Source organism: Adiantum capillus-veneris, chromosome 1 (genome assembly GCF_014529385.1).
Source record: "Adiantum capillus-veneris isolate H3 chromosome 1, ASM1452938v2, whole genome shotgun sequence".
NCBI classification, from domain to species: Eukaryota; Viridiplantae; Streptophyta; class Polypodiopsida; order Polypodiales; family Pteridaceae; genus Adiantum; species Adiantum capillus-veneris.
Window position 1 is genome coordinate 149504925 of NC_140931.1, and position 72089 is coordinate 149577013.

General features: G+C 42.4%; 1 protein-coding gene across 1 annotated transcript; it reads right to left on the minus strand.

Annotated features, from left to right (window-relative positions):
- Positions 1-9921: 9921 nt before the first annotated feature.
- On the minus strand, positions 9922-50770 carry LOC147465787 (ATP-dependent protease La (LON) domain protein). Its single transcript, XM_086521848.1, has 8 exons — positions 50516-50770; positions 48752-48798; positions 48617-48685; positions 48121-48240; positions 20609-20683; positions 20389-20523; positions 10736-10877; positions 9922-10614 (listed from the first exon to the last, which is right to left on the minus strand). The coding sequence occupies exons 1-8, from the start codon at positions 50688-50690 to the stop codon at positions 10457-10459; spliced, it is 921 nt and encodes a 306-aa protein (XP_086377974.1). The 5' UTR covers positions 50691-50770; the 3' UTR covers positions 9922-10456.
- Positions 50771-72089: the final 21319 nt, after the last annotated feature.

A 72089-nucleotide genomic window follows, 5' to 3' on the forward strand; every position in this document is an offset into this window, starting at 1 on the left:
TTGGACTATGAGAGAGAGAGAGAGAGAGAGAGAGAGAGAGAGAGAGAGAGAGAGAGAGAGAGAGAGAGAGAGAGAGAGATCAAACAATGAATGTCCTTGGTGGAGTGATGCCTTCTTTGTATACTGTGATTTTTTCCCGTTCTCCCCGTGGAGACTATGAAGGGCATGTCCTCTTTAAAGTTTATTTCTAAAAAGATGATGCTTGAATGATATTGTTTCCTCATATCTTGGGCAATACTATGTTATACAACCATGATCATTAATGATGGAATGCCTTATCTAAAAGTTCATGATGATTTAAGAACTTGAGTTCACCTCTAGGAGTGATCTTAGGGCTCTTTGAGCTGTCTAAAATCGATGTTCAAATTGCTGGTCTTTGACCTTGTGTTATAATATCCACATGGTGTTGGTAATGTTTTGGACTCTATGGTCCTAGATTTTTTGGAAACCTATTGACCTCTTATAGGTATGACTATTTAGAATGCTTTGCCTAAAAGGTTGGTTATGATATGATACTTAGTTATGCTTTTTCTAGTCTTTGACAGCACCAATTTTTTACCAAATCGGGAATCCTTATACTATTTTGTTGAATTTGTTACGTAAAAATAATTATGCTTTGCACTAGCATGATCCCACTATAAAATATGCATTACATCTACATCATAGCTTGTTTACTAGTCTTTTTTCCTATTGGAGAATATTTTGGATTCTCTAGCTTAGTGGTTGTAATTGTCTCTGAGGTTTTGGTACAATAAGGAGAAAGCCTATTTTGGTCTTGATAACTTGCTCTTCCCTTCTTATGTTTTGATTTCTTGCCCCATTTTGGTTAGTGCCTACTATTTCTGCTTCTAAGCACCTTGGGTTAAATTTGAAAGCTGATGGTACTAATTCCCATAGAATCCTAGCGCATGGCACTGACATGACTTGCAAGTATTTGAAATGTGGTACTGTATGCTATAATGGGGTCATCCAAATTGCTTTCTTTTAAATCTTCATGAAACTCTGATACATGCTGAGAATTTGGATAAAAGTTGGTGACTCTAAAAATAATATGTTGGCATTTAGGATTAGATTGCTTTATCTCACTTTGGATGCTAAGCATATGATTTTGTTGGTTTACTTTGGAAATGCTAAGCAAAAGATTTTCTTGGTTTACTAAGTACTTGTATGTTTGACATGTGGATGCTTGAGAAAATATTAAAATACTTTCTATTGCTCTTGCTAATAATAGCTCATAGACTTTGTTATTAAGATGGAATTCTAGTATTGAATGTGACAAGATTGCTTAATTTGTGCATGCTTAAACAACTCTTTTACACCTAGCTTATTATCTCTTATCTACTCCGGGAAGCCCCATTTGGTTGGTTATTATGCCTTAGCCTTAGTTTCACCTCCTTGACTACGAAAATTATGGTTGGATTGCTGCTATTACTAGATTTGGAAACCTTATGAGGGTGCATATAACGGATTGCAGCTCCGCTTCTCTCTAAGGTTACCTGATATATGTGGAAGCTCATTGTTGGTTGATTCGTTGATTCTTATTAAATGGATCATTTGCTAGAGATCCTATTTCCTCTAGGAACAGGCTGTGTAGCCTTGCTAGGATCATAGTGGTAGAAATTAAATGGTGCTTTTCCTACCCCGCTAGTCCAGCCTCTGGAAGCCTAGGATCCTATTTTTATCTTTTTAAATCTTGATCTCAGTTTAGATTGTGGATCTATTTCTCTATAGGGTTCTAGAGTCAAATGGATATTTGGTTCTACTAATCGATATGTTGTAATACCGTTGGAATTTTTTCACAAATTTTGAAAAAAACACATCATTGAACAAATGGGTCTTTTGATAAGAAAAGGCATGGGCATAGACAAGAAAAATGGAAAGGCTTGGAAGGTGCTCTTTCTCTTGCTTTTGAAGTTGTTGGTAAATCTCTATTCCAAATTAGGGCATTAACTTGATATTTTGGCAACTGCTTGGAGTTTGCATGTCTTAAAATGGTGTGGATTTCCCTCACAGTTGACTGGGTTTGTGCTCCCTAATCTCGTTGGGCTACTCTGACCAAGCTCATATTGACTCACTATAATTTGAAGAAGGGTTTGACAATTCTGTCTCTAGCTAGCTCCTAGAACTAATATTATTTTGGAGCGCTTATGCACTACCATATTGGTATGTCCTGTATGTGGGATGGATAGCTTCTTGTGTCGGTTCGGCTACTAGGATTCTATAGTGAATGATAGTTACTTTGAAGCCTCCTTTGATTGCCTTGATACTACTATGAGAATGTGGTCTAATGGCTTGGACTATTGATTCATGGATTAGTTTAAAGAAAGATGTTAGAAATCGGAAAGAGATTCACTCAAAACCCAAGGATTGTTGTTTATAAGAAGATCACTTGATGGCAGTCACATCTCTAATTGGCTCCTAGAACTAAGATTACTTTGGAGCTCTTCTACACTACCATATTTCTAAGTCATTTTTATGTGGGATGGATTAATGGGGTGGATTACTTCTTGTGTTGGTTTGACTACCAGGATTCTATGGTGAATGATAGTTACTTTGAAGCCTCCTTTGGTACTACTTTGAAAATGTAGTTTAATGGCTTGCACTACTGATTCATGGGTTAGTTTAAAGGAAGACGTTAGAAATTGGAAAGATATTCACGTAGAAGACAAGGATTTTTGTGTATAAGAAGATCTCCTCGATGGTAGTTACGTTAGCCTTTTTATGGGAACACGTAATTAAAAAATTCTCTAACTTTTATTTTAGGAAAGTAGCTAATATTATATTTTTTACGTATGACATGGATCACAACTAATAGGTTCTTTGACACCTTCAAAACATACTCAAGGTCAAAGAACCTATCAGTTGTCTTATTTATATGAATGCAAGTAAGAGTTGTATCTCTGTCTAAAGAGGATTAGGTTTGTTGATGTTCGACTTTGAAGATGATGGCGTATTTCATTTATTGATTGGTCCTTTGTCTTGATAACTAGAATGATGCCTCATATTGACCATATTGTACACAAATAATTCAAAGATAGAAATCTTTTTGTGAAAATCACCTTCCTAATATTTGAAGCCACTTGTCTTTTGAACAATATATTCTTTTGTGTACAACTATTATTCTTGAAATAGCAACACACAAATCCTAAACACAAGGCCTTCCCAAAACACTAGGTTGGCCGAGATTCTTGCTTGGATTACGGTAGTGTCTCTAACATGCCCATTGTCATAAATTCCTCTTTTGGTCGATAGGTGTTAGGTGGCATGGACATTGATCTCAGACAGGGGTTCCTACTCATAGTAATTTTGGTCCTTGGACTTGGTTCGTTCAAGAAATAGTAGCTACAATTATATTTGCTCTTGTTAGATTTTGTATCTAATATAAAAGTCTTTTGTTTCAAGGAAAGACTACTTCCATTTGATCTACTTGCATGAAGTCATCCACACTCTTTTATATTAAATCTCAAAGCCTTAAAACTCCTACTAGAGTACACTGTTTGCACAAATATTGTTTGATATTGTTTAAGGATTTTTTTGACGGTTCTCACAAACTTGACCTATGCTATACTATTTTCTCTAATATTGAGTATACCAACTCGCCTGCTTTAAGACCCGATTATGATACTCTCATCAAATTGATGAGGTAGTAGGCCCATACTCAATGGGAATACTGTCTTTACATTGAGTATGGTGCTTGGGAAAGTGTGGGTGCATGCATGTGCATGCGAACGTGTGTGCACACACACACACAAACATAACATTGGTTTACTTTTTCTAATTTATACTCCACTTGCTAGCTAAGGAAGGACACTTTTCCCAAACCTAGCTTGAGGTTTTTACCTTCTTATGATGAGGTGTCCATGTGGTATTCCTTTCTTCAAAAATATGGGATTTGGTGGAATCTCTTATTTCTAATGGAGCGGTCTTATCTTGGGCATGAACCTTGCCTTGCAATTCATTTCTTTTGCTATCCATCCCCTTTTATTGTCTTGTGAGATTGTCCCCTTGATAATACTTATATTAGCTTGATGGACCTTCAATTGAGTGGTTGGACACCTTGCACATTTTGGGCATCTAAATTTTTCTAGTTTGCTACATTTGCAAATATTTGACACGGTCCCTTCTTTGCCGCCTCTTAAATCGCCCTCTAAGCATGTTGGTCAGTGATGTATTTTGGTTAAGATGTAGCATTCAAAGCTTCCAAAGGTTGGTTCAGTAAGGGATGCATGCAGGTTACAACTTGTGCATAGTGATGTTTGTAGGCCTATGAAAACTTCATCCTTGGGTAATTACCTATACTTCGTGACTTTCACTGATTATTACTCCAGGCATGCATGGGTGTATCCGCTTAAAGCTAAGTCCGAAGTGTTCATGTGTTTCAAGAAATTTTTGGTTATGGTTGAAAATGTCTCTAAATGTACTATGGGGATCCACTGTTTAGAATGAGGAGGGGAGTATATATCTCATGCATTTAATGCATTTTTGGCTAGTCATGTGATAAAACAACAATGTACGGTGCCTGCCCGATTCTCATTTGTTTTGGTTTTGGCAAATGAAAACTGACTAGATGATTCTTTGAATTTGCTTGGCTCCTAAAACTGAGTAAGATGACTCATTCAGTATAAAATGAGGAAGATGACTCGTTCTATATAAAATGCTCCTCTGGAAGTTGTTCTTTGGTTTGATATATGAATTAAATAATACACCCTTGAAGTGGAAGGCTTTTTGATTTCTTACAAGAGGGATGATATTTGATTCTTTGAACTATGGCATTTTGGATAATAACTAGTACCTTTTGATTTATATCTAGCAAGTGATGCAGTAGCCTCATTTTGTTTGATGCTCTTTGGACTATGTGTGTGTGTGTGTGTGTGTGTGTGTGTGTGTGTGTGTGTGTGAGAGAGAGAGAGAGAGAGAGAGAGAGAGAGAGAGAGAGAGAGAGAGCAACGCGTGGCCTTGCTAGTATGCTAGGATCTATTGATCTTTTATGCTTCTCGGATTGTGGGCCTTCTAGTGATACCATCTTTGGATACTGTCATTTTTTAATCGCTTCTCCCCATGAAGATTGTGAAGTACATGTCTTATTTATAGGTTTTTTTTTGAAAAAACTGATGCTTGAATGATATTATTTCCTCGTATCTTGGGCAATACTATAATATATGGCTATGAGCACTAAAGATGGAATGCCTTATCTTAAAGGTCATAATGATTTAAGAACTTGAGTTTATCTCTAGGAGTGGTCCTGGCTCTTTGATTTTTCTAAATTTTAATGTTTATGTTCATACATGGTCTCTGACCTTGTGTTATGATCTTTACATGGTGTTGGCAATGTTTTAAACTCTATGGTGCTGGTTGTTTCAAACCCTATTGACCTCTTATAGCTATGACTAAAAGTTTGGTTATGATAACTAGCTGATTGGTTATGATACTTAGGTTCTTTTTCTAGTCTTTTATAGCACCTAGCTTGGTATCTCTCATCTACTCTAGGGAGCCCCATTTGATTGGCTATTATGCATTGTCCTTAGCTTCACTTGCTTGACTAAGAAAATTATGGTAGGATTGCTGCTTTAACTAGACTTGGAATTCTTATGAGGATGCCTACAATGGTTGGCTGCTCTGACCAATTCTTCTCTCTAAGGTTACCTCTTGAAGCTCATTATTGGCTAATTTGTTGATTTGTATTAACTAGCTCATTTCTAAGAGATCCTACTACCTCTAGGGCTGGACTATGTAGCCTTCCCAAGACTTATAGTGGTTGGAACTAGCGATCATTTGAATTATGCTTTTCCTACCCTGTTACTCTATCCTCTAGAAACTTGGCATCTTATTAGTGAGAACAACTTTTGATGATAGCGGTATTGTTAGATTCAACAATCACATTTTTGTTGCCCAAAAATTCTTGGAAGATCTTAATAAGTGAGGCCCATGAATTGATGGGTAGAATAACATAGTCTACGAACATACCCAATTTCTCTAAAATGTCTATTTGAGGGCTCCAAAAAGCTAGCTATGGCGTCTTAATCCCCTATGTAGTTGAAAAAAAAGGAAACAAGGATTGCACACCCAAAAATTGAGAAGGCAAGTTTCAACACCAAAATGTTGTGTCACTTAACCATTCAGTCTTGATTCTCACTCTCCTCTCCAGGCAAATGACATCTTCTAAAGGAGCTCATGTAGCTTAATTAAACAACAAAGTAGCGATAGTAGCACCACTTCTTGGAGGATAGAGACACCTTCTTGAACCTAAGCTAGCCTTACCCTATCTCAAACCCACGCATCAACACTAACCTTGAATAATGCACAACTAAAAGGAGGGCGAACTATAAATAAGTACGATCAAATCCAACTTAGACAAGATGAAATTACCACACATTTTCATTATGCATGCATTTAGAACAAAATGAAAGAGACGCAAATACAATATGATATAACTTAATCCCATTACCTCAAGAGCTCCTTACTTGGAATGAATACACTACCGAATAACGCACAACTAAAAGGAGGGTGAACAATATATAAGTACGACCAAATCCAATTTAGACAAGATGAAATTACCACAATTTCATTATGCATGCATTAAGAACAAAATGAAAGATACACAAACACAATGTAATATAACTTGATCCCATCACCTCAAGAGCTCCTTACTTGGAATGAATACACTATTGAACAAGGAAAAAAACCCCTACCTTTTTGCTTACCCTTGCATGTGGTTATTGAGGCTCTAATTATCTCTTTCATTTCTCCAGTTTACATCCTGAGGGATTCACTCTATATAAAAAAGGGAATGCCACTACAAGAGGACAATTTGGGAAAACCCCCTATTACATTTTGTATGAGGTAAATATAACTCCCCTTTTCACGCTTATAAAGCTTTCTAATTTTAAAAATATCATACTCTTGACTTATAATATAAGAGTTAGACTCCAGTGACCTTATATAACAAGATGAATCAAAGAGACATTCCTTCTACAATATTCACAAAGGCATGGTTTCCAAGAAGAACAAAACAGCTATTTGAAAAACCATGTACTTGAGAAGATCTCCTTTTTGGAAAACAACCTAAACCAGATACAAAGTGGCACTAGTACCTTTTGTATCTACACAATTACTATCTCACAAGCTGGAGGTTAGGGATGTTTCTCACTTGGGTGACCATTTTTATGAGACACACTAGTTCCCTTTCTTTGCAACACTCCCCCCTTTCTGGGTGAAAGCATGTTAACGTGTCACTTTTTCATGTCCTAGACAATTCTAGCTAGCACAATTTTGACATATGCTAACTAGTACAATAACATGAGCTACATCTCCAAGATCTATGACATATGATATATCAGTAGAAAGCTCTTGAAACAAGGAATCCAAATGCACAACCTTCGAAAAATTTTGACATTATTTGTAAAAAATTTACCGCATGCCCAACTTTTCTAAGATGTGCTAACATGCTTTCACCCTTCTAAGTTTACTCACCTCCCTTCTATTTTTAAGTTTGGTGGGATAATTGGGATCCTACCCCTAACTTGTACGCTTATTTTACCTTTTAAAAAACTCCTCTCTTCTGCACTAACGTGGTACGATAAGTTTTCCATGTTGATCCATTAGGGTTTACATACATCACGTGGTTTATTGGACTATACCTTCACTTCCCTAAGAGATGGTTTTTTTACAATAATGGTCGGCTTGTTAGCACACTAAGGAGATCCACAAATATATCGCATGTAACAACCTTTAGTTTTAATTTTTGATATGGGGTTGAAAACAAAGGTGATACATGATAAGTAACTTGGAAAACCTAAATTTTGGGACCATAGATGCAATGTGTTGTAGAAGTAAACTGCCAATAAAGAGCTCAACATTAGGTTTTTTCATAATCAATTTGACTATAGAGGATACTTAACCAAGTAATCTATACAATTTTATCTTATCTTGCTGCTTCGCATGAGTTTTTCCTCCCCTAGACTTATGATGCTTATTACACTATAAGCTATTAGTTTATAAACTTGTTTATGAGGTTTTTTGCATTATGTAGTGGATGGGTGGACTACGTACAAGATGATAAACTAATTTCTCTTTCTCTTTCTCATTTAAATTATACACCATAACAACTGCTTCAGGAAAGTATATCTCATCCCCTTGACTTGTGAGGGTTTTACATCGTTTACTCGATGGGAGGACCGCAAAAGAGTCTATAAATTAAGTTTATACTGGTTTTTGATCTTATATGTTCATCATGTGGAATGCAAACTCGTCAATAAACTAATTCATGAAGGTTTTCCCCCTATGTGATGGCCGGGTGGATCGCATACCAGATGATAAAGTGGTGTTTCTTGAAGCTCTTACTCAAACTTTGCATACCTAAGTGTAAGTGGGTCCTTATTCCCTAGACTTACAAAAAATTGATTTGTGTAAGATGGGGATTCTCAATAGCGGACCATATTGTAATCCTCTAACTAATTAGATTTACAGATTGCAGTACAGTCACTGCTTCAAAATTTACTTTGGTTTGACATATGTTTTTTAGGTAAACCTTACTAAGAGGTTGTCTCAATTCGGGAAGAGTAAGGTTGGCATGGACTCAAGATTGAACTGTCCTCAAGGTCGATGAAATATTGAGGGTTCAAGTTTAAAACTTAGTTTTTAAAAGAGAATATATACGTCCTTTTTTATAATTTGCAATTATAGAGAAAATATTTCTCTTATGGCCCTTACTAACTTAGGCCATAGTTGATACAAAAGTGATAAGCATTTAGGTATGTACAGACAAAAGAACTCTTTCAATTGTACAACTAGTCTTTTTAGCTTCAGCATGACATGGATAACAATTGGTGTGGTCTTTTCACACCATAAAAGAAAGGAGATGAATCATTGAACCAAAACATCAATAATTGAAAATAAAGAGAGATTCATTGTCAAAATGGCTCAACTTTGTTAGATATTGTAAAGAATTAAGGGGGTGCTCCCATCTAGATTTCATAGTGGGCGTCTCAACAAACATTTCAAGAGTTTCGAGGTTCAAGGTTTCACCCCTGCCGAAACACATTTCATGGTGACCATGATTATATCTATAACACTCTTTGGTCAACAAATAAGTCATATTGTATGCAGAGGCTATGACATCAGATCATAGTCCACCAATATCACAATCAGATGCAACTCGAAACGGATTGCAACAATTTTCCCACAAGCAATTTTCTCCGGCACATCTAACATTGAGGCAAGCTTTCATAAGATTTGCACGACATCTCCAAAACTTTGCATAATAAGTGTGAAGGAAAATTGAAGCTGAAAGTAGGTCACAAGCCATGATCATATCCTAATTGCATCATACTCTCTTGCAAATTGTTGAGCATTAACTGATTTCTTGAGTCAAGCGGTCCGGATATGTACAATAACAGGGTAAAGCTTAACATGGGAATCATAGAACAAGAAAAGGATGTCATATTAAGGCTTTTAATGAAGGGACCCATCAACTAACCAAAATAAGGCGCACAAATTTCTCCATTCTCATCAAAGGCATATTTTAGCATGCCAAAAAGTAAACTTTTGATAGAATTGGCATAGATGATGTGCAAAAACACATGGGGTAAAGATATAAGGTACTGCTTCTATATTGCAACAGTTGAAGATGGTCTGGAGACGAGAGAAGCAATGATCAGACTCATTTCAAGACTTCTGCAGACTACTTTGAGATTTATTAGGTGAACAACTGATGGGGTATGTATCCATGGTTTGCAACGAATTTACTTCGGTGTGATTTACATTTAAATATTTGCAGTGGTTCATAATGAAATTTCTACGATTTCTGCTCTATGAAACAATCAAATCCCTTGTATTTCACAAGAATCAGATATGGCCTTTTGAAGCTTCACATTGTTCACACACATCCCAAACCTTCGAACCATTTCTTACCCACATCCCAGAAACATGAATCGTAATTATTATATTCCACTCAAGTGCAACATTCTGGTCATTTTTACGCTCCTTGACCCCAATGAAAATGATAGCACAAGAAAAGCAAAGAAAGGTTGCCTTCCTCTTGCTGCTGACAGAAAGTTCAAGGGGCATCAGAACTTTTCTGTTAGTCAACTTCTTTTTGTACATCAGCAAAAGCACAGAATTCTATCCCTTAAATATACAATAATGAACTGTATGGATAATTTACAGCTTTGATGCTAATGAAAATGCAGACACCATATTACTCCGGGAATGGTGCATTATCTTGGTGGTGGAAAAGAAAAATGGTTGCGAGCATGACGTCACTTTCTGATAGACAAAGGTGCTTCAAGCCTTGATTATCCATGTATTCCATGAAGGATAAATGCAATGCCTGCTCTATTGAAGTGTACGCGCATTTCTTTCTACTGGTTGCTGTACCTCCTTCTACACAAGGTATGGCCAGACCTTGTATTCAAACTTCTGGCTTGTGGACCTTTTACCTTGAATAGCAGCTAAAAGCCTAGAATTGCAAAGATTGCAATGCAACTTTAGCTGCAAGGGATGATCTGTTTTGTTCGGCATGTTTGGTAACCTTCTCTAAGCGCTGCATTGTGTTAGTAGCTTCCATCGACCAAATACGCTCCTGTAAAAGCGTATGCAGCTCCGTTGCACCAGCACCTAATCAATAATATCACAAAAAAAAGCAAAATTATGCCTTGACAGCTTCTGCTTTCAACTTTGACAGCATCTCTTCCTTTGCAATGGGCAAGTCTTTAGAAAAAAAAAAAAAACCACGTACTTGTTACTGGTTGTAATGGAGCAAAGGAAAAACTTTCTGCTTTAGAAGGAATAAAGTCTCGTGCACTTTCATGAACTGTCCCTTTCTCTGCCCATTGCAACGCATTCTCAAGAGGTGTTTGAAGCAACTCATCTTTTGAAGTCTTGCACAATCATCACCGATAACTATAAGTCTCTCTCTCTCTCTCTCTCTCTCTCTCTCTCTCTCTCTCTCTCTCTCTCTCTCTCTCTCTCTCTCTCGTCGGGTAGATATTTAAGGTCTCTTGGGATAATTTCCTACGACGTTAAAATTCTCTTCTTCTTCTTCGTCTTCTCTCCCCATTGTCCCCTACTCTCTTTGGTATGTATATAGATGAGGTTTCTGATTATATTGACAGAGAGGGTGACAAAGGTGCCCAGCTGGCAGGGACATGGATTCCATTGTTGTTATATGCTGATGATATTGTGTTGATCTCTCACTCACCAGGGGGTATGCAGTGACATTTGGATGCATTAAATAGCTTTGCGGAGGATAGTGGTGTTTAACACCACACTGCAGTGGATTAAGAGATCAGCACCTACATTCAATTATGGTTAGGAGACTATGGATAACACAGATGCATACACTTATCTTGGGGTGGTCTTCACTGGGCCAAGGTTTTCTTTGAAGAGAGCAGCACAGACTAGACTGACTAGAGCGTATGCGGCAAACGATTGGAGAGGATGTGTTCGCAGGTTCAGTTCCATGAACCCGAACGAAGCTCTGGTTCTTTGATACCTTGATAGCTTCAACTATGCTCTATAGGTTTCAGGTTTGGGGACCCTAGGCCCCCCTATGGAGATAGAGGCGTTTACTAGATCAGTCTCCTTTATGCACAGCTTATGGGATACTACCAGAGACAGATATGCCAGATTGGCCCTTGAGTCCTCTAGACAATTAGCTTTGTGGGGGGACACATTGTGTTGGTATGGCTTCAGCATGGACAGCTTGCCTCCCCTCCACACTCCCATGATGCACCATCGCTGTCTCTTACATGGGTGGAGATTACTAGACTCATTCGCCAGGACCTAACCTAGTTGGACACTAGGAGGACATGGATAGAGCCGACAAAGGAGTTGGGACCGAGGATGTCTTTTTATAGAGAGCATCTTCTCCAACTCACAAGGGATGGGTTTGTGATTTGACCCAGCTATATGGATACACATCTATCTCATGGGTTACGGTGTGCCATTGGTAAGGTATGGACATCTTCACACCAGCTTGAGATTGAGACAGGTAGATTCAGAGGGATACCAACAACTAACAGGATATGCCGCCTATGCCATACAGAGCCAGAGATGGAGATGCATTATATATGTCAGTGAACAATGTATTACAAGATACAAGATACAAGATACAAGATACAGGATCGCTTCCACTGTCTATTCAAAGAAGGCTTCAGACCCTCTTTCAGAGTCATGAGCTATGGGGACTAGAGATGTCTTGGACTGTATCTACTTGAGTTACACAGACATAGAGATAGTTTATTGCGGAGATCTGGAGAGAGACAATCCTAGAGACGGATTACTACTTTCTTCACACTAGACACTGGACAGATAGAGGAGCAGCCACCACTACAAAGCTCAGCTCATACTCACACCCGCGGTACTCTCATTGACCGACCATTGGAGCTAAGGAGATTGAGACGCCCACGATTGAGGAGAGGAGTTTCGCAGCATTGACGGAGACTACAACAGAGGATTCGAGCCATACTATCTCGACATCCAGAGTATAGATGAGGATGGATTCATCACCCTCGTGTATTGGGCACCCACTGTATCAGTGATCACACATACCCCACACAATTCCAACTATTAGCACTTCTAGATTCATTTTAGTATCTCCTATTTTGTACCTAGACATAGTGTCAGATTCAACAGTTTGTAACGGATTGGTCTCATAGGTCATTTTGGCCTTTTGAAGATGTTAATATATCATTATATTTCTTCGCTCTCTCTCTCTCTCTCTCTCTCTCTCTCTCTCTCTCTCAGTTGATCATCATAGCAAAGCTGGTACTACTGATGGATGGAGATGTATGGAGAAGCCCTTGGTGTCTATGATTTCTCGGCCAAGGCCTCAGTACTCAGTACCACATGACATTGTTAGGGTGGAGCTCGTTGCTCCTCCATTGGTAGTGGAGGCACTCACTCGATCAATTTCATTTATGCATAGCACTTGGGCTCTCCCTTGAGACAGATATGCTTGATTAGCACTAGAGTCTTCGCGACAGAGATAGATCATGTTGGTATGCAGAGATGGCATCTTGGTTTCACTTACATGGCTTTAGTATGGATCGGCTACCCCCATTTCAGTACTCTCTGGATGCACCCTCCATCTCCCTCGCTAGAGCAGAGATTACCAGGCTCATCAGACAGGACTTGATTTAGTTGCATACGAAGAGGACATGGATACGACCTACACATGAGCTAGGTACGAAGATGACTTTCTATAGAGAGCATCTTCTCCAACTCACGGAGGATGGTTTTGTGATCAGACTAGGATACATGGATACTCATCTATCCCACGGGATACGATGTGCTATTGGTCAGGTCCTCACATCCTCACATCAGCTAGAGATCGAGACAGGTAGATTTAGAGGAGTACCCGCTAAGTCCAGGATTTGTCAGGCGTGCCAGATAGAGCCAGAGACAGAGCTACATTACATATGTCACTGCCCAGTATACTATGAGATACGAGGCCGCTTTCACTGTCTATTCAGAGAGGGTTTTGTGCCACTTTCTAGAGTCATGAGATACTAGGATCAGAGATGCCTTGGATTATACTTACTGGAGATTCGCAAACACAGAGAGGACCTCTTGAAGAAGGAGACAATGAGAGAGATCCAGCGACAACGGAAGATTACAGATTTCTTTCAGTCCAGATAGAGGAGTTCGAGCAGCCCCCACAGCATAACAACACCAGAGGCACCAGAGGCATACTGCTTGATCGGGCGATAGTGTTGGGGTGGTCCCATCGCCCACTGATGAGGGGGCCCTCTCGACATCGACACAGATTGCGACAAAGAATCCATACAATACTGGTGTGATATAGGAGCCGTCCCGACAGAGTGCCTACCTTGGAGGACATTGAATCTCTATAGCCTTTTGGATACTGATGTATATGTATATGATGCCTCGACTATCAGAGAGATCCATTGTATCAGCTCACCCTTTGTATTCCCTTTGTATCAGCTTTCACCCACCCTACCCACTATTTTCTTTTCAGTTCTTTGTACTTTTTGTACCCAGACCTGGTATTAGATTCACCACATGTGACCTTTTGGTCTCATAGGTCATTTTGGCCTTTTGAATACGTTAATATTACATTTTCAATTTCTTTTTCATTCATTCTCTCTCTCTCTCTCTCTCTCTCTCTCTCTCTCTCTCACACACACACACACACACACACACATAACAGGTCTTCAGTTCAACTCCTCGTCGGCTAGATCTTTAAGGTCTCTTGGGACAGTTTCCTATTTCATCCGGGTAGCCTTGGCACCAGACCCGCCCATGTACCACATCTTACATCCCCCCATTAGTACAGGATGGAGCTAGATAGCTTGATGCATTCTCATGATTGTACTACCTTGAGCATATAGACATGCATATACCCCTAGAGATAGAGCTCCATCCCTCCTCAGATACTCCACTACCTACATTCAATTCAGTTTTGTATCAGTTTTGTTTCATTTGTCTTTCCGATAGACGGATGACATACACACCATGTACATTCGATTTGTCTCATAGGCCGATTTCGGCCTGACATAGACGTTAAAAATCTTTCTTTCTTTCTTTCTTTCTTTCTCTCTCTCTCTCTCACACACACACACACACACACACACACATAACAGGTCTTCAGTTCAACTCCTCGTCAGCTAGATCTTTAAGGTCTCTTGGGATAGTTTCCTACGACGTTAAAACTCTCTTCTTCTTCTTCTTCCTCTCTCTCTCTCTCTCTCAAATAAAAATCTCTATGGCACAGTCATCCAGATATATATAAAATATATGCCAACCACCAGTGGTCTGATTTTAAAATCCATAGAAAATACAAGCAAATATCAAGACTATTTCTTGGTTCTCAATCTGTTGGATCTCCTAACGGATACATTTTTAGCTAATCCAAGCTAATCCAAGATGGAAAATTCTCCTCATGCTATGCCATAAGCACAAGAAGAAGAAGCAAGAGGAGAGGAGGAGGAGGAATCTCATTTGTATCTGTACTACATGTAGGTACAACATCCCCAGGAGCCACATCAGGCTCCAGAGAAGCAAGTGGTATGGCTGCTGAAGGAGAAGGTTCTAGAGGTGGATCTTGTGGAATAGGATCCTTTGCGTCTGTAAACCTGTAACACCTAAGGATCCTCGTACAACATCCCCAGGAGCCATATCAGGCTCCGGAGAAGCAAGTTGCTGAAGGAGAAGGTGCATTAAAGAGAGAATCAAATTTTTGGGTCAAGGGATACTAAAACCAGAGACCAATCCCAAATTGGGGATTTCAGAGAAATTCTGGCAATACCGTTCCAAGAGAACACCTCTGCTAAGCTTGAAAGAGCAGCTGGAGCAAGGAGTTTCAAAATCAGAATAAAGTGAAGTGCCCCATGGATCGCAATCCATGAGTACCGACATTTGACTCTGAAATTTGTACCACACCTTCCAGAGCATTGGTAATGCAAATCTGAAAGCACATTCGACTCGGAATTGATGTGAGTCAAAATCAAGCCTAGACAAAAGCTGCAGCTCTCTAGAAAAACACAAAACCACATTCGGATCTGCATCTGGTGCGAGTTTTCGCGGATCTGAGGCGAGTTTTGCAAGTACAGAAAGGTTGTCTACAGGCTGCAGTACGTTTCAGATTTGGAGCGATCATTTAGGTCCCATTGGCTGGTTGTTCATCGGTGATGGTTTGGATCTTCTATAAGTGCCATGTAGGAGCAATATACAACTGAGAAGGGAGCAAGATGATGAAGATACCAATCCTACTGACTTTTCCAGCTGGTCCTCAATAGGATGGTACCAACTACAGTACTTGGAGGATGACGATGTTGGCGGAGTTTGATTTGTATGAGCTCGAGTTCTTTGTGACGGAAAAGGTTGGAAGGTCTTCTTCAGTGGAAAAAGGCGCACCTGGGGAGCGTGGGGAGCATGTCAATGCTCGAGTGTGGTCCTTTATCATCTTAAATTGTATGAGCTCGAGTTCTTTGTGACGGAAAAGGTTGGAAGGTCTTCTTCAGTGGAAGAAGGCACACCTGGGGAGCGTGTCAATGCTCGAGTGTGGTCCTTTATCATCTTAAATTGTATCCTGCAGATCTTGGAACAGAAAAAGGCAATGACAAGTGCCAAGTAGATTTGGGATCATTTACTCCTACAAAGCATGTTTCTTTGCTAGTATAGTTGATCAACTTGGATGTAGCCCGTACTTCTTCCAAGACGGCCCATATTAACAAGATGCAAGCATTGCGATAGTAGGTACTTCAGATGGAAAAGAACATAGCTTCGGAGGACGGCCCATATCAACAAGATGCAAGCAATACAAGAGATCGTCACGAATGAGTGACTCGGACAATGCATACTGACTAATCATGCGAACAAAAAATACTTCCTGAATGGGTTCTTTGGACCTCTACTCGAGAGCCAAGATCAGTCCTGCATGACTTATCGTATCTGCAATGAGGTTAGCTTTACTAGAAACACAATCATCCAAACCACCAGATTGCTCACAAGACTAGAACCATCTAGCTTGATGGTCACCCAAGGTGTACTCGGTACAGACTAGAGCAACTTGAAGGCTTGATGATCCTTATGAACAAACACAATTTTATCATGCAAAAAATGTGTGTCGTGCTTCGGAGAAGGAATGACAAAAAGAGATTCCTTTTCATACAATGATTGATTCTTTTCTAAATTGTGGGACTGTGTACTGAGAGAGACTAAAAGACTACTTGTTCTATCCTCTTTCAAAACATGAGAGTGAGAGATTGAAGGCAAAGATGGAATGTTCTTGTCACAGCGAAGAAACACGAGAGGCACTCCTTCAATTGTGAGAGAGAGAGAGAGTGTTTTCTTTCCAATCAGTTTGTGGATTATAACCTTTAAACCACTCGATGTCAAAAATCAAATCACATCCTTTGAGAGGAAAAACCACAAACTTACGACGAAAATCGACATTTTGAACTAACATTGTCACATCAAGACATTCATGCATGAAAGAAGAGTACATGCCAAGAGCAAAACCAGAGATCACAATGGGATCTATTGGCAGAGCTTCTAAACGTGCGCTCTTTACGAGAGTCTCACTAACCACATCATGCATACTACCCAAATCAAACAAGATCACGATGCGTTGACTATTCACATGACCATAACACTGCTTGAGAGACTCATCTGCATGATCATGAGAAACTTGGGACACATTAGTGTTCTCACTGAGTGCATTAACAGATGATGTGGATTCTGTGGGTTCATTTGTGGGTCTCGCTTAATGTGACCTTTAGTGTGACATTCAAAGCATCTTCCATCTCTTGCATATTCGGCTCGTTCTTCAAGAGTTAACCTACCTCCTAAAATTCCTTGAGCAAATTTTTGATCTGGCGGCAACTTAGGGGTGTCCTGAGTTTTAGCCTTTTCTTTATTATCATTGTGAGAGTTCTATACTCTAGGTGTAGACGAAGATTGAGAAGAAGAATTACCGTTATGCTTACCATTGGTCTTACCATTCTTACCATTCGGTTGGTCTTGATGGATACTTGACTTGTTCTCCTTCGGCTTACCTTTGTTGTGCTTCATTTCTTGCGCTAGCGTGATTCTAACGTTGTCATTGTAGTCCGTAGAGTTGAAGACTTGTACATTGAACTTGATATAGTCGTCTAACCCGAAAAGGAAAGCCTCTTTGCGTTCGTCATCCAACTTGCGCAATTGAACGTATATCTGCAAAATACAATTAGAAAAAGACATAACACAAGTGCCATCTTGCTTAAGACCACACCAATCTTCTTTTAACACATCTAGGTATTGCCGTGGCATGAAACGAGCTTTGGGCTTGTCTTGGAAGTCGCCCCAACTGAGAGAGAGGGGTACGTCATCCGCGGCATTCTCAAGGTGCTAAGCCAACTGTGACTCCTGCCAAGCTTGATACCAATTAATGGCATCACCCGCTAGATACATGGCAGCAGTCAAAACTTTATTGTTGCTTGTTTTTTTGTTAGTAGCAAGTAAGCATTAAATTGATGCAACCAAGAATGAATCGCGGAAGCATCCATCTTACCATCACACTTACTGAACGTCAACTTCTCAGTGACTGGATTGAGGGAGTCGTCGCCTCTACTTGTGCTACGTGATGACTCGTCGGCCTTGTTGAGTGGCTCGCTCTTCATGGAGAGTACCTGTAGGACCAACTCCTGCATGCGTTGGTCCCTCTGCGCCTCTCATTCTAACTCTATTGCCGCTCGCTTTTCTTTGGCCACTATGCGTTGAGCCTTGCGTGCTTGCTCACGCTCGAGCTCCATAGCTACCCTTCTTTCTTCGGCAGCTATGCATTGAGCTTCACGTGCTTGCTCAAGCTCGAGCTCCATGGCTGCCCTTCGTTCTTCACGATCTCTATCCATGGCGGCACATTGAGCCTCTTGTTGTAGCATCATCTCCATCATCGATTTGACCAAAGTCTCCATAGGGTTTGTTGCAATCTGTGGCGTAGATGGGGATGGGGGACGATCAGGAAACAATCCTCCTGGTGTAGGGACTTCTGTTTCTCCAGTTCCACTCTCATCACCTTCACGCAAAGTATCCATTCCTCTTCGGGTGATGACCATGCACTGAGTTCTTGGATACTTGGAGTTCTTGGGTTCTTGAGGTTCTTGAGTTCTTGAGGTACTTGAGGTTCTTGGCTTTGCAATTTGCGTTTAAAAAGGCTTTTCTCTTGCCCAAGCTCAACTCTTCCTGCGAGTGCACCCCTTGACAGCCTTGTGCTCACACCAAGGTTGCTTTTTCCCACCTCACGTCGATTGGCCTGCCGCTAAGTGCAAGGTCCGCTCTCACTGAGTGGAAAAGAGGAACAAGGGGAGACTGGACAAGCCCTTCTTTTCTAGGTTACCTGCCACTCTTCAAAAACACAGATTAGAGATCAACACGTCCAAGTGGTCTGAGGTTACGTGCGATCACAACAAGCAAAAAGAAATCTTTGGTTCTTTGTGTTTCTTTTCCTTGAGTGATGATACCAAACACTGCCAAAGAGCTCCGATACCAATGTAATGTGCAGTGGAAGAGAATGATGGTGTAAGCTCAGGATGAGTGATTAGTGAGTACTCAAGGTTCCTTTTACTTAGAGGAAAGGAGAGCTTTCCTTACTTAGAGAGAGAATGTGTAATGACCAACACAAAGAGAGAGTGGAAAGTTGTGAGTGAATAGTACTGAGAGTGCTAGACAGAGAGAGAGAAGAGACGGCACCATATGCCCCCCTCTCTATTGCTAGAGAGATATTTGCTTTAGATTGCACAAGTCTGGTACAATGGTTCTAAATGTTGTGGTACTTGACGACGATGATAACGACGACGACGACGAGGTCGAGGCTAAGGGCCGAAACTGCTGAAATATGAAAATGCTAGGGATGCTGATGAGATCAGAGTCATGCAGCGAAGCTAATGGGCTGATCTGACGCTGATGATGTCGATGAAGGCTGAAAACTGAAAAATGCTGGCTGAAAACTGAAAACACTGATTCTGTCGCGATGAGGAAGCTGACCGCGAGGAGACGAGGCTGATTTGATAAGGTACTGCGGCAATACGCTGATGGTGAACAAAAACGGTGCTGGCTGAGAACGCTGACGTCCAAAAACGCTGGTGGTCCTACTGAGAAAATGCTAGAAGAAGCTGGTCATGCAGGTACTGCTGGGGTTCTTGCTCCTTTGAGCCTTCTGTCTTCAACTAGCGTCCAAAGGATTTCTTTTATAGGTCCTTTATCCATTTGCCCTACCTACATTCCAACAAGGGTAAATGAAAAGTCGCTTATTAATAAAATGCCTGCTGCGAGGTGGTTCACGCACAGTTTGGGAAAATCAGTTCCAGCGATGAAAATGCTTATGCTAGGTACTGGGTACTGATGCTAGTGATCGCGGGTTGTGCAATCAGAGGGTATGCGGCTACTTCAAGTGTCTAGACATGCACGTCCTCCATACAGGCTCACAAAGGTGCCAGAATACTTCCTAGGCTACCTAAACCCTAGAAGCAGGTACAACTTGTCCACATGCACATAGGGTTAGATGTGCACGTGACAGTTCTTTTTGGCCTTAAGGAGGACAATTTGAGATCACCATTGCCAAGGGCTGCCCACCAAGAGGGGAAGCCTGTGCGCACTTGTATGGGGTTCCCGTGAGAGAGGCGGTTTCTGTGTCATGTTGAATCAGGTCTCTTGTTGAATGAGGTTGCTGCTGTTTTGTGCCACCCAACTGCATCTTCCGCTGCCCTCTAATGGTCCTCACTAAGGTGAAGGCTTTTTTTTTTTTTTGGGGGGGGGGGGGGGGGGGTGGGGGGGTTTTCAATCTCAAATTTGCCAAGTAGACCACATTAAGCTTGTGAATTTGTTTCTAGAACAGTAAATAAACTTTATCTACCAATCTGCAAGTTAGGAGGAGTTGTGTGAAATTACCCTAAGCTTGATTTGGAGTCTTTGTACATCAGCTAAGATCATTTTCAGGCCTTTCACCGCATTATCTACGTCTTCTGTGTCCAGAGAGGCTGCATCATGAAATGGCACCAGGCTGCCTCTCAAAAAGGGCTCCAACTGCCATAACCTCAACATGCTTCTAAGCATTACTAAAAACCAGCAAGTAAGAAAATCGGAAGTAAAGGTATGCTTACACCATTACCTGGGTGAGCTTGACTAAATTAATTCGTCCAACTCCTCTTATGGTTACAAGTGCCCCAACCTCCATGCGCCTCACCTACAAAGAATGTACATGCATGATTAAGCAACTAGCACCCACGCACTCATATTGCTGTAAACAAAACAAATGTGTGACTTACGAGATTATCTCCTGGAAAACTCTTCACATTAGAACCAGTGAAAATGTGAAAGCTTTACGTGTTTTCTAACTGAAGCTACAGATCTGACACGAAGTTATAAAAGATGAAAAGAATATTGTTTTGAGTCACTCTGTCTCAAAATCATCAGCCTGTTCCAAACTTTTGAAAACAAACTATGCACTCAAGACCTCCACACCAAGACAGGAAAACAGTCAGCAGACTTGCAACAAGGGTCGCCTGCACAAAGCAGCCAAGGCTTTGAGAAAATGGAAAAGGGATATGCGACCAGAGCTGCCGCAGATCCACCAAAAAACAGCAACCAACAGGGTCTAAGCTGCACAATGAGTCTGCTTCTCATGCAAAGTCACATCAAATGCAAAATGCTATATATATACCTTCATAAGTTCAAAATGCTGATGAAGAGGGAAGAGAACCTCCAACTGGCTATGAAAAAAGCAGCCACACGTGAAAAGATCCAGGCCGCTAAGAAATATCCTGGAATCTGCCACATCATGGCAAGAAGAAGAGGAAATTGATTGATCAAGCCTCCTTGCTTGACCTTTGATAGTGCTTAGTAGAAGTGTGGAGAGAGGGAGACAATGAACCAAAGAGAGTAAGTGACAGTGGGACATGGAACCCAAAATCACAACAATAATTTGAATACAGTAATGAGAGAGCTAGCACTAAGTAGGCAGCTTTGTACGTGCTTCCGCTAACTTCGGGGAAGGATGGTCAATTGACACATGCCTCTATACAAGCACTGAAGGGACGCTATAAAGACACCAACACCCCGTGAAATGACCTTTCTCCAAAATCCATGCAAGATCCTCATCGTCGAGGACATTTAGGAAAAAGCTCAGAGGCGGAGTTGTTAGGAGCTTCCAATTCCTGTCCGGTGGTGGCTCCAGTATCTCTCGGAGCAGATTAGGGAGTGAGGGTTGTTTTGTGGCTTTGCCCGGCCATACCTAAGGCTCATCTGTGCATTCCACGGGTTGCCCACCCGGTAGGCTAGCATGAGGCATGAGTGAGGGTTGTTTTGTGGCTTTGCCCGGCCATACCTACGGTAAACGTACTTTCTCGGCCGTGCATTCCACAGTGTTGCCCACCCGGTAGGCTAGCATGAGGCACGACCCCTGTTCTTAGGGTTTTCCAAGGTCAGAGTCTCCAGTGTTCTGTATTTTCCCTATTAAATGTGGGCAGTATGTCACGTATAAGTGACTTTACACATTTATTAGGGCCCTCGCATATATTTCTGGGTCACGGGTTTTTTATCTCGATAGGGCATATTTATGACCTATCTACCTACCTACATATGTAGACACCCCCCCATTGTATGTTGCATATCAATGATTAGCAGAGTAGTCTGCGTTTGGGTCTCAGTGCACTCTCTCTCTCTATAGCGTTTTCTCTTGCTCCAACGTTTCTCCCCTCTAGCGTTTTTGACCACTGATCCCATCTTCTCTCTCTAGCGCTTCTCTCTCTTCGCCCCCCCCCCCCCTCGCTACAATTTTTGTTGCAGATTAACTACCCGTGCCCATGCGGTGGGCAAGACGTTTTCGAGGAGATCTGTCACGATAGATGCGAGATCCATTGGCTGCCCGGTCTCGAGAGGAGGTTTGCTCGTGGTTGAAAAACAATATCATCACCTGATTCACCCTTTTCCGCTACACCTTTGACATGGTATTAGAGCCATGACATGCTCTCGAATCCGATTGGTGATCTTTGCAAGTTTTTGGTGCTCAAATTCCGTGACGAAAAGAGACGGTTTGCTATTTTTCACTCATGTGGGGCTGATTTAAGCTGTAGTGGGCTGATTTGAAGGTTTCTCTTCATCCATTCTAAACCTAGCCTTGTCACATGCCCAAGTTCTCCCTTACAATGGAGAGGGGTGATGATTCTAATGTTAAACTTGTTCCATGATGAAGACGTACAACGAGAGGAAGTTCATGATGGAGCCTTTGTCATGGAGTGGGGAGATTGGTCCCGGTTCTACTCCAACGTAGGTAATCAACCGATCAAGATACCTACCCTTCCTACCTTTCCCTCAGATCAGCAATTGAATAGCGACAACTATGCCATTTGGAAAGTGACCACGACAGCGGTCTTCAACTCTTATGAGCTTGGAGGTTTTGTCACAAGTAACTTTCAAAAGCCAAAGGATCCTGCACGAGCGAAGTTAAGAGAGCATGTCAATGCTTGAATCTGATCGTTTATCATCCTCGATAGTACACCATCGGTCATTAGTCACATTAGATCGATAAAGGATGCAAAGCAGACTTGGGATTGGCTTTCATCTTTATATGATCGAGTTTCTCCAATGAAGTGGATTGCTTTGGAGGTGCACTTGAGGACCTTGGATGTCAAGCAGTCATCCATGAGGGATCACATCAACAAGAGGTAGGAACTCCAACCAAAGATACTTCATATGGAAAAGCTGATCAGTTCATCCTCTTTAGTGCACCATCGATCATTAGTCCCATTAGATTGATAAAGGACGCCAAGCAGACTTGGGATCGGCTTTCATCTTTATATGATCAGGTTTCTCCAATGAAGTGGATTGCTTTGGAGGTGCACTTGAGGACCTTTGATTCCAAGTAGTCATCCATGAGGGATCACATCAATAGGAGGTAGGAACTCCAACCATAGATACATCATACTTCATATGGAAAAGATGATCAGTTCAAAGGACATGGCCATCCAACTTTTTGCCCAATTACCTCCTAGGTATTCCAATTTCTATTCTTCTTTTATTACAAATGGTAGGCTGAATGCTATTTCTTGGGACGAGATTGTTCCAATGGTGTTGGACCAAGAGGAGTGGTTCAATGTGGGAAAGTAGTCATGCTCCAAAGCCTTGGCCGGTTCTTCCAACAACAACAACAAGAAGCCTAAGGGTAAGAAGAAAAGCAACAACAATCCAAAGAAGAGCGATAATGAAAAGGATGCTTTGAAGAAAAATCAGCATTGCAATCATTGTGGAAAAAAGGGCCATCATTGGCAGAAGTATCCAAAGTGAGTTGGAGATGCTTCAACTTCTATGAGGGCGGTACAATCACCAGCCTTTCTTAATTTAAAGATTCTACCCTCTGGGACATTGGAGGTTCAGACTTCTTTTGCGGTTTAAGATGGTCGTGATTTAATCCTTGATAATGGTGCTTCACGGACTCACGACACATGACACCTTCAAAGGATCTTTTGTCCAACATACGGTGGCACTGTGGTACTATTTTCAGGCAAGTCCAACAAGTTACCAAAGTGGCTATTGGAGACTTCGCGAGATAAGCTACTTCAAATTTTCCACCAGATTGGCGTGATGCCTAAACGACGCAACGTTCTCAACGACTTCGGATTGCTAAGACAAATGGAACTTTAATACACGTTAACTATGCTTCGATGTCTACAATGATGGACAGACACCCTCTGATAGTTGAGGAGGCACTTTCACAACCAAAGTGGAAGTTCGCCATGCACAAAGAGCTTAACTCCATCAAGAAGAACAACACTCGGGAGTTGGTTCCATGGCTTGCCAAGCAGAAGGAGATTGGTGTCAAATGGATCTACAAGACCAAGTACAAATCTGATGGTTCTTTGGATAAGCACAAGGCACAACTCGTTGCCAAGGGCTTCTCTCAAAGACGTGGTTTGGACTACGACGAGACCTTTGCATTGTCTGCCAGGATGGCGACCATATGGACAATTTTTGCCATTGCTGTCTTTTTTCGGGTGGCCTATTGATCAAATGCCTATCATCTCAACGTTTCTCAATGGCGACTTGAAACAACAGGAGTATGTGGAGCAACCTCCATGGTTCTTGGATCCAGATTTCAGTGACATGGTCTCCAAGTTGTGGCTCGCTATGGCCTGAAACGAGCCTCTAGAGCGTGGTACCAGAATATAGACTCGTTCTTCCTCCGGCACTTCTTTCATCGTTCTTCTACAAACCTACATTTGTATATTACAATGAGGAAGGATTGGTGACTATTATTATCCTCTATGTGGACGATCTTGTGATTACACATAGCCATCTTGAGCATATCCGTCCTACCATGGAGACCTTGGCTAAGGAGATTGAGATGACAGATCTCGGCTTGCTTCATTACTTTCTTGGATTAGAGATATGGCAGACAAAGGGGGGACATCTTTCTCTCTCAACAGCGCTATGTCCGAGAGTTGTTGGCAGCATTTGGTATGACTCAATGTAAACCTATCTCATCTCCTATGGACCCCAACCAGAAGTTGTCACAGTATGACCCCTCAGATGTAGCAGATCTGCTACAAGTTATCGGAAGCTAGTCGATTCTCACATTTCGTTTACTCGGCGCTAGGTTTGATGTCAATTTCTTGGTGGGACTTCTCAGCTCTTTCATGCATAGACCCGCCAAGTCACATATGAATCACGCTCTTCCGACTTTGTAGTATTTAAGGAAGTCAAAGTCGTAAGGCATTTTTGATGCGGCTGGAGGTAAGGACTCCAAGATCATCCTTCGAGGATGGAGTGATTTAGATTGGGATGGAGATCCAGATGGACAACGGTTGACTACAGGTTACACCTTTTCTTTTGGCTCAGGAGAAATTTCATTAAGCAGTAAGAAACAACTTATAGTTGCCTTATCATCCACGGAGGCGGAGTATAGGGCTGTTCGCAATGCTACATGTGAGTTGGTGTGGTTACAGAGGATACTTTTGGAGATTGGCTTGCCACAGGAGACGACCACGATCTACACTCACAACCAGAGTTGTATAGCCATTGCGAGGAACTCTCCTTTTCATGCCTGGACCAAGTATATAGAGATGCAATACCATTATGTTTGTGAGAACACCAATGATGGCTCTGTTCGACTTAAGTATGTTCCGACGTCCAACATTCTTGCTAATTATCTTCACCAAACCTCTACCACAGGCGACATTATCCACTCATTCCGGCTCCCTTGGATTGGTTCCATGTCCAAGAGCTGAGAGGGGGTGTTCAGCCGGTGGTGGTGAAGTATATCCCAGGAGAAGATTAGGGAGTGAGGGCTGTTTTGAGGCTTTGCCTGGTCGTACCTGAAGTAGATGTACTTTCTCGGTGGTGCATTTCACGATATTGACCACCAGGTAGGCTGGCATGAGGCAAGACCCCTATTCCTAGGGTTTCCCGAGGTCAACATCTCTCTTGTTCTGCATTTTCCCTATTAAATGTCACTTATAAGAGACTTTACACATTTATTAGGGCCTTGGCATATATTTCTAGGTCGTGGGGTTTTTATCTGGGTTCTGATTTGCCTATATATCCCCCATTGTATTTTGCATATCAATGATTAGCAGAGCGCCTTGTTGGCCAACAATCCCATCCTCTCTCTAGCGCTTCACTCTCTCTGGTTTCCTCCCTTCTCCTGCAGATTTTATTGCAAATCAGCTACTCATGGCCATACGGTGTGTGATACACAATAGGACGTTTTCGAAGAGAGATGTTGCGTTAGAATTGATGTCCATTGGCTGCCCGGTCCCAAGAGGAGGTTTGCTCGCGGTTGTGCAGACGAGATCACCCGATTCCCCCTTTTCCGCTGCACCTTTGACATGAGTATCTAGAGCTAAGTGGGACAATCCACGAGTCAAGGCAAAGAACAAGGGACTTTTGCAGTAGGCATGTCAAAGGAGGGAGGGAGGAGTCTTGGTGCGTCATTCAGAGCATCAAGGGTTTATGATTAGTGACCTCCCTTCTCTCCAACGCTTTTGACGCCATGGGGTGTAGGTCATTGTTAGTCAGAACCCTCTTTTCATAATGGTTTGTAAGAATGTGGTGGGTGTTATTCCAATCACACAAGCATGAGAGTAGGATAGGACCAAGTAACGGTCCCCTATTTCCAAGGGTCCTAGGGGATGACGATGGCTGCTTTGGCAAACGTGATGCTCAAGTGAAGAACTCCACGGTCTTTGACTTCTTAGCCCGTCAAGTTTAGCTATGGTATGATCTTATATGGATCTAGTGTGCCATGGGACTCGAGTGTGTGCTAGTTGGTTACAAAGGAATTAGCTCTCCTCTAGGTTTTCTGTTACAGGCTTGGACACTCCAAGCGAGAAATCAATAGCAACACACGAACAGAAACTACAAATAACTTAACTGAACTTCAATAGACACAGAGAGAGAGAGAGAGAGAGAGAGAGAGTCCACATCTAATCTGTCACAAGACGGGCACCACGTGCCAATAGAAAAGAACGAACTGAACAGACTCTTAGCACTTCAATAACAACTGAACTAAAAGAGAGAGAGCACACGCGACACGGAGTGGCGGAATTCCACCCCAGAGAGTATTGGCCCCAAACCTTGGCGCACCTTTCGGTATTTCTTTATCTTGCATCAACACAGGACAAGCTGGTACTCCACACTCTGCACCTTCTCCCAGAAGAGTGCCAGAGAATGAGCCCTAGCCTCATATTTAAAGGCCCTTGGCCATTCAAAACAGTAAGCTTCAAACTCAAAAGCAACTAGCCCAAAAACTAGCGCTGAAAATCAGCCAGCGCAAATCACGGAAATCCGTACAGATTGTCAATGTGAAACGTGGAAATCCCTACAGGTTGTCAATGTGAAAAGTGAAAATCCGTATAGGCTGCTGCACAAGTCTTTGTGTGTGTGTGTGTGGGTCATGCTTTATTTTATTCTCGTGTCACTTGGGCCCCATCGGACGGGGTCCCATAAGTTGGTAGGAACTTCTTCTTCTTCCTCGTCTGCTTCTTAGGGTTTAGGCCCTTCAGCCGGGATCTGCAAGTTGGCTTAGGTCTTCAGTGGCTTGTCAGCAGTTTATGGCATCCCCCCTTCTTGAAAGAAAGTAATCGTCCGCGATTACAGCATAGCTGCAAAACAACTCGAGTTAGCTCAAAAAAAGAAAATCCGAGGGACAATCAGTTTGCTTTTTTGTTAAGGACTTTGCTTCTCCTTTCGGCTCTTTTGATCAAGGAATTGGCTTCTCCTTTCGTCCAGATCGGAACTCTTGATATTCCAGCGTAGTAAAATTAGCCATCACACCCAGACCGCACTGATCTTCCACGGGTGTCTTGATGCACTAAAATTACATACCCAGGCAATCTCATCCAATTAGGAATATTCATTGGTTGGCACATCACAATGCAACATAAATGCTCACATATGCATGTTACAAGACATAGAAACATAAAGTCGCGGATGAACACTCCTCCCGCATAGCCTAACAAGGTCCGGGCCGGGATCAACGACTCCCTTATCACTCCTCCCGCATAACCTAAAAAGGTCCAGGCCGGGAGATATAGAGGCCTTTTACAACCACACGCCCCCCAGACCGCAGTCTGCATCGTTTGGAGGTGCTGAGAGTAACCACTGCTCAGACTTCTTAATACTCCTAAACTATAACCATCCAGGTCTGGGCCGAGAATAACAACAACAATATTTTTCAAGCATATAACCAAACGCTCCCCAAACATCCCGTCTGCGTCGTTCGGAGGTTTTCTAGCATACAACGAAACGCTCCCCACACGTCCTGTCTGCGTCGTTCCGAGGTTCAAACAATACCAAAACAACATTTCTCACTACTCAACCCGAGAGGAAAATCACCAATCATTGAAACCAGTTTTAAAACCAGAGTCAAACATTTCAAATCGGCACCAAGACAAGTTCAAAACAGATACCGTCCATTTCAAACAAATTTCAAATAAATTTTCAAAAAATACTTTCTCAAACAGTGTTCAAAAGTATCTAGCTATAAAAACAACTAGAGAGTTCATTCAAGGTCTTGTTGGGACAACCGAACTTTGAGGATGACTGGCTTGTCCTTCTGCATCACGATGGTGGTTCGGTTCCGAACCTGGAGAGTTGCATCATTCTTGTCATGCCAAGACATGCCCAAGAGAACCCCGCAATTGCCCAACTTCATAATATGGAAATCAGCTTTTCCAAGATAATCTTGAATAGTCACTAGAAGAGCACCGATGAGCGGTACCACTTTCTGAGTTTGCCCCGTGGCTAGCTCAGGTTCAATTTCTCCACCCTCTGCATCATAATCAAAGTGCATCTGCTTCAAGAACTCTGGATGGATGAAGTTCACTGTTGCTCCGGGGTCAAAGAAAATAAGGGCTTTGAAGCCATTGACTTTGCCATATGCTTGGCACAATTCATTTGTACTCTCAAGGCGTATGCCATAGATATCAAGGACTAGTCCAATAGCGCGTCTAGCTCTCTTAGCTGGAGGTGGTGCTGGGGTTCTGTCAACCGTTGGTGCGGGCGTCGGTTCCGCTAGTCTATCAGTGCGATGGGGACAACTAGAATGGTTATGCCCTGTTTGAAAGCATCCAAAGCATCGGCCTTCTTGTAGTAAGGCGTCTCTTTGTTGAGGCGTCAAACAAGGTCTTTGCATTTGATTTTCACGAGAGACTCGAGAATTTGTTTGTTGTTGCCGAGAGTTGTGGTTAGTGGCTGGAGGTTCTTCTGTGGTAAACTCTAGCTTTCCCTTCATTAGTTTGTAGCCGACCGCGGCATGGTCCATAAGCTCTTGCATGGTGGAGACTTGCTTGGAGAGACAATATCCTACAATGGTGATGGTAGTCCAATGTGTGTATCGCTCGCATTGGGCCTCCAAGGGAATGATCCTAAAGAAGGACACCGGAAGGTACACGTCGAGAAACCTTTGGTTATAGTCGTCCATGGTTTCGCTTGCAAGCATTTTCAAGTTGCCCCACTCTGACAAAATCCGGACTTCAAACATAGAGGTCATGGAACTGCGTGCAAAAACTGTCTTGAAAGCTTGCAGGTCCTTAGAGCATGCGGTTGTATCGCGATTGAACTCCACCATTGCATAGCATTATCTTTAAGAAATCCCGTTGCTCGAGAAATCTTGGATTGTTCTGTATAGTTCTCCAAAGCATAGATGTTGTCGAGTTGTCGTAGGAACTGCAATGCTTTCTTCCGATCTTTCACCCTGGAAAAAGTGAAAAATTTGACTGTCATGCCGCCATCCTTGAAATCTTTGGGCTGGTTAGGCGCATATCCCGGGTATAGATAATAAGGGTATCCATATGGGCTCCAACCATTGTCAAATGGCTACACCATATTCCTGAAGACTCCCCCGATCGGAACAGACGGTTGAGAAGGTTGCCGATTGGAAGGTCTCATACTTTCTAGTGTTGGAGGGGGAGGTACCACCTGGGGCATCAGAGGGGGTAACATGTAGTTCAAAAATTGTTGAAAACTTTGCAGCTTCGAAAGATTCTGCTGTGGATGCCGAGGAAGAATGTCGTGAAGCTCATCGAGAAACTGCAAATATTCTGTTGAATCCATGAACGCCATGTCTTGGGTTCTTTATGGCTTATGCCATGTAAGACAGAGCCGTGAAGACGGGAGGGCGCCCGATGCGCGATGAAGTAAGGGTGGGAGTGGCTAATAAGTCCGGTATCGAGACCCGAAGATAAAGATACTCCAAATCAAATTCCAGTAGCCTCTAGTCTGCTATGTCTACTCTTTTGTAGGACCGGTATGCTTCCAGAAAAGCACACGCCTGATGCTCTGATACCACTGTCACAAGACGGGCATCACGTGCCAATATAAAGAACAGACTCAACAGACTTTTAGCACTTCAATAACAACTAAGCTGAAAGAGAGAGAGCACACGCTTCACAGAGTGGCGGAATTCCACCCAAGAGAGTGTTGGCTCCAAACCTTGGCGCCCCTTTCGGTATTTCTTTATATTGCATCAACACAGTACAAGCCGGTACTCCACGCTCTACTCCTTCTCCCAGAAGAGTGCCAGAGAATGAGCCCTAGCCTCATATTACGAGGCCCTTGGCCATTAAAAGCAATTACAGTGAAAAGCTTCAAACTCAAAGGCAACTGGCCCAACAGCTAGCACTGAAAATCAGCCGGCGCAAAGCACGGAAATCAGTACATGTTGTCAACGTGAAATGCGGAAATTCGTACAGGCTGCCACGTCAGCAGTCGTCACAAAATCCGGGTTGTCCGTATAGCTGCCACGTCGTCAGTTTCTGCGCAAGTCTTTGTGTGTGTGTGTGTGGGTCCTGCTTTATTTTATTATCTTGTGTCACTTGGCCCATCGGACGGGTCCCCATAACTTGGTAGGAACTTCTTCTTCTTCGTCTGCTTCTTAGGGTTTAGGCCCCTCGACCGAGATCTGCAAGTTGGCTTAGGTCTTTAGTGGCTTGACACGTCAACAATTTGTGATAGAATCGCGGAGTTCTGTCTCCAGATGCACTAACCCCAAAGACTAAACCAAAATCTGGAGCCCAACACCTATCTCCTGCCGCATACTCGCTCGATGTTTACAAAAATTGAATAAGCAAGAAGATTCCAATCGTCCTATTAAACCAAACGCGCCCCTCGTCGCCTATCTTGAGCACGCACCCAATCCGCATCCGCTTCCTACCTTTGCCCTTCCTCCCCTCGCCGCCAAGCTCGACAAGCTTGCTGACTTGCTTTTAGCCTGGTGCCCCACTCAAGGCACTGCAAAACTATTGAGAGAGAGAGAGAGAGAGAGAGAGAGCTCATGCCTCCCAATTGAGGGAAGACACAGAGCCTTGTGAAAAACACACACAGAGACACACACACACACACACACACACACACACACACAGAGAGTACCAGTTCTCATGCAGCATGAGAGTTCTCTCGTTTTGTAGTTTCAATCAAATATAAGTGTGCCACAGAGAAGAGAGAGAAGCTGTGTAGATTCTCCTCTCATTTCTTTTTCAAAATGTGTAGAGCATACTCCTGCAGCGTCATTAGTTTCCATGATTTACGAGCCAACTTGCCACGTTAGCATGTCAATGCATTTTGTAAAAATCTGGGCCAGTTTTTATGCTTTGTCCATTTTAGAGTTTAGGCCCCTCGGCCGATGCTCTTCAAGTTGGCACGCATTACGATTTTGAAACCCTAACCCCTAGGCCCCTCGGCCATACCTTCTCTATTTTTTCTCGATTAGAGTTTAAAAACTCTAACCCCTTGTCCTCTCGGCGAGTCCCTTAAGTTGGGCATGCCACATCACAAACTTGTAACATACCCCCATCTTGAAAGAATTGTAATCGCTCTCGATTATGCTTGCAAAACAGACAAAGGCCAAAAACTTTCTTCAGTAGATACTCACTCTATGTACCCATGCACTAGATTGCACGTGAAACCGGCCCGTGGGGCGGTAGGCTTTGGCTTTCACCCGAAATTCTTTACTTTAGACACACACAGGAGAACATGCAAAGGAAACCTGCAATCGGAATTAACACTTGAATTCACACACGGCTCGGAAGCTAGAATGCCCCGGGCAGACGCCGACAACCTGTAGGCCCCAAAATTGGCGCCCCTTTCGGTATTTCTTTATTCTTTGCGGGTAAATTACAAAGTAAAGTCCTCGGAATCCTTTACTTGTATCCCGCTAAATACTACCTGATTTGGCCAAATTTCGGAAGCATAAAAGCCCCAAAACTTACGCGAAACCAATTCCCCTGCTAGAACTCACTTCCACTGGCGTATACACTCTGATTCCTGCCCAAAAACAGTAAATTCAGCACGCTGTATTTACTGGTTTTTGCTCTGTTTTCAGCCCCAAACAGTCCCCTAGCTGTCCTCTGCCAGTGGAGCACGATTCTGGCGTCTGTATGGCTGAAAAACAGTCAATTTTTGCGCATACACAGCGCTGAATTTGCACCTGTATGGTGAGGTTATGACCCTCACTGGTGCCTGCTTTGGAGTAGCAGCTAGCTACCCCTGTTCCTGCTCAAGGAGGCTCTTGCCTCAGCACAAAAGCATGAAACCACATAGCTGTACATCAGTCAAATGAAGAGCCCTCTTGTGGGGCATCACATAACTGCACGTAGGGAAGAGAGAGAGCAGTGTGTAGCTTGCAGGGCATCACTCCTAGCACCACACTGTACATGGGAGGGAAAGAAAGCACTCCATAGCTCTTAACCTGTGACAAAAACCAAAATGAGGCTCTTCTCAGCTTAAAATTCAGCGCCAACTTTTCTGTGAGAGGCAAGTTCATGAAAATCTGCCACTTGGCGCATTGACAAGCATTTTCCCGTTTTGGGTTTGCCGCTTAAAAATCTCCCGACCGGTTGCCCAGTTGACTTCGCGGCAGAGTTGTAAAATGTTCCCCTAGTCATACCGGGGGTAATGACGCGAACACATTTCACGGCCCAAAATAGCAGTTCCCTAAATTTTAGGAAATGATTCCGTTGGGCTCCCACTGGTCATATGACCATCTATCCTCATTGGGACCGCATCTAAAAGTGCAATGTGGCCCAACTGTTGGATACTTTCGGTTGGTAGTCCCACCTTGACTTTGTGCCTTTATTGAGTTCACTTCCTAAGTGCGACGGGGGGACCTACACAATCTTGCTCTGAGCCTAGACATCCTCTTACTATACGAATTCCAGTGCCGACCACTTTCCGTCTGCGGGTGAAACTACCGTTCACATTGGCCATACAATGTCCAACCGTTTGCTACTTAAAAAAGAGGGTCTCAAAAATAAAACAAAAATCATTGGAAAGAAATCAACAACTAAGGTTAGCAGTTGCCACGTCCTCGTGACATAGTTAACAGTTGCCACGTCCTCGTGACATACCCCCCTCTTGAAATCGCAAACGTCCTCGATTGCATACCATAAATACACACCACTAATGATCTTGTGCTATTAACACTCTTGTATCATCGCATGTATCCGCAAGAAAGGTCGTAACACATAGATACAAATGACTTAATGAGACCTTCATACTTTTGTCATTTCCATCTATTACAGTGAATTCATATGTACATTTGATGTACTAGCTCTATCATTACCCCTCCTTTGCACACGTTGGGTTGAGGCATAAGTAGGTTGTAACCCAAAGGCTTCAAGGTAAAGCTGCAATACATTTGGTGACTCTGACAGTTCATGCTCTTCCATCCACTTTGCATCCATAGACGGATAGTTCTTGAACTTCACCAAATAGCGTCTTGCAACCTGTCCTTTCACTTTTCTGTCCTTATGTGCCAAAACTTGCTCAGGTACCAGGATCTCATCAAGTTCCTCAACTTCTGGCTGATCCTCATCTGGCATATCTTCTGGCACATCACCCACGAGGGTCTTAGAAGACTCAAGTGAAACGCATTATGAATCTTCCACGCATCAAGCAATTTCAGCCTGTAAGCCACATCGCTAATCTTGTCAAGTACTTGAAAAGGCCCATAGTAACGCATGCTGAGCTTAGGAAACAACCGTTCCTTGCCCTTCGTCTTCTTTAACCTTGCCTTTTCGAACCTTAACAATACCCAATCACCAGGTGATAACAGCAATTCACAACAGTGACGATCATCAGCTTTTTTCTGTTTTGCCTGAGTCTTCTCCAAGGCAACTTTAATTTTCTTGTACATTTCATCCATGTTCACAACATATCGATCTGCCTCAAAGATCTTGTCCTTTGTATGCAAAATGGGAGAAACCTTTTTGCCGCCTTCAACAATCTCAAAAGATGCTTTGCCAATAGACGAATGCACCATATTATTGTACGCATATTCAAGCATAGGCAAATACTGTTCCCACTTGCCTTTATTATCTGACACATAGCATTTCAGCAGATCTAATATAGTAGAATTAGCCTCTTCTGACTGCCCATCAGTTTGTGGATGAAACGAAGACGAGAACTTGAGCGTAGTGCCCATGTTCTCAAACAATCCTCTCCAGAACAAACTGGTCATGCGAGGATCACGATCAAAGATAATCGATTGTGGCATACCATGGTACTTAAACACATTGTATATAAACAAGCGTGCCATCTGATCAGATCTTATCTTCTTCCTGACGGGGATAAAATGGGCCTGCTTGCTGAACCTACAGATAATGGTCCAAATACCATCATTCCCTGTTGGCGTTCTTGGAAGATCAAAGATAAAGTCAATAGCAATGCTTTCCCATGGCTTATCCGGAATCGGCAATGGTTGTAACAACCCTGGTGCCTTTTGCCTGTCAAATTTGACCTTTTGGCAAATCACGCATGCTCGCACAAAGGCATCCACATCTCTCCTCAAGGTAGACCAATAAAAGAATGTCTCTACCGCTTCAACTGTCGCATCAATACCACGATGCCCTGCATACGGTGGGACATGACTCTCTTCCATGACCTTATGTCGCAGTGGCCTTGTGACACAAAGTCTGCCATGCATCATCATAAAACCATCTCTGCGGAGGTAGTGCTCATGATGTTCCCCTCTTGCAACTGTTCAAAGATCCTTGAAAACTCTTCATCAGTAGCATACTGTTCCTTCATGTCATCTAACTCATGGTGATACCATCTCTGTGGAGGTAGTGCTCATGATGTTGCCCCTCTTGCAACTGTTCAAAGATCCTTGAAAACTCTTCATCAGTAGCATACTGTTCCTTCATGTCATCTAACTCATGGTGATAAGGAATTGACACAGCTGAAATTTGTGGCTTTCTTGATAATGCATCAGCCACATCATTCTTCTTGCCTTCCACATGCATAATCTGGAAGTGGAACATGGAAAGAATGTTTGCCCATCGCATATGCTTTTCGGATAACTTCAACTGTGTCAAGAAGTATCGCAAGGTCTGATGATCTGTTTGGACAACAAAATCAGCACCTAAGAGGTAGTGCTTCCAGCTAGAAAGCGCATGAATCATGGCCAAGAGCTCTTTCTCATAAACTTACATAGTCCTCTCTGGCCCTTGCAAAATTCAGCTTTCATAAGCTACTACCCGTCCATCTTGCATTAGCACTGCTCCGATGCTACTCCCACACGCGTCACACTGGACCACAAATGACTTCCTGAGATCTGGCAAAACAATTACGGGATCTGAAGTCAACTTTTCCCTTAAGAGGCTAAAAGTTGAAATCTCTTTTTGGGCCCATATGAAAGTGACTTCTTTATTTTGTAAAGCGTGAAGAGGCGATGCTATCTCTGCAAAATTTCTGATAAACCTTCTATAGTAGGAACACAATCCCAAGAAGCTTCTGACATCGTGCACAATTTTCAAGTCTAGCCATGTCTTAATAGCTTCGACCTTTGCGGGATCCATTCTGACACCATCCTTTGAGACTATGTGGCCAAGAAAGTGGATCTCTTCCAAGAAGAATTCACTTTTCTTAGGATTGACAAGTAGCCTGTGATTGCGCAGCTCTTCGAACACAATGGTCAAGTGACGCCTATGCTCCTCTTCATTCTTCGAATACACTATCATGTCATCGAAGAACGTCCCAACAAACTGTTGATGCGAGCGAAAAATGCGGTCCATCATTCTGTTGAACGTGGCAGGAGCATTTGTTAGCCCAAACGGCATCACTAGAAACTCATAAAGACCAAATGTCGTTCTAAACGCAGTCTTGTGCACATCCTCTGGCCTTATACGGATCTTATGGTACCCACTCTTAAGGTCTATCCTGCTGAAAATTGCAGCACCCTCTAAATGATCGAGAATATCATCAATTTAAGGAATGGGAAACCTATTCTTGATGGTATTCTTATTCAACGCACGGTAATCAATACACATGCGCCATGAGCTATCCTTCTTCTGCACTAGGAGCACTCGGGAGCAAAAGGGTGAAGAACTAGGCTGAATCAGCCCCTTCTCTAATAGCTCCTCAACCTGGCCCATAATCTCTTTCTGTTGCGCTACACTAACCCTGTAGGGAGGTCTATTTGGTGGGCTATACCCTAGCACCAAATCTATCCGATGGTCCTCAGGTCTCTCAGGCGGCAATTGCGACGGTAATGAATCAGAAAAACAATCACTAAACTTTTGCAAAAATGTTGACCTTTCTTTATCTAACACAAATAAATTTGACTGATCACTATCTAAGACATCACGTGCAAAAATCAAGTACACAGAAAGATGATTCCTTATTACAGAAGTGATAGCAGAAGCAGATACAATAGGGACTAACTCTCCTTTAAGCTTTACATCCAAGATGTGAGTTTTGCCCCTATGCTGTACAGTGATCTTTTTGTTGTAGGCATCCGAGACTCCATGCACTCGGAACATCCACGGGATCCCCAACAAGGCATCACATCCTTCCAGCGGCATGATGTAGAACTCTTCTGTGTCCATATACGACTGAATATGCAAACGCAGCTTTCCAATGATGGGAGTAACACACTTTGAGTGGCCAGGACATGCCAACCCTGCTTGTACTGTGTACCCCATCTCTTCAGCTCTGATGCCCAGCTTCATAGCTAACTCTAGTGAGATAAAGTTGGCTTTGGCACCTGGATCAAAGAAGATGAGTGTTGTCTGATCCCTAACTTTACCCCATGTCCTGCATAACTCACTGGCATCTGTACTGGGCCTGTCACCCACCATGTCTGGCACCAAACCTGCCGTGGGTTTAGGCTTCTTGCCTTTTTGGTCTTCTTTATCATCTGAGTCAGCTGGTCTTTTCCTTTGTGGACAATTGGTAGCAAAGTGACCAGGCTGCTCGCATATAAAGCATTTGTTTTCAGCCATTAGGACCTTCTTTTCCTCGAGCGACTTGCGCACAAAAGGCTTCCTTTTCTGTTTCTTTGCCTGCGCTCCGGAAGTCCCAACTGAATCCTTGTCTTTGGTGGCCTTTTATGACCCCTGTGACGCATCAGGAGCCGTTTTCACAAAGGGCTTCTTCGCGGAATCTTTCTTTTGCTGCCCTCCTTTCTCATTGCTCGGAAACCCACTGTCCTCTCCTTTCAACAAGGCAAGACCAGTGTTCGCAACTCCCATAAGCTGAGTGAGGGTAGCCACTCTGTTCTTAGTACAGTAATCGTGAAGCCCTTTAGGTAGCCCACAACAATACTTCTCTATCTGCTCTATCAATGGTACAAATCTGTAGGAGGTCACTGAGAGTAATGCTTTACAAAACCTCCGATTGTACTCCAACAAGCTCTTGCATGTAGCCGAAGTAAGCTGGTCATGACGTCGGCTTCAAATTCATTTGACAACCAAACAGATGCAAACATTTGCTTGAAGTAAACCCAAGTGGCGGGTGGCTGTCCTTGCATTAACAATGTCGTCCACCAAGTACGCGCATTGTCCTTTAAGAAAGTGGCAGCTTTCCTGACTTTCGAGGCCTCTGTAAATTTCCCTCCTACATAAGCTGTATCCAACTGCTGGAGGAAGGTAAGAGCCTTTGCTTTATCTTCAAAGCCACTGAAAGTACTGAACTTTACAGCTGCGCCACCTTCTTTGTAAGCTTTTGGCTTCTCCAGTGCCCCCAAGTTGTCATAAGGAATGGTCTGCAACATGGGCACTGTAGTAGGTATGATTGGCACATTTTGGCCATTCACATTTTGCGTCAGAGGTGCGATATCTGGCTGCTGTCCAGAAAAACCAGCCATGCCAAAATGACCCTTTGGCACCCCAAACTCGCCCTATTGCACTGAAAACCTTGCTGCATGCCGATACTACTATACATGGGGTTTGGCATCATGCCTTGCATACCCCCAAACACTGTTCCTGGCATGTATGGCTGACTTCCAGGCACATAACCAGCCATACTTTGGAACACTGATCCACCCCCGAAATACCCAGGATGTACCGTGGGTGGTGGAAAAACTGGGTGTATAGCCTAGTATCCAGTTTCCTGTCCATTCAAGACAGCATGCGAGCTTTGAAAGGTGGCGCTAAACTGGCATAACCTGTGGAACAACCACCTGTTCAAGCACGGGAGGAACCTCTTTTGGAGCCCCTGACTCCGCAACATGCGAGTGTTCCCTTTCCTGCTGAGTCGCATAAAGTACTTACGCTTGAGCCTCAACAAGCTGCGTACGCGATGTAGGTTGCCTATTTTGTTGTTGCACTGGTGGCGCTTGCAAGAACTCCATAAACCTTGGATTCTGCACCAGCTGCGATTAGACATTCACCGCGGCAACTAACCGAGTCCTAAACGCATCATCCTCAAGTTGCCCAATCATAAAGCCCTGTACTACTGGAGGGACATTCACATTAACACGAGGTACAGACTGACGTGGTCGTGAGCTCTCGCCAATCTCGAAAACCATAGGGATTTCCTGTCTGTCCTTTGAAGAGGAAACCTCTTCCATAATGCCCTTCCCTTTGTCGGCCATAGTGTAATCCCGCGTTCCTGTACTCTGTGTCTTTACCCAAAACAACCGAGGCTCACTTCTTGAGGAAAAGGTGATTGATGTCCCGGCAACGGAACCTTGAAACCGGCCCGTGGGGCGGTAGGCTTTGGCTTTCACCCGAAATTCTTTACTTTAGACACACACAAAGAGAACGTGCAAAGGAAACCAACGACGGGAATTAACACTTGAATACACACACGGCTCAGAAGCTAGGATGCCCCAAGCAGACGCTGACAACCTATAGGCCCCAAAATTGGCGCCCCTTTCGGTATTTCTTTATTCTTTGAGGGTAAATTACAAAGTAGAGTCCTCGGAATCCTTTACCTGTATCCCGCTAAATACTACCTGATTTGGCCAAATTTCGGCAGCATAACCACCCCAAAACTTGCGCGAAACCAATTCCCCTATTGGAACTCACTTCCACTAGCGTATACCCTCTCATTCCTGCCCAAAAACAGTAAATTCAGCACGCTGTATTTACTGGTTTTTGCTCTGTTTTCAGCCCCAAAAAGTCCCCTAGCTGTCCTCTGCCATTGGGGCACGATTCCCAAGGGTTCTGGCATCCGTATGGCTGAAAAACAGTCAATTTTCTGCGCATACATAGCACTGAAATTGCACCTGTACGGTGAGGTTATGACCCTCACCGGTGCCTGCTTTGGAGTAGCAGCTAGCTACCCCTGTTCCTGCTCAAGGAGGCTCTTGCCTCAGCACAAAAGCATGAAACCACACAGCTGTACATCAGTCAAATGAAGAGCCCTCTTGTGGGGCATCACATAACTGCACGTAGGGGAGGGAGAGAGCAGTGTGTAGCTTGCAGGGCATCACTCCTAGCACCACACTGTACATGGGAGGGAAAGAAAGCACTCCATAGCTCTTAACCTGTGACAAAAACCAAAATGAGGCTCCTCTCAGCTTAAAATTCAGCGCCAACTTTTTTGTGAGAGGCAAGTTCATGAAAATCTGCCACTTGGTGCATTTACAAGCATTTCCCGTTTCGGGTTTGCCACTTAAAAATCTCCCGACTGGTTGCCCAGTTGACTTCGCAGCAGAGTTGTAAAATGTTCCCCTAGTCATACCAAAGGTAATGACGTGAACACATTTCACGGCCCAAAATAGCAGTTCCCTAAATTTTAGGAAATGATTCCGTTGGGCTCCCACTGGTCATCTGACCATCTATCCTCATTGGGACCACATCCAAAAGTGCAATGTGGCCCAACTGTCGAATACTTTCTGTTGGTAGTCCCACCTTGACTTTGTGCCTTTATTGAGTTCACTTCCTAGTATCCACCAACTTGCTAAGTGCGACGGGGGGAACTACATGATCTTGTTCTAAGCCTAGACATCCTCTTACTATACGAATTCCAATGCCGACCACTTTCCGTCTGCGGGTGAAACTACCGTTCACATTGGCCATACAATGTTCGACCGTTTGCTACTTCAAAAAGAGGGTCTCAAAAATAAAACAAAAATCATTGGAAAGAAACCAACAACTAAGGTTAGCAGTTGCCACGTCCTCGTGACAACACGCATCTAGTAGTTGCACAAAGACATCAGCCAGTGATCAATCACGTTTTTGTCTAGGGTCCAAAATACAAATCATGAATGTCTTGATCCACTAAATCTTGTTACTATCAAATTTATATTCTTTCATAGATTTCATGCCTATGGCCATCCCCACAAGACAATACATTTTACAAAGCATCCATTTCACAAATCACATACTTAGTTCACATTGAACACCGTGTTTCAATCATTCAATCTAGCCATCTCATCTACTCGTGAACTCTTGATGCACCTAGATCTCTGTGTAGCCATCTCATCCACATATAAATCTTGATGCACTAGAATCACATTCACTTAGCCATCACAACCAGATCTCATTGATCTCTAACAGATGTCTAGATGCACTAAGTTCATCAAATCATTCATCACACAAGATGTTGCAAACATTTCATCTTCCTTTACATTACTCTTAACAATAAACACATGAAAGAGTACATGTAATCAATTCAATCTGGAAAAAAATCCATTCAATGTGCATATTTTCACAAAGTCATTTCGCATAATACTGTCAGACCATTGGTATCCCTAAAATCTCAAGGAGAATTTAGTGACTTTATTCAATCTGGGAAATCTATGACGAAGGACTGGAGTGGCTCCCCTTTTGTGCAGCACGCACAACACCAAATTAAACCCGCTGATTAGACGTGCACTTAAGGAATAGACACTGCTAAAAATCCAAAATCCTAGAGGTACAACTCAAAATTGAAGAGAAACTACGAGGTTTTGTAACAAACTGACTATGTGGCGTGCCCAATTGGAAAGAACTGGCCAAGGGGATAAGAGGAACTGAACCCAGAAGATGGGCTGAGGGACCTAAGGGGTCAGGGATTAAAAACATAACCCCTACCAACTTATGGAGCACTGGGCAGTTTGGGCAGTTTTTGGCACAAGCTTTTGAGTCCAAATGCTTTTGGAATCAAGTGCTCCTAGAACTAACTCTTTTGGGCTCTGCTTTTGGGCATCCCTTGTACGTTAATAAGTGCCCAAGGGGCGACTCCTCGAAGAACATTTGGACATAGAGTCTCAGAGAGAGAGTTGGACCTTCGAGGAGTTGTACCTTTGCGAAGCAATATAGGAAAAACCGAAAGGGGTGCCAGTCTTTGGGGCAATGCATCTGGGGACAGAACTCCGAAGTTCCGTATCAACTATTTTCTACTCTCTGTCTCTCTCTTCAAGTTCAGTGACTTTGCAATTTTTCTTCATGTATTGCTATTAATTTCTCGCTTTGAGTGTCCAAGCCTGTAAAACAGGTTCTCTTCCCCATCCACTTTGCATCGAGAGCCTGAAAATCCTACCTTTTACTGAATTATCAGTGGACCTAGCTTACCTTTCCAATTCTGATTCTTGTGCCCTAGGACATAATGGTTGTTGCTCTGGCCTCCCCTGTCCACTGACACATCAATCTGAATCTTCCGATATATCTCATAAAATATCAGCAAATCCCCTTGCTTCTTGGGAAGTCTCTAGTGAACTATCAGCTGGTTTCCCCGGTTCTTTCTTAGAACATTGCTAGAAGACATGTCCCTGCTCACCACAGCCATAACACTTGCCCTCTTTGGATGTACTCAACACAATGCTCTTCTGTCAAGTTGGGCCCTGTGGATTTCTTCTTCTCGTTCTCCTTTCCTTTGGAAGACTCTTGCCCCGTTGAGGTAGACACTAGCTTGTCCATAGGATAGGTCAATGAGCCGGCATGCATATTAAAACTTTCCTTGGCATGTCCATAAGACTCTAAATGGATTCCGACTTTTGCTTCAAACAATACCGTCATATCTCTTTTGGCAATCCATAGCAAAACCGCTCATTTGGTCTTTCAGGGTGATCCTCTGAAACAAGGACATTATAATATCCCAAAACCTCTGACAATAGTCAACCAAAGTGTCTTCCTTTCTCATTCTTAGATGATGCAAAGCCTTGATGACATCTTCTTCATATTCTTCCGTTAACCAAGATGAAGGAAAATTTTGCTTCAATTCTTTTTCCAAGAAAAAGATCCTTCCATTACTTACTAAAACTGCCCATAGGGCTACAACCACCTCTGCTAGAGAGGGCTACATCAACCAAAAGGGGAGACTCTCCCAATGAAAACAGCATATGTACAATGAGGTTAAATCAAGAAATGGGAGGTGGGAAAAGCCACACAGGTGGACGATAGTGCCATCTGGGCTCACCCCAAACCATGGTGAAGAAAGGCCCAGGGCGCCAGAGTTGTAGGAACACCTCTCTGCGCTCCCGCATGTGGTCGGAGCTGCCTTGAAGTCTCTCAAACTGTCTCCTAAGAGTATGGATCAAATGTTGATCCAAAAGTCTCGAGCAGTCTCCGTTGGTGGGACAAGGCGAGCCTCGAAGATGCGGAAGCAACGGGCCCGCCAAATGAACAAGAGTGTCAGGCCACATACGAGCTCCCAACACACCTCTCTCTCACTGCATCACTCCTATGAGGTAAGCTCTGTAGCAGGCTGGTGTGTAGGTCGACCCCCCTATATCACTATCATCATGCTGGTGAAAGATAGCTCAAACTGCAATGCAAGGCCAGTGAGGGTGGACCAAGCAGCTGCCCCCCAAGTGTACTGTCGCGCTGTGAAAAGAGCTAGCATCAGTCGAAGGACCCGAAGCCAAACCTGCCGTGCCACAGGGCAGTCCCACAGACAGTGACGCTAAAGGATGGTCACAAGCTGCGCATGCTGCCGAAAGGCCACTATGTACTAGCTAGATCCTCACTGTTGTAGCTCTGTGTGCAACTAGCCACTAGAACAAAGTGACTCACCGCGGTTGTCCGGAGTCCCACAACCTCGCCCAAAAGGCTGACAAGAAGTCTCACAGCTGACAAGAAGTCAGCTATGAGACCCTCCTCCTGCCAATGAAGTGCTGCAACAGGACGAGCCTCTCTCCGTGCTGCCAGTATGTGACGCCCCAGTTGAACACTGTACTGAAAGAAAGGGACCCTTGGGTGGTCGGCGGAAGAGAAAGGGCCCCTCCAAAACCACTCTCTAGGATCCTATTGCACTCGTGCCAGAGGGCAGCTCTCCCAAGACCAAAGCCTCCAATGGCCTGTCTCAAGAGCTGCTGGGTCAGAATCTATGACACAAGTCCTCCCACACATGCCCACTACTCATATCCTCTGAAAGCAGCACTTTGCAACCTGTGGAGCCTCTACTGAGACTCTGTGTAGTCGACCCTCGCCCTGGATCTCGAAGAACATGGAGGGTACAATCTCCAGCAATCTGTGAGCAAGCTCGAACTGCAATGAGAACCTCCAGTCGCGTGAAGGCCCCCATCCATCTAAGAGCTACCGTCTTTAGAGGAGTGAGCCACTTAGCTGGTAAAGCCTCTGTGATGTCCAGACATATGCTCAGCACCCTTCTCTGTATCTCCTCTGGCAAACCTGAGAATTGAAGCCAGTCGCCTAGAGTGCATGTTGGACCCTCTGCCATGGGACCCCAAGAAACATGAGGCCTACTACCAACCAAGTGGCCTCTCTGAGTGCTGACCATGGGGTTCCAAACAAGGGGTTGTCTCAAGCGCTCCTCCATGCAAGTGGGCTAGTGCTGCTCCAAGCCACTCTACAGCTGATCCCAAGAGCAAAGCAGGCTCACAACAAAACGATCCTCCAATCTCCTGCTCAGACTAACTCTGTGCATTTCTGTAAAGATCCATCTGATGGAAGGTCTCCAAGGCCTCCTGCATGAGGCACTCGAGCTCTAAGCCGCTGAAGCAAAAACTCCTTCCAGGGCTCCTCCCTTGGAAGCAGTCCTCTGACAACAAACTTCCCAAGAAGGGCTCTGCTCTACTATGTTGGATCTATGATCCCCAAACCCCCCTGAGAACATGGTAGAGTGATGACCTCTCAGGCTACTTTGGCTCGCGCTAGCTGGGTATCGTGCTCTGACCAAAGAAAGTTCGTGATCAACCTCTCTAACTGGCTGATGCAGGAGCTCGAAAACATCCAACAAGATGTAATGTACCACATAGTAGCCAACAACACCCGGTAGGCCACTACAACTTTGCCTGCCAAAGAGAGTCGTGCCGAACTTCAATGTAGCAACCTCCTCCTAATGGACAGGAGGAGCGGAGCAATCTGCTGCTCAAGAGACAAGTTCGAGCCAACCTGATATCCCAAGTAGCCCAACCTGAATCCATCTAAAACCCTCACCTGGCAACCAATCAAGCGTAGGAGCACTACCAACCCAGAAAGCCGCTGCCTTCCTCCAGTTGATCTGTGCGCCTAATGCACAACAAAACTCTCTAGAGCCTGCTCACACCTATGCAGGTTGGCCTCCTGGCCCTCCAAGTACAAAGTTGAATCGTCGGCAAACTCAGCATCCAGTAGCCAATCGCCCCGAATAGGGAGCGCTAAGCCACACGGACCAACCTGCTCTCAAACCAAAATCTGCTCATCGCCTCAGCATAGAACAAAAAGAGGAAGGGAGCTAGAGGGCAACCCTGTCTGACCGAGCGTGTGAGCATGAACCGGTCCCCTCTACCTCTTGCCAAAAGCACCTGACGTCTGTAGAGAGCTGACTTGTCTCTGATCCAAGCATCTGAGAAACCCATCCTGCGTAGAGTGCCCTCCAAGAAGTCCCAGTCAACTTTGTCGTAAGCCTTCTCAAAATCGAGAAGAAGTTCCACATCATCACCTTGGAGGTGCGCGAGGGAAGACACCTCCCAAAAAGTGAAGATGTTGTCAAGGATACTGCGCTCCTTGACAAAACCTCTCTGGGTCCCATGTATAATGCTCTCTAGAAGTGGCTTAATCCTCAAACTCAGAGCCTTGGCTAGACTTTCGTAAGCTGAGTTGAGGATGGTGATGGGCCGCCACTGCCGAATCGCATCCAAGGAAACACCCTCCTTGGGAATGAGGTAGATCAAGCCCTCCCTCATGCTGTCAGGTATCTCTCGTGTGCAAACTGCTGCAAAGGGAGACGTCTGCACCAGAAGGGAGGTTCGCAAGAAAGGTTGTCCCTCTCGCCAAGCGACTCGTGGAAAATGAGCTGCCAAGAGATCTCCTAGCAACCGAGAAAGGTCCTGCCCCATGGGCCGCTGGCTGTGGGATAGGAGCGGGAGGAGATGTGGAAGCAGAGGGGCTAGTGGGAGGGGGTGGACCAGGGGAGGGGGGGGAGCTACCGGCGAGTCCCACTAGGAGACTGAAAAAAAAAGCGCGGGGGGGGGGGGGGGGGGGGGGGGGGGGGACTTGTGATGTGGAGGAGGGGAGGGGAAGCTGGGTGGGCGGCGGGGAAAGGCAGCGAGGGAGGAGGGCAGCAAGGGCGGGGGCTGTGGGCAGCACAAAGTGAGGAGAGCAAGGCGACGAGGAGGGGAGGGGTGAGCGCAACAGGGGGGGGGGGGGGAGGGGGGGGGGCGTTGCTGGCGATGGCGAACGAAGCAGGTGGGCATACGATGCAGCAGTAGCGAGCGTATCTCTCTCTCCAATTTTGCTTGAATTTTATCCACTTCTTAGGTGCTTCTTTGTGCAACAGCAAAGTTGACCACCATGTCTGGGTCTTACCTTTCACATAAGACGCCGCCCTGCGTCCCTTGGACTTTTCTAAGAGACTACCTCCTGAAACGGCAATGTCAAATTGTTGTATGAAGGCAAGGGCTCAATGGGTTTCCTTGTAGCCTGAATACATGTCAAACTTGACTGCTTGACCCCCATCCTTGAGCTCCTTGATCTTCTCTCTCTTTTTCTCACTATCTGAACTATCCGAAGAGGACGAGGTCTCCTCCTCTAAACTGCTGGATTGCTTCCTATGCCTTCTAGACTTTTGCTTGGATCTGCTCTTCTTGCTTTTCCTGTTCTTTCTCCGCTTCTTCCGTCGTTTCTCATCCTCACTTGAACTAGAGGAAGAGGAAATGTATGAAGACGAAGAAAAATCGGGATCATCAACAAAGCGAACACACTTCTTGGATCTAGTAGCCACTTCGAAAGTCGATTTCTGGCCCAAATAACCAATGTAATTCGCTGATTTTCTTTTCTTCGGAAAGTGCTTTATGCTTTTTATCAACTGGCTTGTCTTCTTTTCAAGAGCTTTGTTGTCGAACTCTTTGTGCAAGTATAGTTTCCACTTTTTAGCACTTGGCTTTGCTTTTTGCTTCATTACCAACTTGAGGGGAGAATAGATGTACCATGGGCAAGGTTTGAGGTTATTTGGTGGCTTCCTATAGTCTTTGTTCTTCTCCTACGCCACTTGGTAGTAGGGTCTCCTAACCATTATATGAACAGCAGTCTCGGTATTGTTGCAAGCATATTTCTGCCTGATTTTGTTCTTGATTCCCCTAAGAGTGGGGTGGTATTGCTCGAGAGGTGTTCAAGCCACAGGAAAATCAACAGTAGTTGTCACTCTCACTTTGGAAGGTGTTCATTAGATATCTTCCGCAAGTTCACTTATGACACATGGTGATTATAACAATTCTCTGCAAATATTCGTCATCATATATATCTTAATAGCACTGTTCAGTTCATCCAAATTTCCTTGAAGTAGCTTCCAGAATATGGCATGCAGAGGTCCCAATTCCCAGTTCTTTCATTTTCCCAATCCTTTCATTTAGGGTGACGTATCTCTCGATTGATAAGTCAGGGGAGATATCTTCTAAAAATGCCAGGAATGGAGTTGCTTGTAAAACAATTGCTGAGTTAGTTTGGTTGAGGAGGTTCTTCGCCGAGCTAAGTTCACACTATTGACCAGCTCTTGGAGCAATCATCAGCAGTCCCTTTCGATATGGTGCAAAAGGAGTTGCTTGTACAACAATTAGTGAGTTGATTTGGTTAAGGAATTTTTGGAAGAGCTGAATTCACTATAAAGAACATATATATACCTAAATGAATCCAGGACGAGCCCGAATTCACCTTTGAAGGAAAGTGCAGCTATAGACTCCTGGTAGTCATAGCCAGTCCCTGTCATCCCTGCATCTTTCGCTGCTCATCAGCCAGAGTATTATCCCACTTCAAAAAATCTTGCAGATCTTCTCACCAAGCCTCTACCTTAACCTTCAGGGGATTATCTTCTTTGATGATGAGTCTCTAGAAAAATTCATACCCGCTTCTAGATGTTCTCAAAGTCTCCTAGCATTACCAAGCCTTGGCATTGCCATTCATGCTAGCTTCATGGCCCATTTGAGAACACTTTCACTCTCTCTCTAGAGTAAAATCCCATATTGAGCCTCAAACTTGCATTCTAATATTGTAGAAACATTTATATGTAATAAAAATTACATTTTGATGCTTCCTACTTCATTTAGACATACCACAATTGAGAGCATGCATGACCACCAGCACGCCCAACACTGCCAATGATTCATGATGAAAGTACACAAGTGATACTTCAAAATTAAGGGGAGAGTGTACAATCGTACGGAAGAAGCACCAGCTCAAATGATACACGACAAACAAGAAGATATATTTGTCGAATATGTCAAGTACAGACCCCTGAAAGGAAACAACCTACTATGTGTCCCATGATCTTTGGTATTATCAACACACTACTGCCATACACATGACAAGAAGCACAATCTCAACTTTACTATCCTCAACAGATTATGAAGCATGTACACGATTGAACTTTCCAAGACTTTTTGAAACCCTCCATAATCATAACGTGATGGTGAGATCCTTGGTCAAACCTATTTATTTCTCTAACAAACTAGTTGAGAAAATGTAAGATTGAAAAATAGGCAAGAAACCAAACACAAACATAACAGAAGTACAAACAATCATTCAGAGAGATGAAAGAGCATACACTTTCAATTTGAGCCAAGCATCCATACTTTGTGGCAAATGAAAGTACACCCTCTTCGGCGCCATCAGAAACACGTTCAATCACAATATGTGCAAATAAGTTGTTATATTTTCCTAAAGCCTGCAGAACGACAGCAAGAATGCAATGATTAACGTAATAAATGAGACTGCATAAAATATTTCTTATTATTAGATAATAAAAAATGTCACACAATTGTCACACTTTCATAGCATGTCAAACCAGAAAAAAAATTGGCAAAATGGCAAAATTTAGAAGTCGAGCATTTGAAAGTAAAACAACCAATATGTTAGTATTGGATGACCAATTTGTACTCGAATGGAATATAATGGCTTGACCCCAATAAATTCATGGAATTTATGCAACCTTGCAAACATGAGATAAACACATGTCACGTGTGTGTGCATCCATGAGTACAATCTACAATACAACATGTGTAATAAAGTTAAATGGCTACACTTTAAAGGCTCGTCCTTACCTCATCAAGAAGAGCTAGAAACCTTGCCTCGTACAAATGTAATGTTTTGGTAGCTGTGGGTATAAAAACCTGCACAAAGTTCATGTAAATGCACTAAATAAGACAAATGAAATACATGTCAAGGTAGTGCCTTGCCTCAGCAGGAGTAAATGGAAGACATGGAAGTTCCATGATTGCTGGTTCTGAAATACAGCCAGAAAAATTCATAAAAGCTCAAGCACCAAAAACTATGACGAGATAAATTATTCAAAAGGGCCAACGACTCTCTTCTAAGGTGAGGCCACTCTGAGCACTAGCATTCATAGTACCAAAAATTAACTGATGAGCTTCACTACAAAAAACAAGAACAAAGACATGCTATTGAGCTATAAAATGTATCGCACTAAACGCACTTGAGCATGATGCTTGTGGCAAGGGTTTGGCATTTGACTTTCAGCCAAACTTTCTGCAATGTGTGATCTGTTCTTCTAGTCCTTGGGTACTTTGTCACATTTCCACTTTTATTCCATGGGAGAAGTTGTGTGGTTTCTAAATAAATAGCCCTAGTAAGACAGGCCCCTGGATGTCCCCTTGTGATGTTGCTCTCGCCTGATACCATAGAAACACGGAATGCCACGTTTAGGACGTTGAAAATTTTAGAGCACCGCACCCGCCCACAGTGCGAATTTAGACGGTGGCCAACACAAGATTTTGTAGGTGATTTTAAGCCCTTTGTGGGCAATTTATTTTTCCAATCTCCTACTATTACCGTCCCCATCCCCCTTCCACTATTACCGTCCCCCAATTCTCATTCCTTACCGTTGCTTTACAGTTCCCAGTTTCCATAACCCTTCTTGTTCCCAGTTTGATGTAGGGTGCAGACAATCAATGACGAGGATAACTCTCTTAGCAGATAATTGACAAAAGGACTAAGAAGCGGCCGACACATACTAGTCAAGGAGACTGTTCAAGGCTCTCAAGTCAGGTGCTGTGTTCGCCTATTGTGCACAATGGTGAGATCGAAAGAAAATTATCAAAGAGAAAACTAGTCAATCTACAATAGAGGGTGTAACCTTTGAAGCTTGGCCACTTCCTCCCTTGCGCCTTATCTAAACAATCCAACAGGGATCCTCTTCTCCATTCCTATGATGCCTTGGCTGGATCCCCCAAGATAATGATAATCTAGCTGATTGGACTATTTATGCCCAATAGCCTAATTTATTTACTTGTTGACATTTCAAACGGATCACATGGATTCATCGCCTCCATGCACCTTGGTCATCAGATCGAAGCGTTGCAAGGCTTTCCAGTATTCATCCAGAGTTTCATATACTTTTGGCTGCATTTTCAAGAACATGGTATCTCCTCGAACATCCTCCGCAACTTTTGCTGAGACAGGATGTCAAAGGTTCACTTTCCACATGGTATTCACCCTACCTTTTAGGTTTTCTCAGCACATGCACAGCCCTTGGTTGTCGGGCGGTCAGCCTTATACCTGCAAGGTAGAGCAGTGCATACCCTAGCCTATTTTTGGCATGCTAAAACATGCCGTAGAGAAGAAGAGATATAGCATACATTATTTCTTGTGTGCGCATATTTTTAGCTTCTTGCAAAGGGTCCCTCTAATACACAATGGGTTGCCCATGTGATTCTTTGCCTTGTCAAATTCTTGAGAATTTGCTTGTGGCTAGTTTGGCTAATGGGTCATTCGTCTTTTCCTAGTTTCTACCAAACCTGCACACGTTTGCATGTGTATAAAGACCTCACACTTTCATTTTCTCACCCAGGACCCATGTGTGCACCTTGTACTCTTGGGCTCACCAGAGTTGCCAGAAGGACTACTAATCCAGGTTGCAAAAATCAAATGCTTGAAACATGCAGCAGCTTGAAATGAGAATAAAGACGGAGGTAGCTGCTAACCGTCCAGAACAGGATTGTTGGAGGACACGGACAAGCAAGCTCTCCACCTTTTCCTTCGCCTTTGAAAGGGTGTAGAAGAGACAGTCCTTGAGTACGAGTGAGCTCGCGTACACGTTGCCGAAAATGCAGGGTAAGTGCTGAAACATGATGTCGAGTAAGAGCAGAGGAACGCCATAGCCGTTCCCCTGCAATACGGAGCTCCAGCTGAGTTGGCCAAGTGGCCAATAATATTTTGTGTGGTAAATTGCTTGACGGGGGCGAGTGTGAGTTCGATCGAACCTTGCTGGTAAGGGACGCTTCTTATCACCTACAACCACCGTTCACACTGCCCATCTCAAAGACTGCGGGCTTTTCGAGACGGCTGATTGGTCACACTATCTCGCACGGGCATGCTCAAATGGGATCGACGGCTGAGGTGATCTGGGCAGTCGGATGCGCATTTGGAAAATTCGGGATGTTTGGTAAATTCGGGCAGGCTTGTAAATTCGGGTCGATCCGCACCCCATGTCTCGAACCCCCGACCTCCCCACCACGATCCATGTGCACTAACCACTTCACCCTCATGCGTATGTTGAAATATAGGCGATTAGAGTATGTCATATTGTAAATGTGGGCCGATTAATAAATTCGGGGAAAATTGGTAAATTCGGGTCAACCTCAGCTCTGACGGTCCATAATCGACGCGTGTCGCTTTTTCTCCTCCACCATTGATCCCATTTGACCATGCCCGTGTGATATAGTGATGAGGGCAGCTATACCAAGCCAGAAGAACAAAAAGGTTGCTTAGGCATGAGCCAGCACCCCACGCAACATTCCCTCCTTGGAACTTGTGCTCCTCAAGTAGCACACATCATTGGTCCCAATCTAAGATGCCTTCTCATGATGGCACATTCAATCACTACTTCTTCTCTCTATCTTCTCCCTTCTATTCTGAGGGAAAGAAGGCAACATTTTTTTTCTAAATTGTAAAGAAGATTAACTCGTTAACCAATCAGGTGTAGAGCACTCGTCATCCAACTTGATGATCTGAGGTCCCTCGTTGTTGAAAGTGTACTTATAAACAAATATAGTTGTGTTTCAAGGTAGAGCAAGGTGTTACATGAGGCTAAATCAAAATCTTGATCGTGGTGGAAGAGGCCGAGGTTATGGCAGACATGGAGGAAACTTCGCTGGATACAATCCTCATGATCAAAATATATATGACAATAGATCGAGTGGACATTTATTTCCTATGGAGCATGTTGTTGGAAGCATGGTGGAGCCACATCATACAGATGATTGGTATTTAGATAGTGGTGCCACAAATCATATGACATATCATGGTGAATGGTTCGACAGAAAAGAGAAGTTAGAAGAGGATGAGTTTGTCACTACAAGTGATGATACTATGCATCGGATTACGCATGTTGGTTCAGTTCCATTGCTAGAAAAAGACGAGACATACAACACATTGGGAGATGTTCTATATGTGCCTTCAATCACAAAGAATTTAGCATCAGTTGGACAAATGACAGATCAAGGGTTGCAAGTCCGTTTTAATCGTTATGGCTGCTTCATAGAGGAGTTTCACAAAGGCAGACCACGCAAGATATTGGCACGTGGAAGAAAGAAAGGTCGCTTGTTCTCGTTGGAAGCTGGAGATCCATGTTTACACAGCGATATGTATGCAAACAAATCAGCCACTCAAGATAATTGGGCAGAGTTATGGCATAAGAGGATTGGTCATGTCAATTTTAGAAGACTAAAGCATATGCAATCAAATCAAATTGTACGTGGATTACCAAAGTTTGGCAGATTGAATTTTGATCATGTTTGTGAAGCTTGTCAATTTGGAAAGCAATCTCGTTTACCATTTCCAAAGAGGGGGAGAATTAGCCAAAGTCCTTTGGAAATTGTTCATTCAGATATTTGGGGACCTTGTGATCATGCTACCCCAAATGGTTGTCGATATTTTATCACATTCACAGATGATTACATCAAAATGACATGGGTTTATTTTCTAAAGGCAAAGTCAGAGGCATTTGAGGTATTCTTAGAGTTCAAAGTTATGGTTAAGAAAGAGAATGGTTGTCAAATTAAATGCCTACATACAAATGGAGGGGGAGAGTACATGTCACACAGTTTTGATGATTTCTTACGTGAACAAGGCATAAGAAGACAGATTACTTGCAGATACACACCACAACAAAATGGAGTTGCTGAGAGAAAGAATATAGTTATAGCAGAGATTGCAAGAGCCATGATGAATGAGATGAATATGCGATTAATATATTGGGCTGAAGCAGTTCATACAGCAGTACACATTATGAATCGAACACCAACAGTTGCCATTCATGAAATTTTAGCTTATGAGAGACTTTATGGGATCAAGCCAACAATTTCCTACATGAAAGTTTTTGGATGGATGTGTTTGCTATGTTCATGTGCCAAATGAAGCAAGAAAGAAGATGGAGCCAAAGGCAGTGAAGTGTATATTCTTGGGCTATCCAATTGAAAAGAAAGGTTACAAGTGCTATGATCCTATGACAAGACAAGTTTAGGTCAGTAGAAATGTCAGATTTTGTGAGCATGAACCATGGTATAAACCAAATCCAGTGATGATAGAAGATGAGTATGAAGAGCAAGAGAATGTACATCATGGTGTTGATAAGCCAGGACCATCAACAAGAACTATTTCAGGACCACATATGGCAGAGGAGAGTACAGGAAGTGTCAACCCATGGAGCGGTCGTTTGCGAGATAAGAAGCAAGACAAGAAAGGCAAGAAGAAAGTGGTCGAGGAGAGTTCTAGAGATGAAAGCCTTGATGAAGAGCATGGTTTACCACATTTGAGGACACCTGGTAGTAAGCATGCTGAGAAATATGTACCCACATATACAAGAGTTGAAGAGAAGAGTGCACCACAGTTGAGAAGATCAGAGAGGGTGCGTTATCCAATTGATAGATTGACATACAATGTTTACATGCGTACACATTATGCATACATGGTTTCATGTGTGCAACATGAAGAGCCTACATGTTTTCAAGAAGCAATTGGAAAATGGGAGTCAGCTATGGATGATGAGATGGATGCTCTTGTGAAGAATGACACTTGGGATTTGGTTTGCTTGCCAAGTGGAAAGAAAGCAATTGGTTCAAAATGGGTATACAAAGTCAAGTGCAAGTTAGATGGTAGTGTAGAAAGATACAAAGCGAGGCTTGTTGCTAAAGGTTATGCACAAACAAAAGGTCTTGATTATGATGAGACATTTAGTCCAGTTGCAAAGATGACAACAGTCAGATTGGTGATATCAATGGCAAGTATGTTCGGTTGGAAGTTACGGCAAATGGATGTCGATAATGCATTCTTGAATGGTGACTTGGAAGAAGAAGTTTATATGATACAGCTTGAGGGTTATCAACATCCAGAGTTTCCATATTATGTGTGTAAGTTGACGAAAGCATTGTATGGTTTGAAGCAAGCATCTAGAGCTTGGTGTGAAAAGATAACAAAATTCTTGAAGAAGATTGGATTTAAACAGTCTACTGCTGATCACTCATTGTTTTTGAAGCATGTTGATGGAGAGATCGTCGTTATTGTTATCTATGTTGATGACTTGATTCTCACTGGAAGTTATGATGATCAAATTTTGCATGTCAAGAAGAGTTTGTTGAGAGAATTCAACATGAAGGACCTTGGTGAGTTGATATATTTTTTGGGAATTGAAATTGTCGACACTTTATCCGGAATTTGGATGATACAAAGACAATATGCCTTGAATATGCTTGAGAAGTATGGAATGACAACGTGCAAACCGGTTGATACACCTCTTGATCAAAATGTGAAGTTGATTGATGATGGACATCATATTGAGGATGTCACTATGTATCGCAAGATAGTTGAAAGTCTTATTTACTTGACAATAACAAGGCCAGATTTGAGCTATGCAGTGGGTGTTGTGAGTCAATTCATGCAAAAGCCATGTAAAAGTCATCTTGATGCAGTGAGACGGATTATGAGATATGTGAAAGCCTCTGTCAGTTATGGAATGTTTTATGAAAAGAATGGGAAGCTTTGTCTTTATGGTTATACAGATGCAGATTGGGCAGGAGATTTTATGGATAGAAGATCTACAAGTGGTTATGCATTTTCCATTGGCAATGGTATGATAAGTTGGAGTAGCAAGAAGCAATTAACTGTAGCATTATCAAGTACAGAAGCTGAATATCGTGGAGCAGCTTTGGCAGCATGTGAAGAGTCATGGTTGAGAGTACTTATGGTAGACTTTGGTTTTGACAATCTTGACAGTGTCATTATCTATTGTGACAATATTAGCAGCATCATGTTGGCAAAGAATCCAATTTACCATGCTCGTACCAAACACATTGAAGTACATTATCACTTCATTACTAGAGAAAAAGTTTTGGCAGGTGAGATTGATTTGGTGTATGTAAAGACAAATAATCAAGTTGCGGATATATTTACAAAAGCTCTTGGAAAGGAGAAGTTTTGCTACTTTCGTGAAGCATTGGAAATCCATCATATGCAAGCTCATTCTGAGCTTGAGGGGGAGTGTTAAAGAATATGATGTTAAAGAATATGTCCGTTGTGCTATGGGCTGACTATACTATGTTGTAAATAAACTTTGGATAATAGTTCAAAGAGAAAAAGAGTGAGAACAACACGTTGAATGGCTGCTGCAGGGTAACGATTGTGTGTGTGTGTGTGTCTCAATGTGTTTTGGTGTGTGTGTGTGTAGTCTTCTTTTCTACCTTCTCCATCACCTGCGTACTCTACAAAGTTTTTTTTGAGGATGTAAAAGTCGTCCACCTCCACGTCCACGAGGTCGGGCTCTCTCCCCGCCTCTTTGGCTGTAATCATTGTAACTTTGACTTTGTTGGTTTTGCCATTGACCTCTTCCAGCATTGTTTTCACGACCATAGTTTCCTCTTCCACCTCTATTGTTTCCACGACCTCTAGAGTAAAAAACTTGATCTCTGGAATTGTTATTTGATGTAGAAGGACCTGACTTACCTAACTTCACCTCTTCTTGCAAACAAAGGTTTACTAACTCTTCAAAACCAGGCATGTGTCCTCGAACAGATATAGATGTATCCAATGACTTGTATTCCGGTCCCAAACCATTCAATGTCACTGAAACTAAGTCATCATCTGGAACTTCAACATAAATGCTCGCAAGATCTTCCTGTATTTGTTTTATCTCTGTCACATAATCTGATATGGATCTATTTCCTCGCCATACACAATGTAACATTTTCTTCAAGTGAACTTTTCGTGGTTCTGTATTGGAGCCGTTCATTCTTGCTAGTATCTTCCATGCTTCCTTTGGAGATTGAGCCTTCTTCACATGTGGTATAAAGAAGTCACTAATGCATAGTGAAATCCAATGCATCACTTTCCTTGAATTCTCGATCCACTTCTTGTAAGCTTCTACTCCTGCTTGCCATGTTTTATGTGTTTCAACATTCTCTCTATTTGGTTCCAAACTAACCTCGGGACACTCTTGTTCACCTGTAATGTAGTCCCATAAACCTTTGCCCATGATAAAGTTCTCCATCCTGTAAGACCATATGTTGTAGTTCTCTCTAGTCAGCTTCTCTCCAACAATCTGTGTGACTTGAGTTGAACTTTTTGCCATCTTTACTCTCTCAATTTCTTCCAAATAATTTTGACAAAATTTCGGCAGAGTTCTGTTTTGTATTTCGACAATATCTCAACTGACAATCTCAACCAAAGTGCTCATAAACACTGACAGAAAATCTCTCACTGCCAAGGGAAAATCCACTGACTCACTTTGCCGCAGACTGACTCAATACTATGCATAAATACTCTAAAACAATGTCCACATGGACCTGTATGCAAATGCAATCCATACGCTGTCCTGTACCACATATCCATACATCCACCTTCATCCCATAGTCGTAAACGACATATGAGGTCTTTAGTGGGGCCAGTCGGGGGTTCGCTCCAGCACCTAATCCACCTTGCCAAGGTACCAAAGCTCCCAAGGCAAGACTTCAAAAAACCTCACTCGGCCCTCACAAAGGCTGCAGTTTTCCAAAATACATTAACCGCATATCCATACATAACCACAAAGTACTCAATCTGACAATATAACCGCCTCAACTTCTTCCCACAACCTTTCTTACATAGGCGGCTGTCCATAACGGACCCACAACAACCAAACATAATCTTCGATAACACAATATCATGATGCAAAAGCTCTATGTGGCTCTCCAAAACCTGTGTAAATGTTGAATTCTTCACCTGAAACCTGTAAATCTATTATCGAGTGCAAAACTAGAAATCTCATATACCTGTGTGAGCTGGCTGTTTGCTGCAAAAAATTTCTATTATAGATTTGGAAAATCTGAGTATGCCAATGCGTCCGGAATGCCCAAAAACATAAAGATAGATTCCTGGATCACTGTATTCCGAGTTCGGATGAGGGAGTTATGACCAAAAACCTCTCTTTTTGGCTATTTTCCAGAGCTACGAAAATCTGTATATTGACTGTAGCTCCTTAAACTGAGCTCTGATACCACTTTGTAGAGTGCGCAGGTGATGGAGAAGGTAGGAAAGAAGACTACACACACACACACCAAAACACATCGAGACACACACACACGATCGTTACCCTGCAGAGCAGCCATTCAACGTGTTGCTCTCACTCTTCTTCTCTTTGAACTATTATCCAACGTATATTTACAACATAGTATAGTCAGTTTCCGGCCGCCCATAGTACAACAGACATATTCTTTACATCATATTCTTTAACACAAGGAACCTTATCCATGCTTAGAAAAGCAAGTAGTCTTCACCAAAACCTATTTGTGTATTGTGTGACAAGTTCCTATGTTCCAAGTTGAGGAGTATCTCATCCATCTCTAGCTTTTCTCTTATATCAAGACCTCAGAAGATACTTATTTATCATTCTTTAAAATTTCAAAAGCTTCGAACTTCTCACGAGTCAAAGCCTTTGTGAAAAGATTAGAAGTGATCCTATGTAGGCACATAAGCCAAGCTAACCTCTTCTTTAGGGAGCATCTCCCTCACATAATGATAATGCCTCCCAATGTGCTATGATAAATGAAGATAGTGGTGGTGGACTATTGTCCAAGTCGGTCTTAAGGCCTCATAGTAAAACACACTCAATCACAGTTGTAAAAGCTTCAATATATGCATAGCCTCACAACTAGAAGTGGTGATATTAGGCTACCTCTTCCACAATCAAGATATCGATGAGTTGTCGCTCATCAAATAAAACCACTAGTGGACACTAGTGTATCATAGCAACGAATGAAATGTGAGTCCTGTAAATTTAGCAACATTGATCCCTATCATCAAAGTGGACTCTAGCATCATGAAGATTTAACTTCAAACTTATCTCCATAGGAGCAGTAGTAGGCTTGTAGTCCTTAATGTTGAATCTAGGTAGCAATGTTTTGATGTGCTTTGCCTGACATACAACAATATTGTCATCACAACTACCGAGATTGTAGGTCCAAAAAATGATGCAAAAATTCCAAACATGATTAAAAGGGGTATTCAAATCAGCAATAAGTCCCTACTTTGGTCCAGTGAGTAGCATGTCATCTATATAGAGAGCATTGATCAAGTGTACATCATATGTAACTGAATTGGGCTAATAACATTGACTGTAGTGGAATAAAAATCACAGTAGTGAGCATTTCATTAAGAGAATGCGTAATGAAGATAGAGAGGAAGTACTTGATTAAAGATAGCAAGATAAAAATGACACCTAGTTAGCTTGGCATGAACAATACTTGTAAAAGAGAGACAATTAGAGAAATTGACAACAGTTCAGGACCGGATTTACTTGGAGCCGGTCCCCCCTCCAAAAGGCTTTTGAATTATATGTTCTCCCATAAACAGAGACTTGGTACAATACATTCTTTGTGTTCCTTGAGACCTCCTTGATGCCATGAAGATGGAAAGCTTCATGCACCAATTTTATGTCCAAAACAACAATTAAACTTACATGCAATAGCATAAACTTGTCCCCGGCCTCGATCCCAAGACCCCAAACACCTTCAAAGGTGAAGAGAGCTGGAAGGGAGTGAGGAAAGTGAAGAGGATGAAGATGTAACATACGAGAAAGAAGTATTCTCCTTACCATAGATTACTCTTAGAGCTAAGCTTAGTATAGTAATGAAGATGGTAGAGAAGATGAGCATGCCATTGAAGCTCGACTCTTGCTTGGATTTGCATTCCATAGCCAAGAGGTGTTGGTGTAGTCTCTCTACTTCTCAAACTTGGAGAAGGACATGGATTTATTGCTCAACACATGAGAAACTGTGAGAATGTGTGAAAAATGAGAGATTTCTCTTGCTTGGTCAACCACTCTCTCTCCTAGCTCTCGCTTGCACCTCATTGGTCCATGCCAGGGCCTAGCCAATGAGAGACTGAGTTCATTTCAAGCAAGGGGTGTAGCATTGTGACAAGTGTCCTCCTTTCCCCTTTTGAGAGAGAACTTAGATTATCATTTAAATGAAGCTAAATGCTTATTGATCCTCTAGGTCGACTGGCCAATAGGAATTAAGCTTGCACAAGGGTTGCTCAATTCTCATTGGACCCCTTGGTAGATTGTCCGATAGGAATTTAGGGATCTTCAATCTCATTAATTTTGATAGGTTTTGTCTAAATTGTTGAAGCTCAATTTAGTCAAGCTTAATTATCATTGGTCCTTGCCATAGGTTCATCCAATAGGATTCAAGCTTCATTGGGGGCAACTTGTCTAGGAGCTTGACATGTGTCCTATATGTCTTATGTGAAAAAGGGGAGCTCTTGTAGTGTGTGTGTGTGTGTGTGTGTGTGTGTGTGTGTGTATTTTCTCTCATCCCCTAAAATGAGGGCTCTCCCTATGCAAGTGGGAGTGTCCATTTGGCCACTTGCATCCACTTGGTGACCATAGTCCAAATTTACAAAGGTTTAAAATAACTACCATAGGCAATAGTCACCCTTTGGTCCTAACCTTTGGAGACTTTGATGAAGCTTAACCCAAGGTCTTTTAAAGCTCCAACAAGTGCACATTGCTCTTTGGTAGATTTCTCTCTATTTGGACCCTTTTTGAAATAATCTTTATCTCTCCTCTCGGTCCCTGTTGAGAATAGATCTAACAACACATATTAATACTCTAACTCTTGCTCCCTTTTATCTTACCATATTAAATGATCAATTTTAGTATGAGAAAATCATTTGGGATAGTTAGATATTAGATTTTATGACATTACCTCTTTCTTGAAATAATAGTTGTCCTCGACTATGAGCTCACTATGAGGTAGAGAAGGTAAATCCTAGTCATTAGTCCATGGTTTGTTAGCGGGTAAAGGATCTCTTTCTACCTTACAACATCATTCCATAATGGATGACTAATCCATTTGGTGCTTGAGAGATTCAGCTACCACAAGACTGTCTGCTCTTAAGTCCATATCATACTTCAAAAGTAGAATGACAAATTATATTTGGTGTTTGGGAGACGTCGTCGCCACAAACATGATTCTAAGCATATATACTTCTTAAATTTGTGCACAAAGAAAGAGAGAAAGTATAAGACAAAAAAAATTGTTTATTCAAAAGGCATTTACATTTGCTTTCTCTACTGTATCATTGTAAGCATTGACAAGGTTCATATTATCCTTAAGGTATGTTCCTTGCATCCATAGCATCTTCAAAAGGATAATTCTTGAATTTAATAAGATACCGTCGGATAATCTTACCATGTCTTAGTACCTTATCTTCATGTCGAAGGATGGATTCGGGCTAGAGCACCTCTTCTTGATCCTCAATCTTTGGAGGGTCCTCAATTATTGCTTCTCTCGGTGGCTCTCCTTTGTAAGGCTTAAGTAGGCTCACATGAAAAGCATTGTGTATAAGCCACTAGTTGGGCAACCTTAATTGGTAAGCCATCTCATTGATTGGCTTAAGAATTTGAAAAGGGCCATAGTGTCTTTTTGCTAACTTAGCATAATACTTCTTGTGGCCTGTAGGATTCTTGCCCGTAGTTTGCCTCAACAAACGAGCCTTGGGGAACTTTAGCAAGACCCAATCATTTTCCTTAGAGTCTAAGGCTCTTCGGTGCTTGTTAGCAACAACCTTTTTCCTTTGTTGTGAGATGGATATAGCCTCTTTAATCTTTTGAAAAGATTCTTGTAGATCTCGGCTATACTCATCAGCAGCAAAGATCTTCCCATGTACTTTAAGTAGCAAAGGACTATTAGATCTTCCCCATATGACTTCGAAAGGTGCCTTTCTTGTAGAAGTATGTACATTATTATTGTACGCATATTCTACAAGGGGTAGGTACTTCTTCCATTGTGAGCATTGATCTACTTCCGTAACATAGGCTTTTAGTAGATCTAGAATTGTAAGGTTAGCTATCTCACTTTGGCCATCCGTTTGTGAGTGATATATGTCAAAGAGAAATTTAACCTTGTGCCTAGATTTTCAAAGAGACCCTTCCGAAAGTTATTGGTCATTCGAAGATCTCTGTCCACTGACACAATGAATGTTGGCAAGCCATGGTACTTGAAAATATGAGATATGAAGAGGGTTGCCCTTTGATGTGCCTTAGTACTCTTCTTGACATGTATAAAGTGTGCTTGTTTGCTAAACCTGCCAACTATTGTTCATATTCCTATATTCCCATAGATAGACTTGGCCAATCCAAAGATAAAATCCATGGATATTCTCTCCCATGTGGTGAATTGGAATTGGTAATGGCTGGAGAAATCCACGTTGCTTCCCTCGATCATACTTTGTCTTTTGGCATACCACGCATTTTGAAACATATTCTTGCACGTTTACTTTCATGGTAGGCCAATAGATATGGTCTCGACTCCTCAAAGGGTAGGTTGAATCCCTCATAGAGGGGGCATGGGATTCATACATTACTTTCTCACGGAGTGAGTTAGTAACACATAGCCTATTGCAATATCGAAGATAACCATCTTGCAAGGTGAATGGTTCCTCTTTCTTCTCTAATGCAAGGGCTGAAATTACATTCTTGAAATCGAGATCAGTAGCATACTCATCTATCATAGAAGATAGATCATTGTGAGTTGCTATTGACACCGCATTTACTCTTGGTCATCGTGATAGTGCATCGGCCACTTGATTGTGCTTGCTGGAAATGTGAGTAATATGAAAATGAAATTTCAAAAGAAAAGTTGTCCACATCATTTGTTTGTTGGAGAGCTTGATTTGCGTAATGAAGTACTTGAGGCTTTGGTGATCCGTTCATAGGGTGAATGGAGTCCCCAAAAGGTAGTGCTTCCCTGAGTCTAAGGCATGTAAATGTAATGGAAATGGCCTATGAACTTTGAGAATAGCGGAATTAAGAGAATTAGAGTGAGCATTTTTGTGAGATTACTTTGAGAGCATAGAGGGTGAACTTAATTGATGGTAGCAACATAAACATAATTCTTAATTAACTTGGCATGAACAATACTTTTGCAAAAGAGAGAGAGAGTATTAGAGAACTTGACAATAGTTGAGGACCAGATTTACTTGGAGATGGTCCCCCTCCAAAAGGCGTTTGTATTATAGATTCTTCCATCAAGAGAGACTTGGTACAATACAATCTTTCTCTTCCTTGTGACTTGGTGTTGCTATGAAGATGGAAAGCTTCATGCATCACGAGCATAACATAAACTTTGCAAAAAGAATTAACTATCCCAAGCCTCAGTCCCAAGGCCTCAAACACCTTCGAAGGTGAAGAGAGCTAGCAAGGAATGAGGGTAGGGAAAAGGAAGAAGAATCATCTATAGGAGAAATAAATAGTTCCTCAATTATCATCACTCTTCTTGCTTAGCATAGCATAATAGCATAGTAATGAAGATGAAGAAGATGGAAAGCTTAAGCATTGAAGCATGTCTCTTGGTTGGATTTGTATTCCATAGCCAAGAGTGTTGGTGTAGGCTCTCCACTTCTCAACAAGCTTGAAGAAGGAGATGGAGCTTTTGCACTTTTAACTTCCCACAATAGTGTGTGTGTGTGTATGTGTGTGTGGGAGAGTATACCCCGTCTCATGCTTGGTCCATCCCTCTCTCTCTCTCTCTCTCTCTCTCTTATTATTTAATTATATCATTTGGACATGTGTCTTCTTTTTCCTCTTTGAGAGAAAGAACTTAATTATTTATTTTTATGCATTTAAATTCTCATTGGACCCCTTTAAAGCCTATCCAATAGGATTCAAGCACATCATGAGGGCCATATGTGGAGGATTTTGACATGTATCTTGTATGCTTCTTAAGATATCATGTTTAAATTGAACACTTTAAGCACCTAGTCATTTAAGAATGGAAACTGTTTATGCCTCTTGAGAGTTTATGTTTGAATTCAACACTTTAAAAACCTTATTCATTTAAGCATATGAGAAGCACCTCAAGCTTGGGCAAGGTTCCCACGAACACTTAGCAAGCCGACAAGAACCTCATGCTTGGGTAGGATTTCCATCTCAAGGTCATTCCTAGCTTGCCTAAGGTCAAATGACATTTTAACACTAACTTTTGGAGGTCTTTAATGAAGCTAACCCTAAGGTCTTTTAAGCTCCATTAGATGCACGTTGCTCTTTGATAGACTACCTCCTTTTGGATCGCTATTGAGATGTAATCATCTCTCCTCTTCGTCCCTTACTGAGGTAAATTTAGAAGCACTTATTGCACATTACTCTTTGGTAGACCGTCTCCTTTTGGACCCCTATTAAGATGCAACCATTTCTCCTTTTGGTCCCTTATTGAAATAAGTCTAGAATCACATATCTATATCCTAACTCTTGTTTCCCTTTTATCGTTTAATATGAGAAAATCATTTGGTAAAGTTAGATATAAGATTTTATGACATTACCTCTCTCTTGAAAGCATAGTCGTCCTCGACTATGAGGTAGAGAAGATCAAGCCTAGTCATTAGTCCATGTTTCTTAGCGGGTAGAGGATCCATTTTTACCCTACGACATCATTCTAGAATGGATGACTAATCCATTTGGTGCTGGGGAGACTTAGCTTCTGCAAGCATGTCTGCTCTTTAGTCCATATCATACTTCCAAAGTAGAGTGACAAGTTCTACTTGGTGTTTGGGAGACGTCGTCACCACAAACATGATCCTAAGTATGCATACTTCTTAAATTTTGTGCACAATAAAAGAAAGAGAATAAGTCTTATAAGACAAAAACATTCTTCATTTAAATATGCATATTCATTTGCTTACTCTAGTGTAGCATTGTCAGCATTGACAAGGTTCATATTATCCTTAAGCTAGGTTTCTTGCATCCCTCTAGCATCTTTAAAAGGATAACCCTTAAACTTAATAAGATATCGTCGAATAATCTTACCGTTTCTTAATACCTTGTCCATGTTGTAGGATAGACTCATATTGAAGTACTTCTTCTTGATCTTCGATTTTTGGAGGTTTTGCTACTGTTTCTTCTTTTGGTGGCACTCCTTTGTAAGGCTTAAGTAAGCTCTCATGAAAACATTGTGCATGAGAAAATGGTTGGGCAACTTTAATTGATAATCCATATCTTTGATTGGCTTTAGAATTTAAAAAGGACTATAGTATCTTTTTGCTAGTTTAGCATAATACTCTTGGTGGCCCGTAGGATTTTTACCCGTAGTAAGCCTTGGACGAGGCTTGAGAAACTTTAGCAAGACCCAATCATTTTCCTTAACGGTTAAGGCTCTTTTGTGCTTATTAGCAGCAGCCCTTTTTGCCTTTGCTTTGAGATTTATATAACCTCTTTAATCTTTGGAAAAGATTCTTGTGAGTCTTGGCTATATTCATCAGCAACGAAGATCTTCCCATGTACTTTAAGTAGTAAGGGACTTTTGGATCTTCCCTCTTTAACCTCGAAGGTGCTTTCCCCATAGAAGTAGTAAGGGACTTTTGGATCTTCCCTCTTTAACCTCGAAGGTGCTTTCCCCATAGAAGTATGTACAATGTCATTGTACGCATACTTTATAAGAAGTAGGTACTTCTCTCATTGAGAACGTTGATCTACTTCCGTGACATAGGCTTTTAGTAGATTCAAGAATCGTTAGATTAGTTATTTCACTTTGGTCATCCATTTGTGGATGATAGGCCAAAAGAGAAATTTAATCTACTTCCTAGATTCTTAAAGAGACTCTTCTAAAAATTACTAGTCATTTTAGGATCTTTGTCCGACACTATGGATGTTGGCAAGCCATGATACATTTACTTTTCATGGTAGACCAACAGAAATACATTTCTACTCCTCGAAGAGTAGATTATGGAATTTCTCTTTGCGTCGCATAAGGAGAAGCATGGGATTCATACATGACTTTCTTATTGTATGGGTGAATAACACATAGCCTATTGCCATTTGGAAGATAACCATCCTCCAAGGTGAATGGTTCTTTTTTTTCTTCCCTAATGCAAAGGCTGTAGTTACATACTTAAAATCTCGGACAGTAGAACACTCATCTATCATAAAAGATAGATCATTGTGAGTTGCTATAGACACCACATTTACCCTTGGCTGTTGTGAAAGTACATCGTCCACTTCATTGTGCTTGCCAACAATGTGAGCAATATGAAATTTAAATTGCAAAAGAAAATTATCCCACATCATTTGTTTGTCAAAGAGCTGGGTTTGCGTCATGAAGTTCTTGAGGCTTTGTGATCCATTCGTAGGATGAATGGAGCCCCCAAGAGATAGTGCTTCCATGTGTCTAGGACATGTAGAATAGCTAAAAGCTCTTTTTCGTATATGCCCAATACTAGTTCATTGGCATTGAGCCTTCAGCTCTCATATGCTATGGCATGTCCTTCTTGAAACAAAACTATTCCAAGGTCACCATGGAAGCTCTAGGAGTGTCATTGCGTAAATTTCTTTTGGGGCAAGAACGATAACCATGTCCTTGCTCCCCACACTTAAAGCATTTATGGTCTTTACAAAAGGCCTCTAATTCTTTGGGAGAGATCTTATTTTTACCTTTGTAAGCTCCTTTCTCCTTGGCCTTGTTGTTGTTGGTGTTGGTGTTGCCTTGGGAAGATTTTTTAGCATTGTTCTTCTCTTTAGTTTCATTTCGATCCTTGTTTTTCATGGGCTTGAAATTTCTTCTCACCCCTTATTGGAAATTGATCCTTGAAGCAACCATAGTGTGGTGGATGGCTTTGGTGATAATGCTATGCCATTGTGAGTTGACATACTCGGCCATTTCTTCAGGTAATACCACAGAATGCTTTTGTTTGGAGAAGTCTATCCTTTGAAAGACTGTAGTTTTGAGATGTAAATCCCAAAACTTATCCACATTTTTGTGGATAAGACTCGTTGAAGAGCAGCTTCAAGCTTTACCATTTGGTAAGCACTTTGTTCTTTGCATCGCTTGCAAGGAATTGCTTCATGATGGAAACTTGTAGAGTTTTCCATGTGTTTGGGGCCTCGCCATTGCCATGAAGGCTAGCCCACCATTGATGAGCATATTTTTGGAAGTGCATAGCTACATGGTGTAGCTTGGAGGTCTCCGTGAAGCCCTCGTCTGCAAAGGCCTCATCAAATTGTTGGATGAAGGCCAATACTTTGTATGTGGCACCAAGGGTGCTATCATAGGTGAGAAAGAGTAGCTTGGAGGACTGCGTGAAGCCCTCGTCTGCAAAGGCCTCATCAAATGGTTGGATGAAGGCCAATACTTTGTATGCGGCACCAAAGGTGCTATCATAGGTGAGAAAAGAGATACTCTTTCCTCCCTCTTTGAACTTCTTGAGCTTTTGTGATTTTCGCTATGCAAGGTATGATTTGCGATCTCCTCCCCTTTTGTATTCTCTAGGAGAATAGCCATAGCTTTTATCGGAAGAGGAGGAAGGTGAAGAAGAAGGAGAAGAGGGTGACCTATTTCTTGCCTTTTTCTTCCTTTGTTTCCTCTCTTCCCTTTTGAAGTGATGAGGAGAAGGACTATGGGTTGACTGTTTCCTCTAAGGAGGATTTGCAATAGTCTAGACCGCCGTCTTCATGGAGCCACATCTTTAGAGGAACTTAGCGATTCACTTCTTTCTCGTTCTTTGGATTCCTCCTCTGTTATGGGAGAAAGACTTCTTTTAGGAGTCTCATCAAGAGGCCTCTTAAACTCTCTCTCCTCTTGGAGAGGAAGAGAAATCCCATAAAGCATGAAGCTCTTGGGTAACTTCGGCTTGCAAAGTAGGGTTGCACATAGCTTGATGCAACCTAGTAACAAGATAATTGATAAACATGAAGGCATCATCATTAGCACCTTCATGTGCAAAATCAAAGCTATCAATGTTCATTCTACTCTCTTGGTTATTGTCAACCATGCTAATTATACTTATGTGTTTACTTAGTGTATCCTTTGGCAATTCAAAACCTTGGTTGCTACTCCTCTTAGCCTTTGAAAATAAGCACTTAAGTATCCCACGGCTCGAATTGATTAATTATAGAGAGTAGTGGAAAAGTTCTAACATAGCAGAATTGCTGAGGGATAGCTCCGTTCAGACTTCTTATGGCTCAATAATGGTAAAGTCGTAGGCAAGTCTAAAAAGACCCCATTATAAAGACCAAAGCTCTCTAGGTGTGCACCATATCCCACATAGAGGACTCAACAAAACTAATAATAGATCCAGTCCCACTTACCCTAATATAATTAACAAAATCAACCATTAATAAGCTACTTAATGACCTCAGTTCTTAAGAAAGAAAAGAGAAACCAAATACTTTGATACCAATGTAATGGAAATGGCCTATGAACTTTGAGAATAGCGGAATTAAGAGAATTAGAGTGAGCATTTTTGTGAGATTACTTTGAGAACATAGAGGGTGAACTTAATTGATGGTAGCAACATAAACATAATTCTTAATTAACTTGGCATGAACAATACTTTTGAGAGAGAGAGAGAGAGAGAGAGAGAGAGAGAGTATTAAAGAACATGACAATAGTTGAGGACCGGATTTACTTGGACCGGTCCCCCCTCCAAAAGGTGTTTGTATTATAGATTCACCAATCAAGAGAGACTTGGTACAATACAATCTTTTTGTTCTTTGTGATCTTGGTGATACTATGAAGATGGAAAGCTTCATGCATCACGAGCATAGCATAAACTTTGCAAAAAGCATTAACTATCCCAAGGCCTCAAATACCTTCGAAGATGGAGAGAGCTAGCAAGGAATGAGGGTAGGGAAGAGGAACACGAATCATCCATAGGAGAAAGAAATAGTTCCTCACTTATCATCACTCTTCTTGCTTAGCATAGCATGATAGCATAGTAATGAAGATGAAGAAGATGGCAAGCTTAAGCATTGAACCATGTATCTTGGTTGGATTTGCATTCCATAGCCAAGAGTGTTGGTGTAGGCTCTCCACATTTCAACAACCTTGGAGAAGGAGATGGAGCTCTTGCACTTTGCACAATGAGTGTGTGTGTGTGTGTGTGTGTGTGTGTGGGTGTGAGAGAGTATACCGCCTCTCATGCTTGGTCCACCCCTCTCTCTCTCTCTCTCTTTTATTATTTAATTATATCATTTGGACATGTGTCTTCTTTTTCCTCTTTGAGAGAAAGAACTTAATTATTTATTTTTATGCATGTAAATTTTTATTGGACCCCTTTAAAGCCTATCTAATAGGATTCAAGCACATCATGAGGGCCACATGTGGAGGATTTTGACATGTGTCCTACATGCTTCTTAAGATATCATGTTTGAAATGAACACTTTAAGCACCTAGTCATTTAAGCATGGAAACCGTTTATGCCTCTTGAGATTTTATGTTTGAATTGAACACTTTAAGAACCTTCGTCATTTAAGCATACGAGAAGCACCTCAAGTTTGGGAAAGGTTCCCACGAACACTTAGCAAGCCGACAAGCACCTCATGCTTGGGCAGGATTCCCACCTCAAGGTCAGCTCTAGCTTGCTTAAGGTCAAAGGACTTTTTAACACTAACTTTTGGAGGTCTTTAATGAAGCTAACCCTAAGGTCTTTTAAGCTTCATAAGATGCACGTTGCTCTTTGATAGACTACCTTCTTTTGGACCCCTATTGAGAGGTAACCATCTCTCCTCTTGGTCCCTTGCTGAGGTAAATCTAGAAGCACTTATTGCACATTGCTCTTTGGTAGACCATCTCCTTTTGGACCCTTATTGAGATGCAACCATTTCTCCTTTTGCTCATTGTTGAGATAGGTGAAGGAGTACGAGCGGAAGTGTGACGCGAGAGAGAGTGCGAGAAGAAGAGCATGACGATATGGTGAACTCGCTCTACTGTAATGTGTAGAGCATAATGAGTTCTTATTAGGTTTTTACAAAAGAATATGTGTACATACCTGGCGGCCCGCCCACTTACCTGGGCGACCACATTGGGCTTTATACCCCAACAACCTCCCACTTAAAGTCCAATGTGGTACTTTAAGTGTGAGAGAAGCTACTATACAAGCTAATATACAAGAGATGTAGAGAAGTGATGTACTACCCTACACCTAACTTCTTGCGAAAATGCGCAAAGCTCTTTGAGGGAAGTCCTTTTGTAAGTAGATCAACAGGATTTTCTGTAGTGTGAACTTTGACAAGCTGAAGTTGCTTATCCTCGAGCATTTCCCTGATGAAATGATACTTCACATCCACATGCTTTGTCTTTGAGTGATAAACTGGATTGCGAGCCAATTGTACAGTACTTTGACTATCACAATATAACACAGGCATCTCTTCTTTGATTCCCAAATCTGTTACTAGTCGATTAAGCCAAATTGATTCTTTGCATGCCTCTGATGATGCAACATATTCAGCCGCTGTAGTAGACTGAGTAACACAATCTTATAATCTAGAACGCCATGATACTGCTCCACCAGCCAATGTAAAGACATACCCTGACGTAGACCTTCGGTTGTCTAAGTCACCTGCATAATCTGAGTCTGTAAAACCCTTTACACTTAGCTCCTGACTCCCATAGCATATACGCATACTCTTTGTAGCTTTCAGGTATCTCAATATTCCTTTCACTACCTCCCAATGTTTCTTGCCTGGGTTTGACATGTATCGACTTACTACTACCACTACAAATGCAATGTCTGGGCGAGTAGAAATCATTGCATACATCAAACTGCCCACTGGAAACGCATATGGAATCTTATCCATTTCAGCCTGTTTTTCCTCAGACACAGGACAATCTTGTTTGCTAAGTTTCACATATGGTGGCAATGGAACACTCAATGCCTTTCCCTTCTCCATATTGAAACGTTGCAAAACCTTGTCAATATACTCTGTTTGAGATAACCAAATCAACTTCTTTGATCTGTCTCTCTCAATGCGCATACCAAGTATATGACTTGCCTCACCCATGTCTTTCATGTCAAACGATTTTGCCATCTTTGACTTCAAAGCTGAAATTTCTTCCAAGTGCTTGCCAACAATCAACATGTCATCCACATACAAAATAAGGATCAGCCAATTGCCATCCTTAGCCTTCTTTGTATATAGACAATGATCGAACTCACTACGTTTGTAGCCTTGAGAAAGCATAAACTTGTGGGACTTATGGTACCATGCCCTCGGTGATTGTTTTAAGCCATAAAGACTCTTTAACAATTGGCATACCAAATCTTCCTTGTCTTTCTCAACAAACCCTTCTGGCTACTGCATGTAAATTTCCACATCTAAGTCACCATGCAAGAACGCTGTCTTGACATCCATTTGGTGCAACACCAAATCTAATATGGCAACCAATGCAAGAAAGCATCTCAATGTAGTCATCTTGACCACCGGAGAGAAGACTTCATCAAAGTCAATGCCTTGTTCTTGCTTAAAGCCCTTGGCAACAAGCCTTGCTTTGTACTTTGGCTGACTATCATGAGCGGTGATCTTATACCTGTAAACCCATTTACAAGGTAGAGCCTTTTTGCCCTGTGGTAATTTAACTAGCTTCCATGTCTGGTTTTTATGCAGAGCTGTCATCTCTGGCTGCATGGCCAATTGCCAATTCTCGGAGTCCTTCATTTGCACTGCTTCCTTGTAACATGAAGGCTCATTGCAATCAGTCAACATGACATAGTTCATCGATGGAACAAACCTATCAGGAGGTCGCGTGATACGTCCAAATCTACGCACAATAGGTGGCTCAAGCTCAGCCACAACCTGTGGTTCCACTCTATCCTGTCCTTGCTGCTCTTGAGTCCTGGCATTTTGTCTTGCACGTGCAGGTCCATCTTCTTGGAAGACAACTCTTCTAATCTCCTCAACCCTCTCTGGTTTAGAATGATATTTGGCTTCATTAAAGTGAACATCATTGCTACGGATAACCTTTCTGGATTCGGGATCCCAAAGTCTGTACCCCATCTCACCAGAATTACCATAGCCTAGAAAGATGCACTTTCTACTCTTTGGCTCAAGTTTGTTCCTAAATTCCTTTGAAACATGAGTATATGCCTCACAACCAAAGACTCTGAGATGCTTGTATGAGGGCATGTTGCCTGACCATACCATCTCTGCCACTGAATCCTTCTGCAAAACCTTGCTAGGAGATCTATTTATAAGATGAACAGCTGTTGATACAGCTTCAGCCCAAAACCCATTTGGCAGTTGTGCATTAGACAACATAATTCTGACCTTCTCTTGTATGGTCCTATTCATCCTCTCAGCAACACCATTTTGAGGAGGATTGTAAGGAGCAGTAAGTTCACGTTTTATACCTTTTGACTCACAAAAGTCCTGAAAGGCCTTTAAAACATAGTCTCCACCATTGTCAGTGCGTAAGCATTTAAGCTTCTTTCCACTCTGATTCTCCACAAGTGTCACAAACGTTTTGAAAACACTAAACGCTTCATCCTTGTGCTTGAGAAAGTAAACCCATACTTTCCTCGAGTAATCATCGATAAATGTCATAAAGTAAGAAGCTCCCCCTAGAGATAGGTTAGGCATAGCTCCACACAAATCACTATGAACAAGTGCCAACTGTGTATCTCTTCTACTGCTTCTATGCTTATGTGGATGTTGTGTTTGCTTACCATACAGACAATGTTCACAGAATTCAAAATCGTTAAATGACAAGCCAGGCAAATAACCAGAACGAGACAAGATTTCCATTCCCTTCTTGGACATATGTCCTAATCGGCTATGCCACAAAGAAACGTTCGGCTGCTCGGTTACATTGATTACATTTTTAGAGACATTTGATACATAAATCATGTAAAGTCCTCCAGACTTTACTCCATGTGCTACTGTCATAGAACCCTTGGATATCTTCCACATGTTCTGTCCAAAAGTGGTGACGTAGCCAGCATCATCAAGTAAACCTGTGCTGATCAAGCTCTTTGTAATTGCTGGAACATGTCTCACATTCTTCAGCGTGAAAGAAGAGCCATTCTGTAACTTCAATTGAACATCTCCAATAGCTAAGATCTCACATGTCTGCCCATTGCCTAGCCGAACATGATCTTTAGTGGTCACATAAGAGGTAAACCACTCCTTGTTTGGAGACACATGAAGTGATGCCCCTGAGTCTATAATCCAGTCACTCAGAGTATTTCCATCAGATGCTGTAAGAAGAGCTGAGTCCATTGTATTTTTCAAGAAGTAGATATCTCCTGACACTAGACTGT

Bases quoted from the DNA above. Each gene is read 5' to 3' on its own strand.
- LOC147465787 (XM_086521848.1), bottom strand. From the start codon at position 50,690: ATGGCGTTCCTCTGCTCTTACTCGACATCATGTTTCAGCACTTACCCT. The intron at 48,799-50,515 runs GTTAGCAGCTAC...GCTGTATTTCAG, and splicing joins CAACAATCCTGTTCTGGACG to AACCAGCAATCATGGAACTT. The intron at 48,686-48,751 runs GCAAGGCACTAC...AACTTTGTGCAG, and splicing joins TTCCATTTACTCCTGCTGAG to GTTTTTATACCCACAGCTAC.